The following is a 72089-nucleotide window of genomic DNA, read 5'->3' as shown; positions in this document are numbered from 1 at the left end:
GTGATGAGTTGTCCCAAGCACAGTGCTGATGTGTGCAAGGAGTGATGTGCTACGCAGGGGTGTCCCCCGCATAGGGGAGCCCATGCACAAGGAATGCGCCCCTACGGAGAGCTGCCCCATGCAAAACAAGTGCAGCCTGCCCAGGAATGGTGCCACACACACGGAGAGCTGACACAGTAAGATGACGCAAGAAAAAGAGACACAAATTCCGGGTGCTGCTAACAAGAATACAAGCGGATACAGAAGAACACACAGTGGATGGACACAGCAGACAACTGGGGTGTGGGGGTGGGGGGAAGGGGAGAGAAATAAATAAAAAATAAATCTAAAAAAAAAAAAAAAAAGGCCATATCATGATCCAGTTCACTTAAAGGGTATTATTTTTACACCATATAATTATGATCACATTACAGTTCAGAAATCTTAGGCTATTTTCAGTTGTTTATAATTTTCTAGAATGGCTTATTACCGCCTGGCTCATAAGAGGCTTTCAAAGAAGCCCAGAAATTCTACTTCTGCCTTGTCCTTAGTAGGCCTAAGAAAACTGGCTAAGTTATAGCTGTCTAAATCTGATTCTAACCAAACTGGAATACTGAGACAGAAAAAAAATTACCCTTAGTTTTCAGCATGGACTGCCCTCAGGGACAAATTCTTCAGAAACTAATCAATTTTGTGATAAGGCTCACAGGTACATAAAGTAGGATTAGACACAATTTCTGCTGCTGAGATTACCATTAAATTAATGAGATTCAAATCCTTCTAACAACACAAAGGAAAAGTGCCCGAATGTCCAACATTTGCTCAGAGAAATATCCGTACAAGTTGTTTGAGCTTATATTCACAACAATATCCCACATCTCCCGCCTACCAGGAAAATTTCCTGATTCAATTGGTTCAAGTTAAATTAGAACTTTTAAAGTCATCTTTAGGCATTTCAACTTGAAAAGATCATCTCATCCCAACAAAAACATGGCTGATAGCTCTTTTGACAGTATTACTTAATCATGTTCATATTTTTTCTTTTTTTAAGACAAAGGCTTTGCTAAAAATAATAGCTCTTAAAAATGGTGAACCCCACAAATTTCTTCTAATCCTGAAACATCTGTTTACATGGTGAGTAAAAGAGGATCCCTTTCCTTTACATGTGGAATAATCCCTCTCTAAAGAAACATAAAAATAAAACAAACATTTGAGCAGCTTGTTTTCAACTGTGCAATGACCAATAAAAGCAGCCTCTATACCAACTTATAAAAATTTTTTAAAAAATTTATTGAAATACATCACTCATACATAAACATACATAAACAATAAATGTATAATAGTTGTGAACTTACAAAACAAACATATAACATCAAACATATATAACATCTCACCCTACCACCAATAACTTGCATTGTTTTTAAACCTTTTTAACTAATGATTAAAAGAGCATTGTCAAAATATTACTACTAAAGTATTTTTCACCTAACCAATCCAATTATCTTTATATCATTTATATATAAACATACATAAACAATTAAGTGTATAGTAAAAGTTGTGCACTTACAAAGCAAACATGCATAACATCATACAGGGTCCCATACAACAAACCTCCACCAATACCTTGCATTGTCATGAGACATTTGTTACAAACTATGAAAGAACACTGTCAAAACCTTACTACTAATCATAGTTCTTATCTTACATTTGGTGTGTTTTTCCTCCAACCCACCCTATTATTACTTTTTAAATATATTTTTCTATGACAGAAGTTGTAAACTTATAAAACAATCATGTACATGTGCAGAATTTGCAAACAACACACCTACATCAACACACCACAATGTGGTGTGTCATTTTCTACAGATAAAATAATATCATCTGATTATTGTCATGTCCATAGTGTCCATTTGGCCAACATTTTCCATACTGCCTCTATCAACACAGTACATCTTTTGCATAGATGCAAGAATATTATATTAGTACTACTAACCACAGTCCATAGGTCACTCCAGCTTTATTTTTCCCATGCTTCTTCACATTCCAAACACCCCGCAGTAGTGATATACATTTGTTCTAGCTAACAAAGGACACTCTTGCATCTGTACCGTCAACCACAATTCTCACCCACCTCTTGGTTTACTGTGCTATCCAGTTCCTAGATTATTCTCAAGCATTCTGTCAATTGGCATTTACATAACTAGACTACCATTTTCAGTCATATCCCCATCTATAAACTAGCTGTTACTCACTGTGTTACCATCCACTCTATACATTTCCACAATTTTACAGTAAAGCTAATTAAAACTTCTATATACATTAAACATCAGTAGTCCACTCAGTCCTCTATATCCTCTGAGAATCCACCACCTACCACCAGGTCTTGAAGATATTTTCCAATAATTTCTTCTAGAAATGTCATGGCTCTTGCTTTTATTTTTAGTTTTTTGATCCATTTTGAGTTAATTTTTGGATAAGGTGTGAGATAGGGGTCCTCTTTCCTTTCAAGTATGGAAGTCCAGTTCTTTCAGCACCGTTTGTTGAATGGATTGTTCTGCCTGTGCTGTGTGAGTTTGACAGGCTAGTCAAAAATCACTTGACCATACCTGCGAGGGTCTGTTTCTGAACCATAAATTTGGTTCCATTGGTCTATTGTGTCTGTCTTTAGACCAGTACCATGCTGTTTTTTACCACTATAGGTAGGTGTTATGATTTAAAGTCTGGAGATGAGGGTTCACTTTTCCTTTTTATGATGTTTCTGGCTATTCAGGACTCCTTACTCTTCCAAATAAATTTAATGATCATGTTTTCAATTTTTTCTTTAATGCTGGTGGAATTTTTGTTGGGATTGCATTAAATCTGTATATCAATTGATTAGAATTGACATCTTAATGACATTTAGTCTTCCAATCCATGAGCATGGAATGTTCTTCCAGTTATTCAGGGATTTTTAAGAATTTGTTTTAACATTGAGTTGCAGATTTCTGAATACAAATACTTTACATCATTGGTTAAGTTTATTCCTGACTATTTTAGTTTTATCTGTCATTTTATTTTTACCACTCTTTTGACACTTTTAGTTACTTTTGTTGATATAACCTTCATTTTGAGACTCTCTTCCAGACCCCTCTCTCCTGTCTTTGCTTTTCAGGCTCTAGCGCACCCTTTAGTATTTCCTGAAATTCTGGTCTCTTGCTTAGAAATTCTCTCACTTTCTGTTTATCTGTGAATATTCTAATTTTACCCTCATTTTTGAAAGACAGTCTTGCTGGACATAAGATTCTTGGTTGGAAGTTTTTCTCTTGTAGTATCTTAAATATATCAGACCACTGTTTTATTGTCTTCTTGGTTTCTGGTGAGAAATCACCACTTAATCTTATTGGATATCCCTTATATATTATGCATTGCTTTTCTCTTGCTGCTTTCAGAATTCTCTCCTTGTCTTTGGCATTTGACATTCTGATGAGTATATGTCTTGGAGTTGGTCTATTTGGATTTTTTTGGATTGGAATACATTGTGCTTCTTGGACAGGGATATCTATGTCCTTCAATAGGGTTGGGAAATTTTCTACCAGTATTTCTTTAAATATTCCTTCTGCCCCTTTTCCCTTCTCTTCTTCTGGGACACCCATGACATATATGTTTGCAAGCCTTTTGCTGTCATTTAGTTCCCTGAGAGCTTGTTCAATTTTTTCCATTATTTTCTTCATCTGTTCTTTTGTATGCTCACTTGCAGAGGGCTTTTCTTCAAGCTCACCAATCCTTTCTTCTGCTTCCTCCTCAAATCTGCTATTATATGATTCCAATGTTTTTATTTTTATTTCATTGATTGCACCTTTCATTCCCATAAGATTTGCTATTTTTCTATGTATGCTTTCAAATTCTTCTCTGTGCTTATCCAATGTCTTCTTAATATTCTTAATCTCTTTAGTCATCTCATTAAATTTATTAAGGAGATTTGTTTGAACATCTATGATTAGTTGTCTCAACTCCTTTATGTGATCTGGAGGCTTATCTTGTGCCATAGCTTCCTGTTTCTTGGTGTGGATTATAATTTATTGTTGTTGTCTTCACATCTGGCTTACTATTGTATTTTTTCTGGGTGCAGTTTTTCACTTTAGTTTAGGGCTATTATTTCTCCCTTTCTGGTTATGCTGTAGGAGCCAAGAATGTAGTTGGTGCTGTGAGCTGTGGAGGCTCAAGCTGCCCTCATTGCTCCAGGGACCAATGAAGCTTCTTCCAACTTTCTCCTTGCCAGGGGTAGGACAGAGTCACGGCTATGTGATATAATCTATGTACAGGCCTAGACTGTAGTTGCCCAGAGAGTCTGATGAAGCTTCACATCCCTTTCTCCCCTGCCTTGGGCAGGGATGGAACTGCAGGTATGGGCAGCAATCTATGCAGTGCAGGTCCAAGATGACCGCAGTTGCCCTGGTAGACTTCTGATTTTCAGTCTATGCCAGCCAAAGTTCCCTGCAATTACCTATATAGGCTGGTGCAGGGCTCCTTAGCCTCCACCCGCCTAGAGCCAGGGCTGAAGCCTAGGCTAGGGCTGCAGGCAGATCTGTGTGAAAGAATCAGGTTCCTCCTGACACTGAGAGTTTCAGTCAGCCCTGCTTCTCCTCAGGCTGGGGGCAGAGTCAGAATGGTGGCTACTAGCCTTTCTTACTTGGGCTGGTTCTCACCCCAGCTGTTCCCAGGGTTATCTCTTAGCCAGCAGTCTCCCAATCAGTAGCCATAATAGGCAACCAACTGTCTCCTCCTCCCCTATTTCTGGGAAATGGAGCTTCCAATTCCCATCACAGAACAGCTCCTGGGGTGGCTCGTGTGCCAGAGTACGATGATCACCAGCCCCCGTGGTTTGGCAGGTAATTTCCCAGAGAGGCTGGCGCAGGTCCCCGCAGCTTCCTCCCTGCTGGAGGTGGCACTGGGGCCTAGGCTAGACTTGCAATATGATCTGGAATGGAAGAAGCCAGTCCCCTCCAGCACTGGGATTCTCAGTCCACCCCACTTCCCCTCGTGCCTGGTGTGAAGTTAAGATGGCAACTCCTGGCTTCTTTCTGACCTGGACAGGCTCAAATCTTAGCTGTTCTCAGGATCATACTGTAGTCCACTCAATTTCCTCATCATAGCTGAAATTGGTGCCCAACCATCTCTTCCTGCCCCATTTTGGGGAAGTGGAGCTTTCAGTTCCAGCCACAGAACAGCTCCTGAGGCGGCTTGTGCTTTTGGTAGAGGATGGGCACCAGCCTCGGTGGCATGGAGCGCTCTACTTACAAGTCTTCTCTGCAGATGGGCAGTCTCCTCCTTCCACTCCAAGGATGTTGCAGGATGCTCTTCTGGCCTCCTGGAGCCCCAAACAGGTGCTTCAGCTAGCTCCAGAGAGCTCTGGGTGTTTGCTAAATGCCCTGTAGCAGGAGCTGAATCTAGGAGTTCCTTACTCAGCCACCATCTTGCTGGTTCTCCCTCTATATCAACTTTTACAACGGGCGAGTGCGAAAGTTTGCTTTGGTCATTATATAATAATTTGTTTTCAGGAGGTCGTACATGCAAAGTAGGCACTCAATCACTGAGCTACACCCGCTGTCCATTCAGTAAATTTTTATAAAGTTTGGAGAGGGGAGAAGAATTTGAGGCTCAGTGGTGACCTGCCATCAGGCACAGTTAATTGGGGACAAACGGTAACTTGACCTGGACCTTGCAAAGTACTGCCAAGGGTCCTTCTGGCCTCTGTCCACATAAGCTGTCTCTTGGGCATCCCTTGTTTTGGATGTGCACAAAAACAGCGGTGTTGATTAGGCTCCAAGAATGTGTAATGGATTAATTCAACAAGTGCCCAGCAGAAGCCTGCCCTGCTGTGGGGAAAAAAGAATTTTCATTTATGGTGGATGGAAGGGAATCTGACAGCATGTATGAAATCAGAGCCACCCCACTCCTGGCATCCATCCCAGGTACACAGACACCTGTAAGATGTGGCACCCACTCAGGTGACTCACTGCAGCTTTATGTGCACTACCCTGGAAACCATCCAAGCGTCCAGCGACCAGGACCAGTTGGAATAACCTAAGGTCAGGCCACTCAATGGACTATTAAGCAGCTGAAAACAATAATTCACCTCTTCATATATGCTGATCCAGGGAACTCCAGAATTTTTGTGCAATGAAAAAATAAGTTGGAATTGTAGGTACGGTGTGCCACCTTTCATGCAAAAAAAATGGAGCAAAATACCCCTATCTATCCCAATTTGCATTAAAAATAATAAAAGGAAGTAAAAACTAAAATATTATCAAATGGGGAAAGCAAGACTTCTCAGCTCATACCATTTCCTGCAGTTCTTTTTCTAGACGGTATAAACCTTGCCTATTGCACTCAGTGTCTCAAACAGGAGAGACAAATAGGAGAGACGAGGCACAGAGGCGCCCCATTACTTCCGTTGCTCAGCCTCCCTCGCTGAGGACATCGGGCGGGGATACTGATCACAATTGGCCAGTTTAATTCTTATGGTGAGGTCCTCCTTCTAAGTGGTTGTCGATTTGGGTGGGAAGCGGCGGCCACTTGGGGAGTCTGTGTGGAGGGAGCTTACCCAGACTGAACCCCGTACTGTCAGCCACCTGCAAAGTGGGACCACGCTTCGAGCTTTTATAGGGGGCATGAGAAGTTATGAGAATAAGTAGCTGTGAAAGGGCTTCAAACACTCCTGCGTGTGCAAATACATGTTAGTGCCCAGCTGCGAACCACTTTAAGACCCAGATCTTCCCTCAAGGGCAGACATGTTGCCTCCATCTTGCAAGATCACGTGATGTGTCCCCCTGAGACGACTTCCAGAAGGGAAGCGGGGAGGGGAGCTCCAGGAGAAAGAGGGAAGCATTAAGTGTACCCCTCCAAAGGCTTAGGGACCTGACTGGTGGGGAGGCCTTGAAGAATCACGAGAGCTTTCCAGGCAGCAAAGGGGGAGGGCAAACATGGGGACAGGGAGATCTGTGAGCTAGGGGTTCCACCACACATCTGGGCTGTGGTGAAGTGGGTGATACTTGAGGTATTGGGTATGTGGTGCTGGCATGATCAGGACAAGACCAAGGAGTTTGATTTTGTCCAATGGGCTGGAGATGGACAGTAACAGATGTGGGTTGGAAACAGGTTGGACTGGCAAATTTGGGGCAGTATATGGCTGCAGCCTGAGGCTGGGGAGAGGATGAGGTAGGAGATCCCATAGGGATCATTTCAGGAAGCCAAAGAATTATACATCCACACAAACACACACACTTTGCTAAAAGAACACACAACATATAAAGATGTAATATGAGACCATAACAATGTAAAGAGGAGGGATGGAGATATATAGAAGTAGAGAGTTTGTATAGTACTGAAACTAGGTTGGTACTAGCAAACTAGGTTGTTATTAGTTTAAGATGTTCATTGTAAATAGAAAGAAAACCACTAATAAAACAACTAAAAATAACACAGAAAAGGAAAAGAGAAGTGGATAGATAAAGCAATTAAATACAAAGAAGGAGAGCAAATGTAGCTGAAGCACTTGGGCATCCAGCTCCCACATGGTAGGTCCCCGGCTCAGTTCCTGGTGCTTCCTAAAGAAAAAACAAACAGACAATGAGCAGACAAGGGAAAAAAATAAACAACAATGAGCAAAGAGAGGAGGGAGACATCTAGGGTGTGGAGGTGGGGAAGGAATTTTTAAAAGGCAGTAATGAAATAATTGTGGAACAAAAACATATAAGACACAGAAGACAAATGGCTGAAGGGCAGAAGTAAAACCTTTCTGCTCAGTTATTACCTTCAATGTCCATGGATTAAATTACCCTATTAAAAGGCAGGGATTGGTAGATTGGGTGAAAGAGCATGGTCTATCTATATGCTGTCTGTAAGAGACTCACTATAGATACAAAACACAAAGACACTGTCAGTAAAGGGTGAAAAAAATACTCCATGCAAAGAGTAATCAAAAGAGAACAGGAGTCAGTATAACATTCTTAGAAATAATACACTATAAATAAAAAGATAAGGGAGCAGATGTGGATCAAGTGGTTGAGCTCACGGGAAGTGGACTTGGCCCAGTGGTTAGGTCATCCTTCTCCCACATGGGAGGTCCGCGGTTCAAACCCCGGGCCTCCTTGACCCATGTGTAGCTGGCCCATGCGCAGTGCTGATGCATGCAAGGTGTGCTGTTCCACGCAGGGGTGTCCCCTGTGCAGGGGAGTCCCACGTGCAAGGAGTGCGCCCCATAAGGAGAGCTGCCCAGCGTGAAAGAAAGTGCAGCCTGCCTAAGAATGGCATCGCCCACACGGAAAGCTGACACAACAAGATGACGCAACAAAAAGAAACAGATTCCCGTGCCGCTGACAACAACAGAAGCGGACAAAGAAGAAGACGCAGCAAATAGACAGAGAACAGACAAGCAAGGCGCTGGGGGCGGGGTAGGGGAGAGAAATAAATAAATAAATCTTTTTTAAAAAAAGTGGTTGAGTTCCCAGCTCCCACACGTGTGGTTCCAGATTCAGTTTCTGATGCCTCCTGAAAAAAAAAAAGCAAGCAATCAGTGAAACAAAGAAAAAAACAACTGAGGGAAGCCAATGTGGCTCAGTGGTTGAGTGCCAGCTGCCCACATAAGAGGTCCCATGTTCAATTCCCTGGCCCCAGTACGTCAAAAAAAAAAAAAAAAAAATTACATGAGACAAAAAAGAATATTTTATATTGATAAAAAGATTCAATCAAACAAAAAGATATAACAATTATAAACATATATGTACCTCACAACAGAGTCCCAAATATATGATGGTATAAGGGAAAAAATGGAAAGATGAAATAGATCATGCTACAATAAAAGTTGGAAACTTCAATACACAACTGTCAAAATAATTAATAGAGGAGGCAGGACAAGATGGCATCCAAGTGAGTGCACCCTCATCATCTCTCCTGCAAAATACCACCTGAATGGGGACAGAATTCTGCCCGAGTGAGCTGTTTTGGGAACCCAAAAAGCAGGAGGTTTCTGGACATCAATCTGGAGAGAGTGCGACAGAAGGAGTGTTTGCTCAAGGTAAAACCAGGGTTTTCTGGCACTTATGCCCGAAGCTGTCAGAAGACTAAACCCTTCCCCTAGGGCTGATAGTTGCAGCATCCCCTGAACACTGCCGGTCACATAGTGGCATTCCCGAGCACCTTGCTTCCCAAATCTCTGTTCCCTGAGCCCATGTTCCCTGAGCCCACATTTCCTGAACCCAGATCTCCCCAAACCACGGCATTCCCAAGCCCGCTCATCTTTGGATAAACTCCGAGAGTGGGAGGGTTCTGGGGAGAGGTGCAGAGGAGCCCAAGGAGTGTGGGTCCAATTGTCTGGACCCCCTTTTTTGAGCTTGGGGGAGCATGCTATTTGGCTTCAGGAGAGGCTAGGAAGAGAGGAGAGGTGAATTTTCTGAGGCTCCCTGATTTAACTAAATGCCCTGGTGTAGGGAAAATTGGTTTGGGAGAAGGTGGAGTAAGGCAATTAACTAGTCTTGAGCAACACACCTAAGGAAGGGGGACAGTACAATGTGCTTGGTAGGCTTCCAGCAGCATATTTAGGGTTCCCAGCAAGGTGTGGGTGCTAGCTCTTGAAGAGACAGAGTCATTTTCTGTGGTGAGTTGGTTTGGCAGGGTCCCCTTTGAATCTTGGAGGGGAGCTCTTACATGGGCTTCCTGCTGCCCTGGGATAGAGAGAAATGAGGAAGGGAGAAAGGGGAAAGGACAGATTCCTAAGCAGTTTATTCAGATGTAAAGAGAACTCCTTGCTTGAGGACTTATCTGTTTTTTTTTCTTTTGTTGTTGTTTACTTATTCTCTTGTGTTTCCTTCCTTTTATCCTCCACAGACCTTTTTTTTTTCTTTTTCTTTTTTTCTATGAAGTGCTACAGGCAGTGTTTTTTTTTTAATTTTTTTATTTTTTATTGACTTTGTAATAATATTACATTAAAAATATATATGTGAGGTCCCATTCAACCCCACCCCCCCACCCCCCCTCTCCCCCCCCCCCAACAACACTCGTTCCCATCTTCATGACACATCCATTGGATTTGGTAAGTACATCTTTGGGCACCTCTGCACCTCATATACATTGGTTCACATCATGGCCCATACTCTCCTCTATTCCATCAAGTGGGCCCTGTGAGGATTTACAATGTCCGGTGATTACCTCTGAAGCACCATCCAGGGCAGCTCCATGTCCCGAAGACGCCTCCACCTCTCATCTCTTCCTGCCTTTCCCCATACCCTTTGTCCATTATGTCCACTTTTCCCAATCCAATGCCACCTCTTCTATGTGGACATTGGATTGGTTGTGTCCATTGCACCTCTATGTCAAGAGGAGGCTCAGATTCCACCTGGATGCTGGATGCAATCCTCCCATTTTCAGTTGTAATCACTCTAGGCTCCATGGTGTGGTGGTTGTCCTTCTTCACCTCCATCTTAGCTGAGTGTGGTAAGTCCAATAAATCAGATTGTAGGTGCTGGAGTCTGTTGAGGCTCAGGATCTGGCTATCACATTGTCAGTCCAGAGATTCAAATCCCCTAAATATATCTTAAACCCCAACATTAACTGCACCTCCAGCACATTAGCATGAAAGTCTTATGAAGGGAGATCCCATCTGAGTCCAGATTCATCACACATAAACACCATTTCCAAAGAGGGGCCATCTGCCCTGGTAGTTAACCCCATCGGCCATGACCATAACTCCCGTGGGTCTCTTTAGCCCTCAAAGGAACCAATATCTGGGGGTTGTATCTGCTTTATCTGTCTCTCTGACTCTGCTCAGTTGTGCATGAGGGCAAACCTTCTGCCAGCCTCCAGACTCTTTTTTAGAAACTCGTAGCCATATAAACTCATTTCTCCTTTCCATTTCCCCCTTACTTTAGGTCAAACAGCATTTTAAAGTCATGGTATTTTATGTAGACATGGATATTCTGCTGATCCGCATTGAACCTTCCGTATAAGGTCATTTTCCAGTTGCATCATCAGTTGGTAGTTGATAGTGGTCCCTCGTTGCCAGGGAGGCTCATCCCCGGGTGTCATGTCCCACGCTGGGGGGAAGGCATTGCATTTACATGCTGAGTTTGGCTTCGAGACTGGCCACATTTGAGTAACATGAAGGCTGACAGGAGGAAATTCCCAGGCACAAAGTTGTTCTAGGCCTTGTTCTTATTTTGGGTTTATCAGCTCACAAGCATAGTCATTAGCATCCGGGGCTCACTGTTGAACCCTCACTCCCTCCCGGTCCCTGCCACTGTACCTGGGAGACTGTCGCTGCTCCCCTAGGGACCACGACAGAGCACCACTGGCCGGGAACCCAGTACCCCCCCCTACTGTGGTTTTTAATTGTTGCCACTATGAGTATATCCAAACATTACCACAGGCAGTGTTTCTTGTTTGTTGTGCTTCCTCATCCTCAATTTCCTCTTTTCTGTTTGTACTGATTTTGGCTTTGAATGCTATCACTTTTCCTTTACATCTTTCTATCTTCCATCTTCTGTTGTTGCTCTTACATTCCACCTCTCTTTGTATACCCACCAATTTTTCCTACTTTTTATTTCTAACACCTATATTCTGTTTTATATCTTTTATTCACTTTTTTTGTTATTGTCCTTTCTTTCTTTTCTCTTTCCCTCTCTTCCGATCACACTGGCTTTTTAATTCATACTATATTTTTCTCCATATTCAGTTTTGCATCTCAATGTAGGCTGTCCACTTTCTTACTGTTATAACTCTACACAGCATACATGAGTTTAATATTAATTCTCCTATGTCTTACATGTTCTTCTGCTAATATTTACTATCAATACTGCTATTATACTTTTTCTTTTTTTACCTCTTTTACTGTCCTTGGCCCTAATCATTTTCCTTGAAGGGAACTTAGGCAACAACAGGGAATAGAATAAGAACAAAGTGTCAAAGAGAAGACAACACACACACAAACAGGACCTAAATAAACCCCAAGACTAGATGGAGAAACTAATCAACTGAACAAAACCATCAAGATAAAATGATGACCAGACAGCAACAAAAAATTACAAACTATACCAATACCCAGGAAGACATCGCTAAAGCAATGAACAAACTAAAAAGCAGGAAGAAGAGCAGAACATCAACCATCATATCAAAGTTCTCCAGACAAATATCATGGGCCAAGTTAATAAGACAAGGAAGAGATTAAGGATATGAAGAAAACACTAGGAGAGCATACAGAGAAATTGTAAACATACCCAAAAGATTACAGATATGATGGTGATGAATGGCACAATCCTACAAATCAAGACTACACTCTCTGCAAATAACAGCAGATTTGAAGAGACAGAGGAAAGAATTAGTGATATGGAAGACCAGTACCTCTGAAATCAAAGAGAAAGCAGCATTGATAGATAAAAAGATGGAAAAAATCCAGCAGGGTCTTAGAGATCTGAATGACAGTTAAAAAAACAAAACAAAACAAAACAAACACAAACATGCACATTATAGGCATCCCAGAATGTGAAGAGAAGGGAAAGGGGACTAAGGGGTACTGGAGGAAATAATGACTGAAAACTTCCCAAACCTATTGAGAGAGATGGATGTACATGTCCTCAAAGCACAACACACCCAAAACAGCATAAATCTCAACAGGCCTACCCCAAGACATATACTTGCTAAATTATCCAATGCTCAAGACAATGAGAAAATACTGAAGGCAGCAAGAGAAAAGAGAACCATCACATGCAAGAGAAGCTTAATAAGATTAAGTGCTGATTTCTCATCTGAAACCCTGGAGGCAAGAAGGCAGTGGTATGACATAGTCAAGGTACTAAAAGAAAAAAAATTTCCAGCCAAGAATACTCTACACAGCAAAGCTGCCATTCAAAAATGATGGAGAGTTCAAAATATTCACAGATAAACAGAAACTAAGAGAGTATGCCAACAAGAAACCTGTCCTTCAAGAAATACTAAAGGGAGTTCTGCAAGAGTAAAAAAAAAATAGGAGAGACAGATTTGGAGGAGACAGTAAGAAAAACCAAAAAAGACAAAAAGAGAAATAAAAACAACATGTAACATACACAAATCCAAAGAAAATATGGCTAATGCAAGTAATTCCTTGAGAGTAATAACACTGAATGTCAATGGATTAAACTCATCTGTCAAGAGACACAGATTGGCAGAATGGATAAGGAAACAGGACCCATCTATATGCTGTCTACAAGAAACTTATCTTAGACTCAGGCATTCAAGGAAGTTGAAAGGGAATGACTGGAAAACAATCTTACAAGCAAACAACAAAAAAGGACAGGAGTAGCTATATTAATATCAGGCAAAATAGACTTTAAATGCAAAATTATTGTGAGAGACAAAAATGGACACTACATATTAGTAAAAAGGGGAATCTTTCAAGAAGAAAGAAGAATCATAAATATTTATGCTCCTAAACAGGGCCTCTCCAAATATGTGCGGTAAACACTGGATAAACTAAGTAAAGGAATAGATGCCTGTACAATTATGGGGGGGGGGGATTTCATAGGCCATTATCACCATTAGGCTGAACATCTCAACAGAGAATCAATAAAGAAATAAAGACATTGAACAATATATTAGTGGGTCTGGACCTAATAGACATATATAGAACATTACATCCAAATACATCAGGATATACATTCTTCTCAAGTGCACATGGATCATTCTCCAAGATAGACCACATGCTAGGCCACAGAGAAAGTCTCAATGAATTCAGAAAGATTGAAATCATAAAAAAAAAAATTTCTCCGACCACAGTGGAATGAAGCTGGATATTGGCAAGTGCCAGAGGACCGGATTAGACAAAAAGATATAGAAGTTAAGCAACACACTCTTAGACAAAGAGTGGGTCAAGGAGGGAATCTCAAAAGAAATCAGTAACTACCTTGAAACCAATGAAAACAGCAACACAACATATCAAAACTTATGAAGTGCAGCAAAAGCTGTACTGAGAGAGAAATTTATAGCCATAAATTCATACATCAAAAAAGATGAAAGAGCTAAAATTGAAGACTTTACTGCACACTTGGAGGAATTAGCAAAAAAATAACAAACTAACCCCAAATGAAGAAGAAAGAAAGAACCAATATCAGAGCAGAACCAAATGAAATGGAAAATAAGAAGGCACTAGAAAAAATAAACAAAACCAAGAGCTGGTTCTTTGAGAGGATCAATAAAATTGAAAAACCATTAGCTAGACTAACAAAGAAAAATATAGAGAAGATGCAAATACACAAAATAAGAAACGAGAAAGGGGATATCACCACTGACTCCACATATAGAAAGACTATCATAAGAGGATACTTTGAAAAACTATATTTCAAAAGAAAAGGACAATTTAGAGGAAATGGACAAATTCCTAGAAATACATAAGCACCCTATATTAACAAAAGAAGAAATTGATGATCTCAACAAACCAATCACAAATAAAGAGATTGAATCAGTCATTAAAAACCTCCCAACTAAGAAGAGCCCTGGGCCAGATGGCTTCACATGTGAATTCTACCAAATATTCCAGAAAGAACTAACACCAATTTTGCTTAAACTCTTCCAAAATATCAAATTAAAAGGAACATTGCCTAACTTATTCTATGATGACAACGTTACAGTAATACCAAAGCCAAACATAGACAATACATGAAAGGAAATTACAGACCAATGTCTAATAAATGTAGATGCTAAAATCCTCAACAAAATACTTGCTAATCATATTTGACAACACATCAAAAGAAGTATACACCCTGACCAAGTAGGTTTCATCCCCGGTATGCAAGGATGGTTCAACAAAGAAAATCAATCAATATAATACACCATATAAACAGATCAAAAGAAAAAAATCACAAAATCATATCTATAGATGCAGGAAAAGCATTTGACAAAATGCAGCATCCTTTCCTGATAAAAAGACGGCAAATGATAGGAAGACAAGGAACCTTTCTGAACATGATCAAGGGTATATATAAAAAAACCCACAGCTAACGTCATTTACAATGGTGAAGTCCTCGAATCCTTCCCTATAAGACCAGGAATGAGACAAGGATGCCCACTATTGCCCCTCCTCTTTAATATTGTGTTAGAAGTACTTGCTGAAGCACTGAGGCAAGAAACAGATATAAAATGCATCCAAATTGTAAAGGAGGTAGTCAAAATTTCACTATTTGCAAATGACATAGAAAGCCCTGAGCAATCTACAACAAATCTTCTAGACCTTATAAATGAGTTCAGTAAAGTCGCAGGTTGTAAGATCAATGCATGAAAATCAGTAGCATTTCTGTACACCAATAATGAGCAATCTGAGGAGGAAATCAAGAAAAAAATACCATTTTTAATAGTAACTAAAAAAATCAAATACCTAGGAATAAATTTAACTAAATATGTAAAAGACTTGTACACAGAAAACCATATAACACAGTTCAAGGAAATCAACGAAGACCTAAATAAATGGAAGAATATTCCCTCTTCATGGATAGGAAGCCTAAATAACATTAAGATGCCTATCCTACCAAAACTGATCTACAGATTTAATGCAATCCAATAAAAATCAACCCAGCATTTTTTACTGTACTGGAAAACCTATGTAATTTATTTGGAAGAAAAAGAAACCCCAAATAGCCAAAGACATATTGAAAAAGAAAATTGGAGGAATCACACTGCCTGACTTCAAAACATACTACGAAGCCACTGAAGTGAAAATGGCATGGTATTGGCACAAGAATAGACATACTGACCAATGGAAGGGAATTGAGAGTTCTGATATAGATCCTTGCATGTACAGTCATCTGATATTTGACAAGACCACCAAGCCCACTCAACTGGGAAAGAATGGCCTCTTGAAGAAATGGTACTTGGAGACCTGGATATCCATATGCAAAAGAATGAGAGAAGATTACCATCTCACACCTTATACAAAAATCAACTCAAGATGGATCACAGATCTAAATATAAGAGCCAAGACCACAAAGACCTTGGAAGTCCATGTACGGAAGCATCTACAGGACCTTGGAATAGGAAATGGCTTCATGAACTTCACACCCAAAGCATGAGCAATGAAAGAAAAAAATATAAATGGGACCTCTTCAAAAGTAAAGCCTTTTGAAATGCAAAGGAGTTTATCAGGAAAGTGAAAAGAGGGAAGCGGACTTGGCCCAGTGGTTAGGGCGTCCGTCTACTGCATGGGAGGTCCGGGGTTCAAACCTCGGGCCTCCTTGACTCGTGTGGAGTTGGCCCACGTGCAGTGCTGATGTGCGCAAGGAGTGCCCTGCCACGCAGGGGTGTCCCCCGCGTAGGGGAGCCCCACGCGCAAGGAGTGCAGCCCATACGGAGAGCTGCCCAGCGTGAAAGAAAGTGCAGCCTGCTCAGGAATGGCACAGCACACACGGAGAGCTGACACAGCAAGAAGATGCAACAAGAAGAGACACAGAGTCCCATGCCACTGACAACAACAGAAGCGGACAAAAAACACACAGCAAATAGACACAGAGAGAACAGACAACTGGGGCGGGGAAGGGAGAGAAATAAATAAATAAATCTTAAAAAAAAAAAGTGAAAAGAGAGCCTATCCAATGGGAGAAAATATTTGGTAACCATATGTGATGGTTAGGCTGTTGTGTCAACTCTGCCAGGTATTTGTGCCCAATTGTTTAGTCAAGCATGCACTGGGCTAATTGTACAGTTTCTTATAATAGTCTTTTATGATCCTATTTATTTATGTGGGGTTAGTCATAATATTCCCTCTTTCAGTTCTGGTTGTATTTCTTTTCATATTCTTTTTTTTCTTTGTTAGACTACCTGGGGTTTGTTGATTTTATTGATCTTCTCAAAGAACAAGCTTTTTGTTTTGTTGATTTTCTCTATTCATTTTTGTTCTTGATTTCATTTATTTCTGCTCAAATCTTATTATTTCTGTGTGTTTGCTTTGGGATTAGTTTGCGGTTCTTTTTCTAGTTCCTCTCAGTGTTCACTGTGGTTTTTTATTTTAGCTATTTTTCATATTATATAGGCATTCACGGCTATGAAATCACCCTCTCAGCACTGCCTTCACTGTATCTCATAAGTTTTGGTAAGCTGTATTCTTGCTTTCATTCTTTTTGAGTTACCTTCTAATTAATCTTGCAAGTTATTTTACCCACTTATTATTGACGAATGTGTTGTTTAGCCTCTAACCTGGAGAAAGATCCATGAGCACCTGAGAAAAATGTATAACTTGCTGATTTGGGGTACAATGCTCTATAAACATCTGTCAAGTCCAGCTTGTTTGTCATATTGTTGATGTTCAGTTTCCTTGTTGATATTCTGTCTAGTTGTTCTATCAATTGTGTGAGTTGTGAGTTGTGTGTTGAGTCTTCCAACTATTATTGTAGAGGTGTTCATTTCTCCTTGCAGTTTTGCCAGAGTTTGCTTCCTATGTTTGGGCTTCATGTATTTTGGTTACATGCATAGATATTTATGATTTACATTTTCCTGGTGGAAAGTCCATTTTATTAATATATAATGACTTTCTGCATATCTTATCACTTTTTGCTTTTTTTTGGGTGGGAATTTGGCCTATAATGCCCATGCCTGTCCTTTAATTTAGTATGATCTTTTTTTAATTGAAAATGTCTTAAAAATAAATAACTTTATACATATTAATAAGGCATACAATTCATCCAAAGTGTATGATCATTGGTATTTGGTAGAATCACATAGTTGTGTATTAATCACTTCAATCATTATTACAGCACTTTCATTATTTCAATAATAATAGTAACAAACAAAAAACAAAAAAATTCTTTACCTCTCAATCTCTGTTTTCCCCGCTCTACATAGGTGCTATTTCTGGCTACTCTTGCACAACTATTTATTTATTAAGCAGTTTTACTGAGATATATTCACATGCCACATAGTCTATCCAAAGTGTATAACCAGTGGATTTTAGTACAATTACAATGTTGTGCATTCATTATCATAGAAAATCTTTTTCCAATAAGAAACACTCCACGTCCCTTAGCATGCCTTCCCATCCCTACATAGCCACCAGTCTAATATCATCTTTATAAATTGATTTACATTCACATTTTATAGAAATGGATTCATATGATGTGTTACACAATTTATTTAGTTCATAGTAGCACAGTCATAATACAGTTTTTGTCTTTTCGGTCTTCACTTACTTCACTCAACACAATGTCCTCCAGGTTCATCCATATTATCATATGCTTTGTGACTTCATTTCTTCTTACAGATGCATAATATCCCATTGTGTGAATACATTAGAGTTGTCTATTCATTCATTGGTTGATGGGCACCTAGCTTGTTTCTAAATTTTGGCAATTGTGAATAATGCTGCTGTGAACATCAGTGTGCAGATGTCTGTTTGTGTCATTGCTCTCAGTTCTTCTGGCTAAATACCCAGAAAGGTATTGCAGGGGTCTTGTGGCAAATCTATATTCAACCTTTTTAGGAACTGCCAAACAGTCCTCCACAGTGGCTGTACCATTCTATGTTCCCACCAACAATGAAAAGTGTTCCTATCTTCCCACATCTTCTCCAACACTTGTAGTTCTCTTTCTTTTTAATAGTGGCCACTTTGATAGGTGTGACATGATATCTCATAGTTTTGATTTGCATTTCCCTACTTGCTAGTCATGTTGAACATTTTTTCATATGTTTTATTGCCATTTGTATTTCTTCTTTGGAAAAATGCATAATCAAGTGTTTTGCCCATTTTTAAATCAGGACATTTGTCTTTTTAGTGTTCAGTTGTAACATCTCCTTATATATTATGGATATTGAACCTTTATCAGACTTGTGATTTCCAAACGTTTTCTTCCATTGAGTTCACTGCCTTTTCACCTTTTGACAAATCCTGTGAGGTGCAAAAGTGTTTAATTTTTAGGAGGTACCTTCTATCTATTTTTTCTTTTGTTGCACATGCTTTGGTTGTAAAGTCCGAATAACCACACCTACCACAAGGTCTTGAAGATGCTTCCCTACATTTCTTCTAGTAGTTTTATGGTTTTGGGTTTTACATTTAGGTCTTTGGCCCATTTTGAGTTGATTCTTTTATAGGGAGTGAGATAGGGGTCCACTTTAATTCATTTAGTTATATGGATATCCAGTTCCCTCAGCACCATTTGTTGAAGAGACTGTTCTGCCCATTAACATGGACTTGGTAGGTTTGTCAAAAACCAATTGGCCATCGAGGTGAGGGTTTATTTCTGGATTCTCAATTCCATTCCATTGATCAATGTGTCTATTTTTATGCCAGTACCATGCTGTTTTGACCACTGTAGCACTGTAATATGTTTCAAGGCCAGGTATTGAAATTCCTCTCATGTTGCTCTTCTTTTTTAGAATGCTTTTGGCTATCTGGGTGCACTTTCCTTTCCAAATGAATTTGGTAATCCACATCTCCTACTCATCTAGAAGATTTTTTTCATAGCCTGTTTCTGCCTGTCCTCTAGCTATTTTTCTGAGAGAGAAGAAAGTCCTGTGACTTTCTAGTCTGCCATCTTCCTGGAAGTCTCACTTTTTCAGTATTTAAAGTCTGTTTTACACAGCACCAGTATAGCTAGCCCTGCTCTCTTTTGGTTACTGTTTGTATGAAATATCTTTTTCCAACCTTTTCTGAAGCTTCAGAGGGGGACTCCCCAGGGCAGACAAGGGGAGATGTGCCCCGCTGACTGAGTGGTCTCAGACTCTGCCTTTGGGGGCCTGGCTTTGACTCCTGAAAGGACCTGAGACTAGACACTTAGATCTGCTGATTTTGAATGAGGAAAAGGGAAAGAAAACCTGTCTCTCAGTGACCAGGTACCTTTGTGCACAGACCAAGGTATTACCTTGGTGGTGGGGAAGTTCTGATGAGCCTGGGGTTGACTGTGTGTGCATGAGATGTGTGACATACTACGTGAAGCAAGTGCAGTGTCCCAATTCACATTTTCCTTCTCCCATGAGGGGAAGGGATGTAGGCGATCGAAGTGGAAAGATTTGACAAGAAACCCAGACAAGACTCAGAATGGGGAAAACGGGCTGTCTGCTGGCCAGAAAAGAGGAAAGGGGGTATTTATAGGGTCCCCTGGGAACATACCTCCAGATCATCCATTAGGGAGGATGTTGAAACATTGACACAATAATGATCGGGCCAGGGAAAGGATAAAAAGAAATTGATTAAATATTGCTGTTACATTTGGGCCAAGGGAAGCAATTAATACCACCCAATGTGTTTTGGACAAAATACGGAGCAGATGAGGATTGGCTATGTGCCAAACTTGTAATTTGAAACATGAAAGCTAGAACTCCAGACCCAGAAACCAAGTCTGTAAAAGCTAAAACCTGGGACCCTCTATTGAGCCTTCTTCTGCCCTATGTTTCTCTCTCCTCCCAGGACAGGAACTGGCAAATTTGGAAAGACAAACCCAAGCCCCCAGGGAGGCAAAGGGTCAATCAGTGCCAATTGCCCCACCCCTTATGACCCACTAGCATTTAAGGAAGGAATTGGAACAATGGAGGAAGGACATACAGGACTTTCTGTTCTCCAAGGCCCCTGAAGAAAAGAATGTGAGGGAACATATTCCCATTGAGCCTCTATACCCCTTGAGAGAAGTACCAATTGGGCTAGGAGAAATCGGTTATGTAAATGCCCCACTGACAAGTACAGAAGACAGAAAACTTTTTAAAGGAGATGAAGTCATTAATGCCAGATCCAGCAGGGCTAGCTGAGCACAAGTGGATTAATTCCTAGGCCCTAGTTTATTTTTATATATGCAGTCTGAACATATATCTATATTGAATATCCTCTTTACAGTAGAAGAAAGGGGAAGGGTGAGGAGGGAGGCTATGAAGGCTGGGGAAAGGCAGTAGGCGCCTGGACCGAGGGTAATGGCAGGAGAGCAAAAGTTCCCTTAACTGGGATAATAATGGTCAGGGTGATGAGCATAAATAAAGGATCTCAGAGACCTCATTATTCAGGGGATACAATTGGCCATACCTAAATCCCAAAATTTAAAGAAGGCCTTTGAGGTGAATCAAGAAAATGACAACACTCCCTCTGCTTACCTGCAAAATTGAGGGACCATGTGAGGATCTATTCAGGAATGGACCCTGGTGACTCTGTGCCCCAGGGAATGCTAAAGATCTGCTATGTAAAGGGGTGTTGGCCTGATATTCAGAATAAGATCCAGGAAATGAATAGATGGCTGTTGGGATGGATAAACCACTGGAGGAGTTATGGAGAGAGTCTCAGAAAGTGTTTGGGAGATGGGAGGGGGAAAAGCAGAATCAGAAAACCAAAGTCATGATGAGCACGGTCGACCACATGGTCCAAGAAGATTACAAGCAAGGCAGGGAGGAGGCAGGCAGAGCCAGCTGGGTTAGCGTGGATAAAGGGACTGAGAGAGTGCAGGACTCTGCAGGGTGTTATCACTGTAGCAAACCTGGTCATTTTAAGAGGGAGTGTCCAAATTTACAGAAACAAGGTCGGGTCATACTCTTGATGAAAGAGGGTGGATACATTCTGGTTTGGTTCAATGTGGCTGGGTCTGGCAGTCATTTGGCTCTAAACAAGTAAGAATCATTCACACCATCCTTTTCACTTTCAGACATGCAGCAATAGTAGGATGACACTTGGACTCAGGAAAAAAATGAGCCCCAGGGAGTTTAGATGGCCGCCTGAGGGCATGGGATACTCCATGTGACTGGTCTGGGAGCAGGGTCAGGGTCCCCCAGAGTCCTCCATATCTAACTGTGACTCCTTGGGCCTCTGAGGGGGTGCCCCATGGTGGACAGCTGCAGCTTGGCCCAGGAGGCTGCTTTAGCCCTCCTCAGAAGGGCCGTGTTTGTAGCTAAAAGCTCAGAACATCCAGCATTTGTTAAGTGCTTGGTTGCGGACACTGCCCTCTCCATCCCTGTCACCCCTGCCCAGGGCCACTCACCAAACCCCCAGGCTCAGCTCATTAGAGGCCTCCACACCTCTGATGTACAGGTTCGGGTACATTCATGGCAGGTGCTGGCTAAGGGGTGAAGTGGGTGGGTAAACAGGCCCATATCTGCGTTTTAACCCCGCCCTCCATCTCACCCGGTGACCCAGCACCCAGGAAGGCACTTCCTGGTGGCCTTCTCTTCTTTATCTGTGGGCATAGAGCTTCCCAGGAACCGGGCAAGCGCTGGTCTTGATCTTGTAAATAAGGGTAGGGTGGACCATTTTGGTGCGTGCGTGGGGAGAGAGAATGCGTGGGTGACTGAGGTGAAGGGCGGTGTGCAGACATGGGGGTCGGTGTGCGGAGTGCGGGCGCCAGACAGCGAGGCGGTGTCCGGGGTCGTGGCCCCAGGGTGGGGTCGTGGCGGAGGGGAGGCTGGGCGGGGACGGATCTGGGCCGCGGTGAAGGAGCGACCCGGGGCACTGGTGGGGCGGGGCGGGCGCAGGGGGGCAGTGGCGGCAGTAGCAGATGGGTCGCAGCCAGTTGTGCGAGTAGGGCTGAGACCTGGCGGGGACTGGGGTTGAAGGCCTGGGTGCTTGGGACAGGGATGCGGTGGGACTAGCGGCGTGGAGAGGTGCACCGGGCTTCAGGCTCCGGACCCGGGACTTGGCGCACGGTGAAGGGACTGACCGCCGTGGTCGCAGGCGAGGTGGTCCTATTCCGGGTTTCCACCTTGCTCTCAGATCCCAGATCAGGAGGGATTCCCACCTCATGCTCCCTGCGAATGTTCCCATCTTGCCCTCAGTGACACTCGGCTCACCCCCCAGATCTGGCTGCACCAGATTCGCTGGGGAGAGGAGGGCAGGCAGGACCCCCATGCTTCCCCATGACCCCCTGCACCCCCTGTAGTGAGCCCTGAGCCCTCTCCCATCTCAGCCCTCCGGCAGGTGCATGTGCTCCCATTCCCAGGTCAAGGACAGGACTGGGCTGTGGGTGGGCAATCCAGAAGGGACTGAAGACTGCCTGACCCTGCTGGACAGCCCATCATTCCCCTCTGACCCTGGCAGGTGGCTGGTCCCGCACTCCTCTCTGCTGCCCGCCATGGCCTGGAGACTGCCCAGCGCCGCCAGCCTGGCACACTTCTGCAGGAAGCTGAACCGGCTGAAGACACTGGAGGAGTCCACCATGGAGACGTCACCGAGTCGCAGCCTGTCCATGCTGGACCTGATCCTACTGGGACTGGGCGGCATGGTGGGCGTGGGCCTCTATGTGCTCACGGGCACTGTGGCAAGGCAGATGGCCGGTCCAGCTGTGCTTGTGTCCTACATGGTGGCCGCCGTGGCCGCCCTGCTGGTGGCCCTGTGCTATGCAGAGTTTGGACCCCGCGTACCTGGTCCGGGTTCTGCCTACCTCTTCACCTACGTGTCCATGGGCGAGCTGTGGGCCTTCCTTGTTGGATGGACCTTACTGCTTGTGGTCCTCCTCCATAGCGCCCTGGCAGCGCAGGCCTGCAGTGGCTACCTGGACGCCATGTTTGGTCACCAAATTCACTCTTTCACTGAGACCCACATAAGCACTTGGCAGGTGCCCTTCCTGGCCCGGTACCCAGACTTCCTGGCCCCTGGCATCATTCTTCTTGCCTTCGCCTTTGTCTCCTGTGGAGCCCGTGTCTTCTCTTGGCTCAACCACACCTTCACGGTCGTCAGCCTCTGTGTCATCCTCTTTATCATCATCCTGGGCTTCTCCCTGGCCAGGCTGCAAAACTGGAGTGCTGAGGAGGGCGGCTTTGCACCCTTTGGCTTCTCAGGCATCATGGCTGGCGCTGCCATCTGCTTCTACGCCTTCGAGGGCTTCGGGATCATCACCGCCTCTAGCAAGAAAGCCCGAAACCTGCAGAAGGCCGTGCCCATGGCTGTCGCCATCTCTATCATTCTGGTGACCACAGCCTACATCCTGGTCTCCACCGTGCTTACCCTCATGGTTCCCTGGCACAGCCTCGACCCAGACTCGGCACTCGCTGATGCCTTCTACCAGCGGGGCTATAGCTGGGCCGGCTTCATTGTGACAGCGGGCTCCATCTGTGGTGAGGAAGCTGCACCTTGCAGGGTGGGAACTGGGTGGGGTGGTGGGGAGAGAGGCAACCCCATATCCTGGGCTTCCCAAGTTGATCCCTGATGTGTAACTGTTCCAGGAGGGCTCTGATGATTAGAGAATCCCCCACCCCCACTCACCACCTTCCCCAAATTCTCCAATGGGCCTGTGACTGAAGCAGGGAGGTAACTGAGCACCCCACACGCAGCCAGGCTCACTCACCATTGCTGACGGGCCCCTCACTCCTGCCCCTCTGCTGCAGCCATGATCACAGTCCTGCTCAGCAAGGTCTTCTCCCTGCCACGCATTGTCTGCACCATGGCGGCCGACGGGCTCTTCTTCCAGGTATTTGCCCGCGTGCACCCCAGGACCCAGGTCCCCGTGGTGGGCACCCTAGTGTTTGGGGTCCTCACGGCCCTCCTGGCACTGGTGCTGGACTTCGATGCTCTGGTGCAGTTCATCTCCTTCGGGGCACTGCTCATCTACATCTTCGTGGCCGCCAGCACCATAAGGCTGCACTTCCAGAAGACCTCTCCACCCAGGTCCCTGGGCTCAGCCAGTGCCGAGCCTGAGGCCAACCCCTCAGGGCCCCTCCAGCCAGTGAGCGATGAGCATGCCTCAGGTCCCAAGCCGGGGAAGTTGCAGCCAGCCCTGAGGCCCTACCTGGGCTTCCTGGGTGAGTGCAGTCATGGAACTGCCGTGACTTGGGCGCTTGGCCTCCTGGTGGCCTCTGCCATCACCCTGAGCGGCGTGCTTATCTTTGGGGACTCGGCCCTGCACCTCCCACGCTGGGGCTACATCCTGCTGCTCCTGCTCAGCGGAGTTACCTTTCTGCTCAGTCTTGCTGTCCTGGTGGCCCACCAGCAGGAGCGCGTACAGGATACCTTCCAGGTACCGCCCCAACCCACCCCCTCCACCCCTTGCTCGTAGTCCACCTGGCTCCACGGCCATCTTCTGCCTCTGCAGAATGAACGAGGAGAGCTTGGAGGCCTGGGGACACACTGCATCCACCACCACCCTTTCTTTCTGCACAGGGGTTGGGCACATGCCTCCCAAATCTCTCAAGGGGTAAAAGGAGGCCCTTGGCCAGCAGATCTTCCCCACAGCTCAGCCGTTGTCTCCTCAGGTACCCCTGGTGCCCCTGACGCCAGCTTTGAGTATCCTCCTCAACATCTGCCTCATGCTGAATCTAAGCTACGTGACCTGGCTGTGCTTTTTCGTCTGGCTGCTGATTGGTGAGTTTGGGTGAGGTGGGGCATGGGAGGCCGGGATGCTGAGCAGGTGGTGGGAAGAGGGCCAGGCGGGCCGGACCTGCCTCTCACACCCCTTTCACCGCTGCAGGACTCCCTGTGTATTTCGGCTACGGAATCTGGCACAGCAAGGAGAACCAGCGGGAGCCATAGGTGTAGGCTAGCGTGCACACACCATATGGTGTTGCCCAGTGCAGCCTGGAGGAGACAGTGCAGGCTGTGCAGCCACCTGCCCAGGAGCCTGACTACACGGAGCAGCCCGTCAGGTTGAGGCTGGTCCGTGGCCTGCCAGTGCCTGTGCCCCTTCTGTCCTGGGCAGCTTGGGCTGGTGTGGGTTGGGGAGCCTCTGGCCCTCAGGCCCTCAGCTGACACAGTGCCAAATTCCGGGTCCTCAGGGATTGGGCCATGGCCAGCGGTGGTGATGTGGACTCTTGCCCAGCACCTTCAAAGGGATTGTGACATGCTGCGGCAGGTCTGCCCTCTGACATCTCATGGTAGCATTCATTCCAGATAGTTCTGTCTGGGGGTCTTTGTCCTCCCAAGTGTGGGTGTCCCAGGCTATTGGGGGGGTTAGCTGCCCCGACAGGTTCCTAGGCACCACCTGGGGCAGCAGTGAATTCCAGATGCACTGGGTGCCTGTCCTCAGGGCTCTCAGGAAGCCCAGTGGGCAGGGTGGGGCTGGTCTGGGGGTTACCAAGGACTCACATGAAAGATCCCCAGTGTGCTTCAGTGACCACCAATACAGCCCCTCTGCCCTCCCCTCCCCTCCCAGCCCTCCTGTCCCTAACATGGCGCCCCAGGGAAGAGGCCGATTATCTGAAGCTGAGCAGGTGCTACCCCCACCTCCATTCTGCAGACGAGCCCCAAAGGTGGATGAGACCTGCCCTGGGTGACCTCTTGCTACCTTGCCTGGGCTCAGGCTGCACAGACCCCGAGGAAGGAGAGTTCAAAGGTGGAGTCCACAGCAGCCAGTGGGGGCACCTGTGGGAGATGGTGACAGAGGCTGGGAGAACAGCCTGCCACCAGCAACCAGAGTTGTGGGTGCCCCAGGCTCTCCCTGTCTCCATGATTTCACAGCAGGTCTCTGTATGGAAACACATGGCTCTGGGTTCCCACATCAGGGAACACCTGCCAAGATTAAAGTAGGGAGGGTGGGAGGGTGGTAGTGGGGGAGGGAAAGAGAGTCTTCCTGGGGGTGTGAGGTTGCTGGTCTTTTGTCCCTGAGGTCCCCCACCCTTCAAGACCCCTGACCCAGGAGGAACAGCTCCAGGCCTCAGACATGAGCTGGTGGTGGGACCAGAGCCCCGACCCCTGGTGTCACCACCTGGCTGGGGGTGGAGGCAGGTGCTAGGCTCGTCTAAGGCCTCTGGGCAGCCTGCTGTGGGGTTGGGAAAATCAGCTGGGTCCACACAGGGTGAGCTGTCACTCTCGGGGCCTTTGCCTGCAGGTAAGGACAGTGGACCAGGGCTCTGGCCTCCGTCCTCCCAGGGAGCACAGCAGCCCAGCACAGTGGCCTCAGCACCCAGCTGGCCCACAGCTTACCTCCTCGTACTTGTTCCTCCAGGAGAAATGGGCTTCTCCATCCACATACAGCAGCAGCAGGTCACAGAGGAAGGTGACCTTGGGAGAGGCAGGGCAGACCCACATCTAGCTCCCCAACCCAACCTGCACCCCAAGACACCACCCGCAAGCACACAGGGCACTCGTGCATGTAGGCACCACAGCCACAGCCATGGGGAGCAGGTGGCGGCCACTCACCCTACCCAGACAAGCTGCTCCAGTGCCCAAAGTGAGGGTCATGGGAATGAGCCCAAACCTCCCTCCCTGAGAGAGAGAGAAACCCGGCTGAGCCAGCCTCAGGTCATACCTGTGGCCCCACGCCTCCAGCCCTGTCTCCCCCACTGGGCCCCTCTGGCCCCTACCCGCCAAGTGACCAGGATGTCAAAACAGCCTGAGTCCCAAAGAGGGGCCAAGGAAGGCTTTAGAAGAAATGACCTCTGAGCTGACACTGAAGATTGTGAAGTTCAGCAAGTAATAAAGCTGGGGAGGGATGAGGGAGGAGTATATGCAAAGGCTGAATGAAAAGCAGGAGAGAGAACTGGGAGCCACGGAAGGGTGGTGAGCAATGGTATGCAGAGTGGGGTATGACCCCTGCCTCATTGTTTGCACTCATTGTCTGCTCTCTGTGTCTGTTCGTTGTGCACTCGTCTTTTAGGAGGCACCAGAAATGGAACCCTGGATTGTGCTTGTGTGAGGGAGGCACCCAATCACTTGGGACACCTCTGCTCCCACTTATTCTGTCTCTCAATGTGTTTATTCATTGTGCCTCTTCGTTGAATTGTCTTTTGAGAGCTCACCATGCCAGCCCATCACATCACACTGCTGTCTTGCCTGTCTTCTGTAGGAAGCATCAGGAACTGAACCTGGGACCTCCTATGTGGTAGGTGGGCATGCAACTGCCTGAGTCATATCTTCTTCCCTGTTGAGAGATTTTTGAAGACTGAGTCAATCTCTTTAAATGTGATTGGTTTGTTAACTTCTTGTATTTCTTGTGGTGTCAGTGTAGGTAGTTTGTGCATTTCTAGGAATTTTTCCATTTCATCTAGGTTGCCTAGTTCATTGGCATATATTTTTTCATATCATCTTACAATCTTTTTGTTTCTGTGGGGTCAGTTGTCACTTCCCCTCCTTTTTCTCTGATTTTATTTATTTACATCTTCTCTCTTTTTTTTCTCTTTTGGTCTATCTAGGGGTTTGTCAATTTTAATGATCTCAAAAAACCAGCTTTTGATTTTGTTGATTGTCTCCATTTCTTGTTCTCAGAACCATTTATTTCTGCACTAATCTTTATTACTTTTTTCCTTCTGCTTGCATTGGGAATGGTTTGCTCTTCTTTTCTAGTTTCTCATTGTTTGGTTAGATCATTGATTTCAGCTTTTTCTTTTCTTTTTTAAATATAGGTCTATAATGCCATAAATTACCCTCTCAGAATTTGTTAAGTTCTGCTCTTGTTTTCATTCATTTGAATATATTTTTCATAATTTCACTTATAACTTCTTCTCTGACCCACTGATTATTTAGGTGTGTCTTTTGTTCAGCCCCAAACATTGGCAAATTTACCTCTTTCCTGTCAGTTATTTGAGTTTCATTCCATTCTAACATGCGAAGGTGCTTTATATAATTTCAGTCTTTTTGTATTTGTTGAGGAATGCCTTGTGCTAACATGTGGCCTATCCTGGAGAAAGACCCATGAACACTTGAAAGAATGCATAATCTGCTGAGTTTGTTGCAATTTTGTGTATATTTTGGGTCTAGCTTGTTTATCATATTGTTCAGGTTTCCTGTTTCCTTGTTGATCTTCTTTCTAGGTGTTCTAATGATGTGAGTGGGGTGTTGAAGTCAACAAGGATTATTGTAGGGATGTCTGTTTCTCCCTTCAGTTTTGCCAGAGTTCACCTGATGTATTTTGGGACATCCCTGATAGGTACATATATATTTATGGCTGCTATTACTTCATGGTGGATTGTCCCTTTTATTCATATGTAATGGTCATGTGTAGCTCTGCTATTTTGAGGCAGCAAGAAGCAGAGTACCTTTGGGGATTAGGTGGTGAATAAAAACTTCTGCATCCTAAAAAAAATCCTGTATCTCATCTGGGGCTTTGATATATTCCTTTGCTTGGGACATTTCTTCAATTTTCATAGTATGCCTTGTAATTTTTTGCTGATATCTAGACATCTGGTTAGGATGGTGAGTTTACTCAAATGCTCAATTTCTCTCTTTCACGGGGATTTGGTGGCAGGAGGTTGTGTCTTACTGCTGTTCTTTGATTCTTGATTCAACCTGTTCTAGGTCTTTAGGATTCTCAGTTAGTTGCTCAAATCTGGGCACTGGAGCCAGTATTGGGTTGCAGACCCGCTTCCAAGGGCCTTGAGGAGGGACTCTGTAAAGGCCACAAAAGCCTCATGTATTTATTTACTTTCAATTACCTTATGTGAAATTCCTTGGTGTGCCAGAAGATGGTGCTCATCGACAACCCTCTCAGTTCAGAGACTGGTTGTGTGTTGGCTGCAACATGAACTGCATCAATGTGATAGAGGATCCTGGAGACTAAGTGCCTCATAATTCAAACTTGCTCAAAGGTAGTTCTGCAACCTTTGCTGGCATCCCCTTCTCTTCCCAGGTAGGAAATCATTCCTCTCCCCTCTGCATCCTCAGCAACCAGACTCTGAACAGAGAGGAAAACTAAGGGGGTTCGATCTCTGTAGCCCACGTCGACTTCCAAGGCAAACAACGGTGTGGTCCCACCCAGCCCGGAAGGACTCCTGGGATAAAGCAGACCAAATCTGTGGAAACCGTAGCATTGATCTGGATTAAGTGGCCACGGTAGTTGCTGAGGGCAGGGAGAGGGAAGAAGAAATAAGATATGGAGGCATTTTTGGGACTTGGAGTAGTCCTAAAAGATATTGCAGGAACAGATGCTGGACATTATATATCCTGCAATAACCCACTGAACGGACTGGGGGAGAGTGTAAACTACAATGTAAGCTATAATCCATGCTGTGCAGCAGTGCTCAAAAATGTATTCACCAAATGCAATGAATGTGCCACAATGATGAAAGAGGTTGTTGACATGGGAGGACTGGGGGGGGGGGGGTGTGGGTTGGGATATGTGGGAACCTCTTACATTTTTTAATGTAACATTTTTTGTGATGTATGTAACTTTCAAAAAAAAAGATATAATAAAAAATAAAGAAAAAACAAAATCTGACTCAGGGAAGCAACATGGCTCAGTGGTTGAGCACTTGCTTTCCACACTTGAGGTTCCAGGTTCAGTCTCCAGTCCCCGTACGTTAACAACAACAAAAAATGCTGATCCAGTCTTACACTGTGGTCCCTCTCCCTCTCCTTTCCTAGGGAGGTGGATCCCTGGTCCCACTTGGCTGTAGCCACCGGCCTCGAGGCCTGAGAATTCAAAGTGTCTATACGGTGGTGGAACATGCCACCAGTTACAGCTGCAGCTTTTAACTCAGTTTTGCTATCATGATTCTTTTCCTTTGCCCCTTTTTCTTCAGGGTGGTGTCCAGCCTTCCTGTGGTGTCCTAAACCCTACAACATTTTTTTCCCCCAGCCTTTTCTGACTGTCCTCTAGCTATTTTTCTGGGATAGAAGAGAGGCCAGTATTTTTCTGGTCTGCCAGCTTCCTGGAAGTTGGTTCCTCACTGGTTTCTGAAGTGACCAGCTGAGTAGAATCTTCAGCTGGCACTTCTCTTTCTGTTCCTTCATTGCCTTCTGAAGAATGATGTATTTGAGAGTGAACAGGATCTTCTGATTCTTCCTTTACTGTCACAGCTTCCATTTCTAGGGAAATTCCAGAATCTTCCATTGATTCAGCTTTCACTTTGATGGGGCACAACTTCCACACAGAGACAGGACTGACCTTTCAGCATATGCTACCATCATCGGAACACCTAGGTACTTCTTTGGCTCCAGGAAATGTTTCTTATTGATAAATGAAATCCTTGCTTTGTTCTCCAAAATCCATTGTCTGTTTTTATGGTAGTACCATGCTGTTCTGACCACTGTAGCTTTCTTTCAAGGTTAGTCAGTGAAATTCTTCCACATCACTCTTTTTTTTTTAAGAATGCTTTTGGCTATTAGGGTGCAGTCTTCCTTCCCAATGAATATGGCAATTGCCTTTTCTATTTCTGTAAAGTAGGCTGTTGGACTTTTGATTGGTATTGCATTGAATCTATAAAATCAGTTTGGGTAGGATTGCCATCTGCACAATATTTAGCCATCCAATCCATGAGCATGGGATGTCTTTCCATTTCTTTAGGTCTTCTTTGATTGCTTCCAGCATTGTTTTGTAGTTTTCTAAGTACAGATCCTGTACATCTTTGGTGTAACTGATTCCTAGGTATTTGAGTCTTTCTGTTGTTATTGTTAATGGAATTTTCCCCCTGAATTCTTCCTCCAGTTGTTCAATACTAGTGTGTAAAAACATTATTGATTTTTGTGTGGTGATATCATATCCTGCCACTTGACTGAACTCATCTATTAGAGGGAAAGCTTTCAACATTTTCCCACTGAATACAATGTTGGCTGTGGGTTTTTTCAAATATGCCTTTTATCATATTGAGGATTTTTTTTTTATTCCTACCTTTCAGAGTGTTTTCATCCAGAAAGGATGCTGGATTTTGTAGAATGCCTTTTCTGCATCAGTTGCAATCATGTGGTTTTTCCCTTCCATTTGTTAATGTTATTGCATTGATTTTTAAAAAATTGAACCATCCTTGCATACCAGGAATAAATCACACTTGGTTGTGATGTGTTAGTCTTTTGGTGTGCTGTTCGATCCAATTTGCAAGTATTGTTTTGAGAATTTTTTCATCCATGTTCATTAGAGTGATTGGTGTGTGATTTTCTTATAGGGTCTTTATCTGGCTTTGGTATCAGAGTGACCATGGCTTCATAAAATGATTTCGGTAATTTTCCCTCAGTTTCAATTTTTTGTAAGTGTCTAAACAGGATGGATGTTAATTCTTCTCAGAACACTTGGTAGAATCCACCTGTGAGGTCTTCTGGTCCTAAACATATCTTTGTTGAGAGATTTTTGATGACAGATTAAATCTCTTTAAATGAGATTGGTTTGTTAAGTTCTTGTATTTCTTGTAACATAAGTGTTGTTACAAGTTGTGCATTTCTAGGAATTTGTCCATTTCACCTAGGTTGTCTAATTTGTTGGCATCCAGGTTCTCATAATATCCTGATATCCTTTTAATTTCTGTGGGGCCATAACTCCCCCCCTTTCCTTTCTGATTGTATTTATTTCCATTTTCTCTCTTTTTTTTCTTGGTTAGTCTAGCTAGGGGTTTGCCATTTTTATTGATCTTCTCAAAGAATCAGCTTTTGGTTTTGTTGACTTTCTCAATTTTTTTGTTTGTTCTCATTTTCATTTATTTCTGCTCTAATCTTTATTATATCATTTGTTCTGCTTTCTTTGGGATTGGTTTGCTTTTCCTTTTCTAGTTTCTCTAGATGTTCCGTTAAATTTTTGAGTTTAGCTTTCTTCCTCTTTAAATGAATCTTTGGTGCTATAAATTTCCATCTCAAGAATGCCTTCGCTGTATCCCTTAAGTTTTAATAAGTTGTGTTCTCATTTTCATTTGTTTCAATATATTTACCAATTTCACTTACAATTTTTTCTTTGACACACTGACTATTTAGAAGTGAGTCGTTCAGGCTCCACACGTTTGCTACTTTACTTTTTTCCTGTTATTGATTTCCAGTTTTATTCCAATATGATCTGAGAAGGTGCATTGTAGAATTTCAATCTTTTTATATTTTTTGAGAGCTACAGTGTGACCCAACATGTGGTCTATCCTGGAGAAAGATGGGCACTTGAGAGGAATGCATAACCTGCTGAGTTTGTGTGCAACATTCTGTATATGTCTGTTAAGTCTAACTCATTGATCATATTATTCAAGTTCTCTGTTTCCTTGCTGATTTTCTGTCTAGTTGTTCTAATTCCATCTAATCATTTTGGTATCTCCAACCATTATTGCAGAGATATCTATTTCTCTCTTCCATTTTGCCAGAGTTTGTCTCATGTATTTTGGGGCATCATGGTTAGATTCATAGATATTTATGACTGTTATATCTTTGTGGTGAATTGTCCCTTTTATTAATATATAATGACCTTCTGTATCTCATAGCTTTTTTGCATTTAAAGTCTGTTTTGTGCAATATTAGTATAGCTACTCTTGCTCATTTTTGGTTACTGTTTTCATGGAGAATATTTTTCCAATCTTTCACTTTCAGCTGGTTTTTTATCCCTGGGTCTTAGGTGAGTCTCTTGTAAGCAGCACATGGATAGCTCATGTTTTCTTATCCATTCTGTCAGCCTATATCCTTTGATTGGGGATTGGGGAGTTTAATCCATTCACATTCAAAGTATTACTGTAAATGCAGTATTTACTTCCTCCATTTTCTTCTTTGGCTTTCATGTGATATCATAGTTTTGCCTGTCTTTTTACACTTTTGGTTATTCTTTCTGGTACTCTTTCATCTATACTCTTTCCAGACCTCTCTCTCCTTTGTTTTTCTTTTAGGTTCTAAGGCTTCCTTTAGTATTTCCTGCAAAGGCGGGTTGTTTTTTATGAACTCTCTTAGTTTATGTTTGTTTGTGACTATTTTATATTCACTTTCATATTTGACGGACAATTTTGCTGGATAGAGAATTCTTGGCTGGCAGTTTTTCTTTTCCAGTATCCTAATTATAACTTACAACTGTCTTCTCATCTCCTTTGTTTCTGATGAGAAATCCATGCTAAGTCACACTGGACATCCTTTCTATGTGATGGTTTGCTTCTCTCTTGCTGCTCTTCAAAATTTTCTCTTGATATTTGACATTGGACATTCTGGGTAGTGTGTGTCTTGGAGTAAGTCTATTCAGATTTATTCTGATTTAGGTATGGTGTGCTCCTTGGACACATAAGTTCATTTCTTTTGTGGGAGTGGGGAAATTTTCTGCCATTATTTCCACAAATACATTTTCCACTCCTTTTCTCTTCTCCTCTTCTGGAACTCACATGACATGTATGTTATTGCATTTCATGTTGCCATTCAACTCCCTGAGCCCCTGCTCAAGTTTTCCATTCTTTTCTCCAGTTTCAATTATTCTGTCTTCAGTATCACTTATTCTTTCTTCTGTCACTTCAAGTCTGCTGTTATATGCTTCAATGTGTTTTCTTTTTATCTCACCTATTGTGTCTTTCATTCCCATGAGCTCTGGGTCTTCTAAATTGAGGATTTCAAATTTTTCCTTGCGCTCGCTCAATATCTTCTTGATGTCATTTATCTCTTTAGCCATGTTGTTTTTTTCAATTCATTGATTTGGTTTTGCAAATGTCCGTGCTATTGTTAATTAGTTCACTAAAATCATGCATCTTTTTTGGTGCTTTGAATGTATTCTTTTTCTTAGGCCGTGTCTTCCATTTTCTTAGTATGCTCATCATTTTTTTTACTGATTCTAGGCTTCTGATTAGGATGGTAGTTTAGTTAGATGCTCAATTTCTTTCTCTTCTGTAGGAGTTTAGTGTTGGGAGGCTGTGTGTTACTGCTGCTCTTTGATTCTTGGTTCAACCTGGATCGTTAGGATTGTCCCTTTTAGCTGCTCAAAACTGGGCTCTTGACCCAGGAATGGGCTGCAGACCTGCTTCCTAGACCCTTTATGTCCACTTCCTTGGTCTTCCAGAAGATGGCATACTTTAGCGGCCCTCCCAGATCAGGGTCTGCTGGGACTGTGTCAACTGCAAAACTGACAGGATTGTCCTGTTAGAGGTTCCTGCCTGGAGGCTAAGAGACTTGAAATTCACACCTTCTCAGAGACAGTCCTTCAGCCTTCATTAGTCGCCCCCTACCTCTTCCCAGGTAGGAAATAATTCCACTCCTATCTGCATCCTCAACAATCAGTCCTGGTTGGTATAGAAGGAGATTTTGAGGGTTGTATCTCTTTAGCCCACTCCAGCTCCCAAGGCAGACAATGACATGGCCCACTCAGCCTGGAAGGGCTCATGGGACAAAGCAGACCAAGTGTGTGGTCAGAAGCTGAGTCAACTTTAGGCTGTGTCCCCCTCTCTCCCCTTTCCTGGGGAGGTGTGTCCTCAACAATCAGTCCTGGCTAGAAGAGAGGAGATTGCGATGGTAGGAGCTCTCCAGTCCTGTGCTGTCTCCCAGGGCAGACAACAGCATGGCCCCACCTGGGCTGGAAGGGCTGGTGGGACATAACAGACCCAGTTTGTAGATCAGAAACTGAGTCAGCCTTAGGATGCCTCCCTCTGTATTCCCTTTTCTGGGGCAATGGATCCCTGGAGCCCCATTTTTTTTTTAATTGATTTTGTAAAAATATTACATTAAAAAAAATATGAGGTCCCATTCAACCCCACCACCCCCACCCCACCACTCCCCCCACAGCAACCCTCACTCCCATCATCATGACACATCCATTGCATTTGGTAAGCTCATCTCTGGGCATCTCAGCACCTCATGGTCAATGGTCCACATCATAGCCCATACTCTCCCCCATTCCATCCAGTGGGCCCTGGGAGGATTTACAGTGTCTGGTGATTGCCCCTGAAGCACCATCCAGGGCAACTCCAAGTCCCAAAGGCGCCTCCACCTCTCATCTCTTCCTGCCATTCCCCATACCCATCAGCCACCATGTCCACTTTTCCCACTCCAATGCCACCTTTTCTCTGTGGACCTTGGATTGGTTGTGTCCGTTGCACCTCTATGTCAAGAGGAGGCTCAGATTCCACATGGATACTGGATGCAATCCTCCTGCTTTCAGTTGTAGGCACTCTAGGCTCCCTGGTGTGGTGGTTGTCCTTCTTCAACTCCATCTTAGCTGAGTGAGGTGAGTCCAATAAATCCGATTGTAGGAGCTGAAGTCTGTTGAGGCTCAGGGCCTGGCTATCATATTGTCAGTCCAGAGATTCAAATCCCCTAAATATATCTTAAACCCCAACACCAACTACAATTCCAGTAAAGTAGCATGAAAGTCTTATGAAAAGAGATCCCATCTGAGTCCAGTTTCATCACGCAGAAACACCAGCTCCAAAGAAGGGCCACCTGACATGGCAGTGAACCCCATCTGCCATGACCATAGAACCCGTGGGTCTCTTTAGCCCTCAAAGGAACCAATACCTGGGGATTGTATCTACTTTATCTGTCTCATTAGACTCTGTTCAGTTGTGCATAAGGGCAATCCTTCTAACAGAATCCAGACTCTTTTTTAGAGACTTGTAGCCATATAAACTCATTTCTCCTTTCCATTTCCCCCTTACATTAGGTCAAACAGCATTTTAAAGTCATGTTATTTTATGTAGACAGGGGTATTCTGCTGATCCACATTGAACCTTCCATTCAAGGTCATTTTTCAGTTGCATCATCAGTTGGTAGTTGATAGTGATCCCTCGGTGCCAGGGAGGCTCATCCCTGGGTGTCATGTCCCATGCTGGGGGGAAGGCATTGCATTTACATGCTGAGTTTGGCTTCAAGACTGGCCACATTTGAGTAACACGGAGGCTGTCAGGAGGGAATTCCCAGGCACAGTGCTGCTCTAGGCCTTATTCTTATTTCAGGCATATAGGCTCACAAGCATAGTCATTAATATCAGGGGCTCACTGTTGGACCCTCATTCCTTCCTGGTCCTTGCCGCTGCACCTGGGGGACTGCCGCTGCTCCCCTAGGGACCACAACAGAGCACCCCCTGCCAGTAACCCAGTAGCCGGCTCAGAGGCCTAGGAATTCTAGAGTGTCTTTAGTGTGGGGGAGTGTGCTAGCAGCTGCTGGTTTCAACTCAGTTTTGCTATCATCGCGATTGCCCTCCTTTGTCCCTCTCTCTTCCGGGCAGTGTCAAACCCTTGCCTGGTATCCTAAACCCTAGATCTTTTTCCAGCCTGTTTTAGCCTGTCTTCTAGCTATTTTAATGGCAAAATAGAGAGTTCTGTGTTTCTAATCTACAATCCTCCTGGAAGTCCCACTATTTCTTCAAATATTGTCTGTACCCCCTTTCTCTTTCTTCTAGTAGGGTCCCCACAATGAGTATATTTGGTCCCTTGATGTTGTTCAAGAAGACTCTTGGGCTCTGTTCACTTTTCTTCATTCTTTTATGTTTCTGCATCTCAAACTTAATCATTTACATTTATCTTCAGGGTTACTGATTTTCTTTTGAGTGCTCCAATCTCCTATTGAACCCCAGTAGGAAATTCCTTTTCATTGTGACCTTCAGCTCTTGTTTAGGTCCTCTTGATAATTTCTCTTTATTGGAATTCTCTATGTTCATCTAGTTTTTCTCGTTTCCTTTAGCTCTTGGAGTATATTAGGACTATTTTCAAAAGGCTGTGACTGGTATTTCCAAGAGCTGGTTTCCTCATTGGTGATTTCTAATTTTTTTATCCTGGTCCTTTGCACAAGCTATCACTTCCTGCTTATGTTTTGCAATCTTTTTGTTACAATCTGGGCAATTTTATATTTTAAGGTGCTAACTCTGGAATTTAGAGACTGAAGAATCTATTCCTTATGTTTGTGTTCAGGTAGTGTGGTGACAGAGATTTCCTTGATCACCAGGAGTTATCAAAAACAACAACAAAAAACCTTTTCCATCTTTGCAGATTGGCGTGTGTGAGTGCTGTTCTTCAGAGCCTGGATGTTCTGAGTATAAAGAATACCCAAAGCAAAAGTGTAGGGTCCTCCCCAGTCTTTTTTGCAGTGTCTCTTGTCCTGGGCATACACGTGTAACCCTAGGAATTTTCCCATTTACATGGAGATGAATAGCCTTATTCTGCTAGGAAACAAATGTTTCCTCATGGTCCCAGGTGGGACACATTATGTCCCATGACCTGTAGTCCTTTGCACCAGGCGACTGCAAACTGACCCTTCTCCTATAGTGTTCTATAGGAGAGCTCTGTGCAGGGCAATATCTGGGATGGTAAGCCTGCAATGAGTGCCCAAGTTCACCCTTCAAGCTATTTTCAGGCACAATGGAATGGACACGCATGCACCCTAGTATATGCATACAGGTCATACTGTTGCCTTCAGAACTGGAACCAGAGACCTGATTGGGAACATGGGCTGGTTCCTTGCTGAGCTGGTCAGGGGATGAGGGAAGGGCCAGCAAGGATGCCATGAAACCCTACCATTTTTACCTTTTTCTTGGTTTGCTGCTCTATTGTAACCATTCAAAATTTTCCAGGACTTTGAAAAAGATGTTTCTCCCAGTTCTTGCTTGTTGATTAAAGCTTCAGTAGAGGTACAGAGCCCTGCCTAGAGTGTCTCATTCTACCATCCACCTTGTGGGGACAAGTCAAAGGGGGGGGGCAGAGGAAGGGGTTTAGACATGGGGGGTAGGGTGCACAGAGAGGCAACCAGCACCTAGCACCTGTGGGTAAGGGGCTGTACAAAGGAGATCACAGGGCCCAAGAAGAGAGAGCTCTTAGAGAAGGCCAAGAGTACACCAAAGGGCCCAGTAAAGAGTAGTCTCAGCTGGGACAGTGTGACAGACAGGGAGAAGTGAGATCCCCTATGTGTGAGTCACAGTCCTTTTGGCAGTGAGGGGGAACAGGGGAACAATATGCTGTCACTGTGGCTACCCAGGCCACTCCCCTATGGCCTTGTGGGCTGTATGCTGCCCAGTGCTGGTAGCACATGTGTGTAGACCTAGAACTGAAGGACTCCCTAGAGATGGCCTGCAGGGAGGGAGTGCTGAGTTCTCATTATGGGGGCTCTGCCACATTCCCCAATAGAACAGCAACAATCTCCAAAGTGCAAGGGTAGTGACCAGTGAAGAAGGATGTCCCAGTGATGGACTTTTGATATTGATGATTATGCTTATGAAATTTCAGCTTGACCTAGTGTTGCAGGGTGCCTAAGAGTTACCTCCCGAGAGCCTACATGTTGCTTAAATATGTCTACTCTCTGAGCCAAACTCAGCGTATATCTCATTACCTTCCCCCCAGCATGGGACATGACTCCCAAGGATGGGCCTCAAGGGATTACTACTGTAGCAGTTCAATATGGTTATGAATTCCAGAAATGGATATTGGATTATGTTTATAATCTGATCTGTACCTGGGCATGATTGAGTTATGACTTGAGTGTTGAGTTGCTGCCTCTTTATGGGTAGGGACTCACAGATAAAAGGCATGGCAAAGAACAGAGTTGAGGGATTCTGATGTTGAAGTTTTGATGTTGGAGTTTGATGCTGAAAACTTAAGCTGGAACTAAGCTTGCAGAGGAAAGAGAAGTTAGCCCCAGGAAAAAGGGAATCTTGAACCCAGAGAGAAGCAAGACCCTCTAAGGGAGGAATCCAGAAAGCCTGAACCCTCACAGCCGTCAGCAGCCATGTTGCTCCAACAAGTGAAAGTAGACTTTTGTGAGAGAGGTAACTTATGCTTTATGATCTGGTATCTGTAGGCTCCTACCCCAAATAAATACCCTTTATGAAAACCAAGCATTTACTGGTGTTTTGCATCAGCATCCCTTTGGCTGACTAATACAACTACGAAGCACTGGCAGGTGAAGCAAATGGAAAAAGACCTTGTCTTGCAGGAGAATCCCACCCACCAGACATGTGGGTTCAAAGCCCCCTCTCACCTGAGAGGTGGAGTAGGCATTGCCATCCCAGGGTCCTCAGGACGAGGGAATAAAATATGGACTACAGTGTAATTACTGGTATTCTACTATAGAATTATTGTGATTCTACCGGTGAAAGAAATTATATCATTGATGTGGATAAGTGGCCACTGAAGTTGCTGGAGGCAGGGAGAGGAAAAGGAGGTTTGATATGGGGACATTTTTGGGATGTGAAGTTGTCCTGAATGATATTGCAGGGGCAGATGCAGGACATTATATGTCCTGCCATAACCTACTGAATAGACTGAGAGAGAGTGTAAACTACAATGTAAACTATAATCCATACTCCGTAGCAGCGCTCCAAAGTGTATTCATCCAATGCAATGAACGTACCACACTAATGAAAGAAGTTGATATGGGAAAAATGGGGGGTGTGAGGAGTGTGACATATAGAAACCTTCTGTTTTTTTTTAATGTAACAATTTCTGTTATCTATGTATCTTAAAAATAAATTAAATATATATTAAAATAAAACCTGCTCCTGAGGGCCCTAGGAACATCTGGACAGCATAGGCAGACCAAAGGACCTCATGAAACCAGCACACCCTCAGCAGGCTCTATCTGGAGATATAGGAAAAAGTATTTCCCTCTCATTTATCCTTATTTATAAATCCCGTAACTATGATTCTTCTCCTTTTTTGAACCTATAATTTTTCATATTAATTGTTTGGGATATTTGTCAGAGACTTAAAGACTTTTGTACTGTTCCTGTGCTGGTAGAGTCTGAAACCCAGCAGATACATGGCCAACTTCTACACTCCAGGTCTTCAGGCCTGCACTGGACAATGAACACAATGATGATGGACCAACCCCTGCCCAAAAGGAAGGAGTATCTTCAACTGCAAACAGCTCCTCTGCCCCATAACATCTATGTCTCTTCTCAGACTGAAGTAGTCAGAAAGCACATCAAAAGATTGAGGAATGAACAAAAATAAGGGAAGAGTGTAACTGCTGACTAAAGCAGATTTATTGTTACTGTAATGAGTATCTTATTAACTAACATGTAACTCTGATATAAAAAATAAATTCTTATGGGCACACATATAGCTCAGTAGTTGACCATGTACAAGGTCCTATGTACAAAGTCCCAGGTCCTATGTACAGGGCCCTATGTATGAAGTCCAGGATTCAATTCCCAGTCCCTCCAAGCAAACAAAAATAAATAAAAATAAAATAAAAAAATAATAAATTGGGAAATGAATTTGGCCCAACGGATAGGGCATCCACCTACCACATGGGAGGTCCAAGGTTCAAATCCAGGGCCTCCTGACCCACGCGCAAGGAGTGCACCCTGTAAGGAGAGCCACCCAGCACAAAAGAGGCACAGCCTGCCCAGGAGTGGAGCTGCACTCATGGAGAGATGACGCAACAAAAAGAGACAACAGATTCCCAATGCTACTGACAAGAATACAAGCAGACAAAGAAGAACACACAGTGAATGGACACAGAGAGCAGACAACTGGGGGAGGGGATGAAAGGGGAGAGAAATAAATAAAAAATAAATCTTTAAAATAATAATAGGGAAGTGGACTTGGCCCAGTGGTTAGGGCTTCCGTCTACCACATGGGAAGTCCGCGGTTCAAACCCTGGGCCTCCCTGACCCATGTGCAGCTGGCCCATGCACAGTGCTGATGCGCACAAGGAGTGCCATGCCACACAGGGGTGTCCCCCATGTAGGGGAGCCCCACATGCAAGGAGTGCACCCCGTAAGGAGAGCTGCCCAGTGCAAAAGAAAGTGCAGCCTGCCCAGGAATGGCGCCGCACACATGGAGAACTGACATAACAAGATGACATAACAAAAAGAAACACAGATTCCTGTGCCGCTGAGAACAGAAGTGGATAAAGAACATGCAGCAAATACTGTCGTGGTCCCTAGGGGAGCAGCGACAGTCTCCCAGGTACAGTGGTGGGGACCGGGAGGGAGTGAGGGTTCAACAGTGAGCCCCTGATACTAATGACTATGCTTGTGAGCTGATAAACCCAAAATAATAACAAGGCCTAGAGCAACTTTGTGCCTGGGAATTTCCTTCTGTCAGCCTTCATGTTACTCAAATGTGGCCAGTCTCAAAGCCAAACTCAGCATGTAAATGCAATGCCTTCCCCCCAGCGTGGGACATGACACCCGGGGATGAGCCTCCCTGGCAACGAGGGACCACTATCAACTACCAACTGATGATGCAACTGGAAAATGACCTTATACGGAAGGTTCAATGCGGATCAGCAGAATATCCATGTCTACATAAAATACCATGACTTTAAAATGCTGTTTGACCTAAAGTAAGGGGGAAATGGAAAGGAGAAATGAGTTTATATGGCTACGAGTTTCTAAAAAAGAGTCTGGAGGCTGGCAGAAGGTTTGCCCTCATGCACAACTGAGCAGAGTCAGAGAGACAGATAAAGCAGATACAACCCCCAGATATTGGTTCCTTTGAGGGCTAAAGAGACCCATGGGAGTTATGGTCATGGCCGATGGGGTTAACTACCAGGGCAGATGGCCCCTCTTTGGAAATGGTGTTTATGTGTGATGAATCTGGACTCAGATGGGATCTCCCTTCATAAGACTTTCATGCTAATGTGCTGGAGGTGCAGTTAATGTTGGGGTTTAAGATATATTTAGGGGATTTGAATCTCTGGACTGACAATGTGATAGCCAGATCCTGAGCCTCAACAGACTCCAGCACCTACAATCTGATTTATTGGACTTACCACACTCAGCTAAGATGGAGGTGAAGAAGGACAACCACCACACCATGGAGCCTAGAGTGATTACAACTGAAAATGGGAGGATTGCATCCAGCATCCAGGTGGAATCTGAGCCTCCTCTTGACATAAAGGTGCAATGGACACAACCAATCCAGTGTCCACATAGAAGAGGTGGCATTGGATTGGGAAAAGTGGACATAATGGACAAAGGGTATGGGGAAAGGCAGGAAGAGATGAGAGGTGGAGGCGTCTTCGGGACATGGAGCTGCCCTGGATGGTGCTTCAGAGGTAATCACCGGACATTGTAAATCCTCACAGGGCCTACATGATGGAATAGAGGAGAGTATGGGCCATGATGTGAACCAATGTATATGAGGTGCAGAGGTGCCCAAAGATGTACTTACCAAATCCAATGGATGTGTCATGAAGATGGGAACGAGTGTTGTTGGGGGGGCGGAGAGGGGGGGTGGGGGGGTGGGGTTGAATGGGACCTCACATATATATTTTTAATGTAATATTATTACAAAGTCAATAAAAAATAAAAAAATTAATAAAAAAAAAAAAAAAAAAAAAAAAAAGAACATGCAGCAAATAGACACCGAGAACAGACAACTGGGGTGGGGGGGAGAAGGGGAGAGAAATAAATAAATAAATAAATAAATAAATAAATAAATAAATAAATCTTTAAAAAAAAGAATAAATTACCACACAAGACAGAGAATAAAAATAAAATAAAAAGACAGCTTAAGTGAATTGCAAACCATTTTGTTTTGATCATTTCTTAACTTTAAGAAACAGAGTAATTTAAAAACAGAATGACAAGATGACAACCATTCAGAACCATCTGAAATGGCAGGCTCTGCCTTGTTGGTGTCTCCAGCTTCTCCCCTAATTGGCACAGGGATTTAACAACAGAAAATATAACTGAGGCTGCCTTGTAGACTTTTATAGAATTAGAGTCATTTGTACTCTGCTCTCATGTCAAGAGTAGTGGCAGATTCTACTGGTACATGTGAGCTTCTTAAAAAATGAGATTCTTTGGACAATGAAAATTTATGTTAGTAGCAATTTAATTCTTTGTAAGTAATTCACCAGGTATTATTACTGCTAAGGAGAAGGAGGAAGAAAAGGCCTTCTGGAAATCTTGCTTATTTCTTGTAAGATTTCTGTCACTGTGGGTTAAAGGAAGTGGCATATGAGTTTGGGGAAGTTAAATGGAACAGCCTTCTGTGTTTATCTCTACTTAACTTCATAAAAAATAATCTAGGGAAGAGGATGTGGCTCAAGTGATTGAGCCCCTGTCTACCATATGGGAGGCCCCACGTTTGATTCCAGTGGCCTCCTGGTGAAGGCAAACTGGCCCGTACCACAGAAAGCTGATGACCCTCACCACAGACAGCTGGCGCAGCAAGATGATGAAATAAAGGGGAACAAGTAGACACAGGAGAAAGTGCAGGAAACAGACAGAGAGCAGATGGCAAGCGCAAATGGCAAGGGGGGAATAAATTGTAAAAAAAAAAGTCTACAATTTACAGGGGAAAAAAACCAATGTGTGTCACCATTAGGAAATTATCAGTCACTTCTCGGGTGACAAGCCTACCTACTCAGGGTCTAGAAATTCCAGTGCAATGTTGACAGGATTCATGAATCCAGGGCTGCAGAGCTGGAAACCACAGGAAGGGCTCCATGAGGAGTCATGTGACAGTTCACACAAATCCATGTAGTCAGGCCAAGGGTTAGGATGCTAACCAAGAGAGAAATAAAGATTTGCCATTTTCTTCACAAGAAGATTGTGATGGTTTTTCTTTGAATCAAAAACTATACAGGATGTTGTAGCACTTTGATATTATTTATGTACTACAGAAATAGATATGGATTGTGTTTGTAAACTGGTCTGCTCCTCTGGGCATATTAGATTGTATTAGATTCACAGGTTTCAATTTTTACTTTATTAAATCAAGATTAGGGCTTTCTTTTGACCATGTCATTAGGGTGACTCGGTTTGATTTGCCACCCCCACCCACTTTGTGGGCTACACAAACAGATTTTCAATCAAAGACAGGGAAGTAGATACACAGAGAAGGAGAACACAGTTTCATTTTGGATGCTGGAGTCCTGGGGAGAGAGTCAAATAGTTCATCTTATAGTTTGCAATGAAGAGACCAGAGGTCTGAACAGCTGGAAAGCCCAGAAAGAAACAAGGCCTGGAAAGTGAGATGAGCCTTATGCTGGCCTGTCTGAGATCAGAAGAAGCTGGGACCATGGAGCCTAAGGAGGAAGAGGAAGGCTGAACCCTAGCAGAGACCAGAGTCATCTTGCTCCAACATGTGGCAACAGACTTTGGCGAAGGAAGTAACTTATTCTTTATGGCCCATAACTGTAAGATTCTACCCCAAATAAATACCCTTTATAAAAGCCAACATGGTTTCCTGCAGCTGGGAGTAGGGTGGAGATGAAGGAACTCTTGAAGTGATTAAAAATTTCTATATTTTAATTATGATAGTAAGTAGATGGGTGCACACAGTAATTAGAATTCATTGAACTGTATACTTAAATTGGTACTTTCCATTATGTGTAAATTACACCACAATAAAATTTATTTTTAATGGAAAAAAATAAAGCCAACATGGGAAGTGGATGTGGCTCAGGTGACTTGCTCCCACCTACCACATGGGAAGTCACTGGTTGGGATCCCCGTGCCTCTTAAAGAAGACAGCAAGCTGGCTCAGTGGGCAGGCATGGGCAGCTGATAGAGCAAGAGGTACAAGAAAAAACATAATGAGAGACACAACAGACTAGGGAGCAGAGCTTTCAGGTGCCACCTAAAAGATGATAGCAAGCTGACGTGATGGACAGGTGTGGCAAGCTGATGCAACAAGATGACTCAAAAAAAAAATGCGGGGAGGAAAAGCATGAGAGATACAAGAAAAGCAGGAAGTAGAGGTGGCTCAAATGAATAGATACCTCCTTCCCACATCAGAGGTCCCAGGTTTGGCTTTTGGTACCTCCTAAAGAAACAAGGAAGGGAAACAAACACAGCAAGTGAAAAACAAGGGGGTAGAGAGAAATAAATAAATGTTAGGAAAGAAAAAAAGAAAACGAAATAAAAGAAACTATGCAATAAGTAATACAGTACTCACTTTGGCAGCACATACACTAAAACTGGAGCGATGCAGAGAAGATTAGCATGGCCCCTATGTAAGGATGACATGCAAATTTGTGAAGTGTTCATACTTTTTATTTACCACTGAGATTTTTATCAACTTTAACTGTTCTCAAAGCAGCCACTCAAAGCTGAAATAGCATAGTAAAGAAGCAGTGTAACATAGGAAGCTGGGAGAGAGTAATTTTAATATGCTGATTATCTGGCTTAGACATCTGATTCTCTTTGTTTGGACTTGAAGACAGATGAAGGAAAAGCCTTGTTTTGGAAAAATCAAGCTGAATCAGTAATATTAAGTCATCTAAGACTATCCAGTAAAGGACTCTTGTCCAATGTCATTGATAGTTTGCTTTGGATGACAGTGGACTCTAGAGTGGAAGCCTCTAGCAATACTTAATTTTTTCATGCTTGGTCTGTGTTGCTTCAAACCACAAAGCTTGATCTTCAAATACTAGAAAAGCCTAGTGTTGTTCTATAGGAACTTTACCAAATCAAGAGTAATAAGAAGCACTTTCAACTCTTTACAATTTATCTGAGGCTTCAAGAAATACCAAGAACAACATGTTCAGAGCATGTCTTTCTCTGTCAGAACCTAAATTGAACTCTGTTCAATTTGGGTTTAGCAAAATGCAACTCCCCAGTCTCCAATGGAAGCCATTAGACTGGCTTGTTAGTTATATATATATTATATATGTGTACCATATTCGTAAAACTGTAAAAATTTTGAAAGTAAAATTCTACCAAGGGAAGCTATCAGTAGCACCATTTATCAAGAGAGATAAATAGAAAGGTTAATTTTAAACTGTATAAATGAAATCTGTAGATTCTGTGGAATTTTTGGACTGTTTTAATTCAACTAAGAGAGTATTTAGGTACAAAACAGAATTTCCAGATATAATGACTCGGAGGGAACTTCCCAGACTGAACCCCGTACAGTCAGCCACTCCTACAAAGTGTGACCATGCTCCGAGGTTTTACAGGGGCATGGGAAGTTATGAGAATTAGTGGCTGTGAAAGGGCTTTGCACACGCCTGTGTGGGAAAACACATGTTAGTGCCCAGCTGTGAACCACTTTAAGACCCAGATCCGCCCTAGAGGGCAAGACTTGTTGGCCCCTCTTGCAAACTCACGTGATGCACCCCCAGTGAGGACTTCCAGAAGAGAAGCTGAGACGGGGGCTCCAGGAGAAAGAGGGAAGAATTAAATGTACCCTTCCGGAGACTCAAGGACCTGAGAAGTTACGGATGCCTTGAAGAATCATGAGAGCTTTCCAGGCAGCAAAGGGGGAGGACAGGCATGGGAACAGGGAGGTCTGCGGGCTAGAGGTTCCACCACGCATCTGGGCTGCGGTAAAGTGAGTGATGCTGGAGGTACTGGGATGATGGTCCTGGCGTGACCGCAGCAAGACCAAGGAGTGTGACCTTTTCTGGTGGACTGGAGCAGTCCAGTACCAGATGTGGGTTGGAAACAGGTTGGACTGGCAAATTGGGGGGCAGCATACGGCAGCAGGCTGAGGCAGGGGAGAGGATGAGGCAGGAGATCCCATAGGGGTCATTTCAGGAACCAAAGAATTACACATACACACAAACACACACACAATTTGCTGGAAGGACAAATAAAGTTTCTAAGCTGACACTTAGTTCACCCCCATCAAAAATTCCCTGCTCCATTTCTTTTTATGTTCCCTGGGAGAGTGTGTTTTCACCCCCACAGAGAAAAGAAGCCTCTTATCTTGGTTGTTTCAAGCACAACCAGAATTAGCAGGACCAGAAGGGAAATAAATGTGGAAATACAGAAAAAAAAAAAAAACCTAAAGTAAATGAAGATGAAAAAGGAGGACAAGGCAAAATATAGATTTCTTACTCTTCCTACCACTGTTAGATCATTCAAGGCATGGGTTTCACAATGGCAGCTGTAAAGTGTCTGGGTTTGAACACGCCCAGCCCCCAGTGGGACAAATTCTTCATGTAATAGCTCATGCCTTGTTCTGGCAGATTCTGGAGTGCAGTCTGGGAGGCAGAAGGGTCAGGCAGCCTAGCTGGGGCTTCCAGGGAGTGGTGTTTGGGAAACAGGTAGGTGTGGGGTTCAGTTGTCTACTCTCTGTGTTTATTTGTTTTGCATTCTTCTGTGTGTCTGCTTGTCTTCCTTTTAGGTGGCACCAGAATCAACTCTGAGACCTTCTGGAGTGGGAGAGAGGTGCTCGATGTCTTCTGCCACTTCAGTTCCCTGTTCTACCTTTGTCTCTTTTTTTGTTGCATCATCTTGCTGCATCAGCTCTCTGCTCAGGCCAGCTTGCTGCCCAGACCAGCACTCCTGCAGGGCCAGCACTCTGCGTGGGCTAGCACTAGGCATGAACCAGCTCTCCACTGAGTCCAGCATGCTGCACAGGTCCCAGGAATCAAACCCTGGACATCCCATATGGTAGATGGGAGCCCAATCGCTTGAGCCACATCCACTTCCCCCAATAACTATTTTTGGAATTCGTAAACAATGCCAAACTGCTGCAGGAAACTTCTCATAATACGAGGTGTCTTAGTTTGATAAAGGCTGCTAATACAAAGTACCAGAAATGGTGGGATTCAGGATGTTTTCCACTTTGGTCATTGTAATGGGAATTTTATTAGGGTAAAAACTTACAGTTCTGTAGCAGTTTGGTATGATTAATGAATTCCAAGGTAGATATGAATTATGATTGTGAATTGATGTGTTCCTCTGGGCATATCAGATTGTATTATATTCAGAGGTTTCACTTTTACTTGATTCAATGATGATCAAGGCTTTGATTTGGCCATAGCAATAGGACATGGAAATTGACATAGAGAAGCAGATGTGGCTTAAGTGATTAAGCTCATGCCTAACACATGGGAGGTTCCGGGTTCAGTTCCTTGTGCCTCCTAATTCAGTGGGTTCCACTGGATTTCAGCCACTTCTTCCCATGGCTTTCCATGTCTGTCTGAACTTCATTCCATTTATAAAGGACTCCAGTAATAGGATTAAGGTAGAAGGCTGATCATCTCAGGGATGAAATTGGTGTTAATATAAATATAGAATGTTTTTTCAGGCTCTAAAACAAAAGTACATCACTAGTACAGGGTGTTAATAATAAGTATTTGGAGTGTACTAGTCAGCCAAAGGGGAGCACTGAACTCGGCAGATATGCAGCCAACTCCTACTCTCCACTTCTTCAGGACTGCCCTGGACAGTGAACATGATGATGATGGACCAGCCCCAGCCCAAAAGAAAGGACTATGTTAAACTGCAAGCAAAATAATTCCATTCTTCTGTCCTATTCCCTTCTCAGCTGAAATAGAGTGGAAAACATCTCCAATCCCACATGATTGAGAAATGAACAAAAATATAGGGGGAGTTTAACTGCTGACTGAAACAGAGTTATTGTTATTGTAGTTAATATCTTGTGATAACTGAGTAATAAGTAACTTTGATAAAAAAATAAATTGTAAAATAAAAAAAATTAAAAAAAAAAACAAAATCAATTCAGAAATCCATTTTTTAAGATTCTGTTTCTCGAGAACCACACCCAGTACCAAACGTGCATTAGGCAGGGTTCTCTAGGGAAACAGAACCAACAGGAGATATCTGTAAATATGAGATTTCATAAAATCACCTCATCTGACAGTGGGGATACACAAGCCCAAACTCCATAGAGCAGGCCACAAGCTGGGAACTCCACTGAAAGTTTTTAATGAATTCCCCAAGTGAAGCTGACTGACTGAAGTAGAGATGGAAATCCTCTCTTCTGACTGCTGAAAACTTCTTTTAAGGCCTTCAGCTGATTGGAGGAGCTATCTCTCGTTACTGAAGGCAATCTCTTCAGTGGTTGTAGATGTAATCAGCCATAGATACTATCAATTTACCGATGATTTAAGCTCAAAAACTGTCTTGAAATTAACAATTAGGCCAATGCTTGCATGACCAAACAACTGGGCACCATTACCTGACCAAGGTCACACATGAAACTAACCATCACAGGGACAGAAAAGTATATGAAGAAATAATGGCTGAAAACTTCCCAAACCTGATGAAAGAAATGCAAGATAGGAAATCTAATGAAAGATGTGCAGGATTCTCAAGGAACTTTAACAGGACAGATTACAAGAGACCTTTACCAAGACTCATTTTAGGAAGATGTCAGATTCCAGAGACAAAGGTACAAGAGATAAGTAACTTGTCATATTCAAGGGATTCTCCAATAAGATTAACAGTAAATTTCTCATCAAAAATCATGAAGACCGGAAGACAGTGGAATGGCATATTTAAACTCCTTATATGAAAAATTTGTCAGCCATGAATTCCTATCTGGCAAAATTATCTTTCAAAAGTGATGGATGAACGACATGACATGGCAGTGGCACAAGGATAGACACACTGACCAGTGGAACCGAATTGAGAGTTCTGATACAGATCCTCGTATATACAGTCATCTGATATTCTACAAGGCATTCAAACCCACTCAACTGGGAGAGAATGGTCTCTTCAACAAATGGTGCCTAGAGAATTGGGTATCCATATGCAAAAGAAGGAAAGAGGATTACCATCTCACACCTTATACAAAAATCAACTCAAGATGGCTGAAAGACCTAAATATAAGAGCCAAGACCATAAAAACCTTAGAAAAATAATGTAGGGAAGCATCTACAGGACCTTGTAATAGGAAATGGCTTCATGAACTTCATACCCAAAGCATGATCAGCAAAAGAACAAATAGATAAATGGGATTTTCTCAAAATTAAAGCATTTTGCACCTCTAAGGAATTTGTCAAGAAAGTGAAAAGAGGGCCTACACAATGGGTGAAAATATTTGGTAACCATATATCTGAAAGGAGACTTATATCCTACATATATGAAGAACTCCTATATCTCAAAAATAAAAAAACAACCCATTTGAAAAATGGGAAAAATATTTGAACAGATGCTTCTCCAAAGAAGAAATACAAATTGCTAAAAAGCACATGGAAAAAAAAGCTCAAAATTACTAGGTATTAGGGAAATGCAAATCAAAAAACTACAACGAGATACCATCTTACTCCCATAAGACTGGCAGCTATCAAAAAACAGAAGACTACAAGTGCTGGAGAAGATGTGGAGGAATGGAAACAATCATCCACTGCTGGTGGGAATGCAGAAGGATCCAGCCATTCTAGAGGACAGTTTGGCGGTTTTTCAAAAAGTTAGCTATACCAGGCCCTGAGACTCAACAGACTTCAGCTCCTACACTCTGGCTTATTGGACTTACCCCACTCAGCTAACATGGAGTTGAAGAAGGTCAACCACCACACCAGGGAGCCAAGAGTACCTACATCTGAAAGCAGGAGGAGTGCATCCAGCATCCATGTGGAATCTAAGGCCCCTCTTGATATAGATGTGGGGTGGACACAACCATTCCAAGGTCCACAGGATGGAGGAATAGAGTATGGATTAGAGGACTTACTAATATTCTATTCATGAACTATTGTGATTAGTAATAGAAGAAAATGTGTCATTGGTATGGAGAAAGTGACCATGGTGGCTGCTGGGGGTAGGGAATGGGAGGAAGAGATGAGATGTGGGGGCATTTTCAGGACTTGGAGTTGTCCTGGGTGGTGCTGCAGGGACAGTTACTGGACATTGTATGTGCTCCCATGGCTCACTGGGTGGAATGTGGGAGAGTGTGGGCTATGATGTGGACCATTGACCATGAGGTGCAGCAGTGTTCAGAGATGTATTCACTAAATGCAATGAATGTCTCATGATGATGGAGGAGATTGTTGTTATGGGGGGGAGGAGTGGGATGTGGGAGGTGGGGGGTATATGGGGACCTCATTTTTTTTATGTAATAGTAAAAAAATAAATAAAGACAAAAAATAAAAATAAAGTAAACTTTAAAAAAAGTTAGCTATAGATTTGCCATATGATCCAGGAATTCCGCTGCTGGGTATATACTGAGGAACTGAAAATAAGGACAAAAACCGATATATGCACACCAATATTCATAGCAGCATTATTCACTATTGCCAAAAGTGGGAATCAACCCAAATGTCCATCAACAGATGAATAGAAAAATAAAATGTGGCATATACATACAATGGAATATAACTCAGCTACAAGAAGGAATACAGTACAAATGCACATGATAACATGGATGAATCTTGAGAACCTTAAGTTGAGTGAAGCAAGCCAGGCATTGAAGGACAAATACTACATGACCTCTCTGATATGAAGCAAGCAAACCAAGATGTCTCAGAGAACTAGAGACTGGAAGATAGACTTAATGGAATTTTTTTGGGGGGAGAGAAAGGTTGCAAGCTGAAGCCTACATAGGTGAAGTCTATGATAAGCTGGAGGTATGTATTCTTACAGGGAGGAGGTAAGATGGTGCATAGGGATACCATTGGGTGGAACTTTGTGGGCTTGAGGGGGACTAGGGATGGAAGGATGGGTTAGATGGCCCAAAGAGTTGGGGGGAGGGCTGGCGGGAAGAGTTGAATATGAGAGAATCTCAGGTAAATGGTTGACACTATAAGGTTCAGAAAACTCTTTAGAAAATATAATAAGGAAGGATTACATGTTAAGGTGCTTAGGAGGGTGGCATCTGGCACAGGAGCAGGCTGGTAGAGATTGTATGAGTGCTCAGTTTGTCATAGTGTCTTAAATCATTGGCTGGAGACCATACAATGAGTGTGAAAGTGTACCCACATCCTGGGGAGACCTGATGTTCTCAAACGGAGAGAATTGTGTCCCTTGAGAGAATCGGTGGCTCCCAATGGGTTAAGGCAGTCTAGTATGTCAAGCCCTCAGCATTGTTGCAAGTATCTGTAAATCTGGTCCCTCAAGTAGTGAAGATTGATGTCACTGTGGGCCCCAAGGGCATGGGGAGAGAGGTAAAGAATAGATGGAAGCAGGGCAACTGGAGGGCAAACGGAAGTGCTCCACAAGATCGTGTAACGATGGATATAGGACATGTTAACGTACACCAAAAATGTGTACAAGTCTATAAGCTAAAATGTAAATCATAATGTAAAACATCAGGAAACTAAAAATTTAGAAATTTGTACAGTCTAAAATATAAACTGGAATGTAAACCAAAATGGAACTCTATGTGAAACCTGTGTTTCAAAATCTATACATCAGCTGCAGCAAATGTAACATGGACATGTAAAAAGATATTGCTGCGGAAAGGGGAAAGGGTTTGATATTGGATATATGGGAGTCCTCTATATTGTATATGTGAATTACTGTGATCTAAAACTTTTTTGAAGACAAAATTAAAAATTAGAAAAAAATTTTTTTTTAAGGAATGGATGTAGACACTGAGGAAGAAATGAAAGAAAGTACCTCACCATTGTACATACAGGGCAACACATTACAGTGATGAAAGGTAAAACGTTAAAAAATCTCTATAATATTGTTCATTTTTATTAATACACCAATTTATTTTTACTTTATCTTAGTATTTCTAAATTAGTATTTATACTTTCTAATCTTTAAACCCATCACTATATTTCCTTTTCTTATTAATTGAATTTGGCAATATATTAGCCAAAGTGGATACAACCCCAGGTACTGGTTCTCCTGAGGGCTACGGAGACCCACAGGTATATGGTCATGGCAGATAGCTCTGGAGCTCAGTACCATGTCAGTGGGCCCTACTTTGGATTTTGTGTCCCTGAGTGTGATGGAGTTGGGCTCAGATGTGACCCTTCTACACCTGCCTCTTCTGTCACTTTTAATGAACCCTTGGCTGGTGCTAGCACTGGTGTATACTCAGAAGACTTGAATCTCTGGACTGTTCATGTGCCAGCTGTACCCTGAGACTCAATAGAATTGCAACTCCTATCCTCTGGTTCATTGTACTTACACAGGTCAGCTAACAGGGAGATGAAGATGGTCAGTAGCCACACCAGGGAACTGAGAGTGCCTACAACTGCAAGCAGGAAAATTGCATCCATCATCCATGTGGAATCTAAGCCCCCTCTCAATATAGAGGTGGAGTGGACATCACCATGCCAGGGCCCACAGAATGGAGGAATAAAATATGGATTAGAGTGGACTACTGATATTCTACTATAAAACTTTTGTGACTACTAATAGAAGAAATTGTATCACTGACAGGGAAAAAGTGGCCACACAGTTGGTGAGGGCAGGAAGTGGGAAGAAGAGATGTGATGAGGGGGCATTTTGGGGACTTTGGAGTTGCCCTAAATGGTATGGAAGGGTCAGATGCTGGACATTATATATATCCTGCCAAAACCCACTGAATATATTGGGGTAGAGTGTGAACTACAGAGTAAACTATTATCCACGTGGTGCAGCAGTGCTCCAAAATGTGTTCACCGAGTGCAATGGGTGTGCCACAATGAAGGACGAGGTTGTTGGTGTGGGAGGAGTGGGGTGGGGCGGGTATACAGGAACCTCTTATATTTTTTAATGTAACATTTTTTAACCTTATATCCGTGAATGTCTTAACTTCTCCATTTGTTTTTTAAGGAGGTACTGGAGTTTGAACCTAGAAACTCATACATGAGAAGCAGGCACTCAAACACTGAGCTACACCTGCTTCCCAATGAGAGATGATTTTTTTCACTTGATTCTTTTTAGGATGTACCAAGATTGAACCTGACACCTCATACATGGGAAGCAGGTGTTCAACCACTTGAGCTACATCTGCTTCCCTCCATCACCTTTTTTTAAATAACACTTTTTAAATTAAAGTTAATAGATCACATAGAATGTTATATTAAAAAAAAACATAAGAGGTTCCCATATAACCCACACCCCACTCCCCCACCCCCATCAGGTTTGTAAATTGAATTTTTTAAAGATACATACATCACAAAAAAGGTTACATTATAAAAAATATAAGAGGTACCTGTATGTCCTAAAAAATAAAAGGAGTAATTAAGACCTTTACAGATAAAAGCTGAAAGAGTTCATTACCATTAATCAGCCTTGCAATAAATGCTAAAGGGAGTCCTTGAAGCTGAAATAAAAGGACACTAGACAGTAGTTCAGAGCCATACAAAGAAGTTAAAACATCACTAAGAGTAATTACACAGGTAAATATAAAGTCCTGTATTATTGTTCTTTTGGTTTGCTACTGCTTCCCCTCATATGAATTAAGAGGCAACTATATAAAATAACATTTTAAATCTATGCTAAGAATACAACATATTAAGATGTAATATGAGACCATAACAATATAAAGAGGAGGGATGGCAGTATAGAGTAGTAAAGAGAGTATGTATACTACTGAAACTAGCTTGGTACTGGTCAAACTACGTTGTTCCTAGTTTAAGATGTTCATTGTAAATAGAAAGATAGCCACTAATAAAGCAACTAAAATTATATACAAGGGGAAAAGAGAAGTGGATTGAAAAAGCAATTAAATACAAAAAAGGGGAGAAGATGGGGCTCAAGCACTTGGGCATCCACCTCCCAGATGGGTGGTCCCCGGTTCAGTTCCTGGTGCCTCCTAAAGAAAAAACAAACAATGAGCAGACAAGGGGGAAAAAACAACAATGAGCAAACAGACAAGGGAGACATCACAGGGGTGGGGTGGGGAGAGAATTTTAAAAAGGCAGTAATGGAATAATTGTGGAACAAAAACATATAAGACACAGAAAACAAATGGTTGAATGACAGGAGTAAAGCCTTCCTGCTCAGTTACTACCTTGAATGTCCATAGATTCAGATGTGGCTAAAGTGGTTGAGCTCTGGCCTCCCACATGAGGCTCCAGATTTGGTTCCTGGTGCCTCCTGAAAAAAACAAAAACAAACAAGTGAAACAATTGAAAAAAACAACTCAGGGGAGGTGGGGCAAGATGGCATACGAGTAAGTACACCATCATCATCTCTCCTGCAAAGACTGGCTGTGTGGTGAGGGAATTCTGCCAGAGCAGGCTGTTTTGGGAACCTACAGGGCAGGAGATGTCTGGACATTGATCTGGAGAGACTACAGCAGAATTAGTGCTTGCTCAAGGTAGAATTGTGGGTTTCTAACACTGAACTCAGAAGCGTGGGAAGGTAAATCCCTTCCCCCTAAGGCTGAGAGCGTAGCGCTCCCCGAGAACTGCCTGTCATGTGGGAGCATTCCCAATCCCCATGTTCCCCAAACACGTGAACCCCAAGCCCATGTTCCCTGAACCCCGGCAACCCACGTTTCACAGACCTACATACCCCGAGTCCACATTCTCCCGGGGCTCTGTTTACTGAGCCCAGCACTCCTGGAAATCCTGCATTGCCCTACTCCTCCAGTTGTGGACTAACTCTGGAAGTGGGAGGGTTTAGGTGGGAGGTGCAGAGGGGCCCAAGGAGTGCAGGTTCAATTTTCTGGCCCCCCCCGCCTTTTATTGAGTTTGGAGGAGTATATCAGCTGACTTGGGGAGAGCCTAGGAAGAGAGTAGAGGCAAATCTGCTGAGAAAGTTCAATTTTCTAAACATCCTGGCATAGGAAACTTGGTCTGGGGAAGGTGGAGTCAGAAAATAAACTAGCCCCCCTGTAGCACACCTAAGGGAGAGGGACAGTAAGTAGGACACACTTTGGAGTGTTCCAATAGCATATTTAGTGTTCGAGGCAAGGGGTGGGTGCTCTCTCTCTCAAGAAATTAAGAGACATTATTTTCTGTTGGTTCACCAGGGACCCATTTGAATTTCCTATAGGAGCCCTAACACAGCCTTCCTGCTGCCCTGGGAGAGAGGGAAGTGAGGAAGGGAGAAAGGGGGAAGGTCAGATGTCTAGAAGTTTTATTCAAATGCAAAGAGGATTCCCTGCCTGAAGCTTTATCTGGTCTTTTTGTTGGTTTGTCTTCTTGTTTTCTTTCCTCCTTATCTCCCCCACAGCCTTTTTTCCTTTTTTTCCCTTTGTCTTTTTCTTGCTTGCTTTTAAAAAGAATTTTTTAATTTTTTCCTTTTTTTTCAACTTTTTTCTTTTTTTATATTAGGTGCTGCAGACAACATTTCTTATTTGCTGTGCTTCTTCACCCTCAATTTCCTCTTTTCTGTGTATACTGCTTTTGGCTACCAACACTATCCACTTTCCTTTACATCATTCTATCTTCCATCATTTATTGTTTCTCTTACATTCCACCTCTCTTTCTTTAGCCCCCAATATTTCTGAATTTTTATCTCTAATACCTCTAATCTGTTTTCTAGCTTTTATTCACTCTTTATATTACTGTCCTTTCTTTTCTCTTTCCCTCTCTTCTGCCCACACTGGTATTTATTTATTTATTTATTTATGCAATGAATGTGCCACAATGATTGATCTTTTAATTCATACAATATTCCCCCCCCCCATATTCAGTTTACTGTCTTATTAAAGGTACTGCATTTTTTTTTGTGTGGTTATAACCATGAACAGCTTATGTGAGTTCAATATCCATTCTCCTAGATCTCACATTTTACTTCTGCTAATGTTCACTATCAATACTATTATTATATATTATTGTCTCACACCTTTTGCTTTCTCTGACCCTAATATTTTTCTTCAAAGGAACGTAGACAACAAGGAAACAGAATAAGAATGAAGTGACAAAGAGAAGACTTAACACGCACACAAAAACAATTAATTAAACCCTGAGATGAAGAAACTAATCAACTGAATAAACCCAATAAGATAAAATGATGACCAGATAGCAACAAAAAACTACAGACCATACCAATAATCAGGAAAACATGGCCCATTCCAATGAACAAACTAAAAACTAGGAAGAGAAGTGGAACACTGAGCAAATAATTCAAGCTCTCAAAACATGTATCATGGACCAATTCAATGAAGTGAAGGAAGAGATTAACCATATTAAGAAAACACTTGGAGAGCATACAGAAGAAATTGTAACCATGCACAGAAAGATAACAGATATGATGGGGATCAACAGCACAATCCAAGGAATCAAAAATAAACACTCAGCAAAATAACAGCTGATTTGAAGAAGCAGAGGAAAGAATTAATGATGTGGAAGACAGTACATCTGAAATCAAACAGATAGTATAGTTGGTAGATAAAATGATACAAAAAATCCAGCAGGGACTTAGGGACCTGAATGACAATGCAAAACACACAACCATACACATCATAGGTATCCCAGATGAAGAAGCAAAGGGAAAGGTGACAGAAGGGGTGTTGAAGGAAATAATAGCTGAAAAATTCCCAAACCTACTGAAGGAAATGTGTGTACATGTCCAGGAATGCAACCCAAACAGCATAAATCCCAACAGGCCTACCCAAAACATACACTTGCCAAATTATCCAATGGTCATGACAAAGACAAAATACTGAAGACAGCAGAGAAAAGAGAACCATCACATACAAAGGAGGCTCCATAAGATTAAGTGCTGATTTCTCATCTGAAACCATGGAGGCAAGAAGGCAGTGGTATACATAGTCAAGGTACTAAAAGAAAAACATTTTCAGACAAGAATTCTCTATCCAGCAATGATGGCATTCAAAAATTACAGAGAGTTCAAAGTATTCACAGATAAACAGAAACTAAGAAAGTATGCCAACAAGAAACCTGCCCTTCAGGAACCACTAAAGGGAGTTCTGCAGGAGAAAAGAAAAAAACAGGAGAGACAGAGTTGGAGGAGAGTATAAATGCCAACTAAAATGACAAAAAGTGAAAAAAAATCAAACAACATATGACAAATACAAATCCAAAGAAAATATTGCTAATACAAGTAATTCCTTGCAAGTAATAATGCTGAATGTCAATGGACTAAACTCACCTATTAAGAGACACAGAATGGAACACTGGATAAGGAAATATGCCCCATCTATATGCTGTCTACCAGAAACACATCTTAGACCCAGGTATTCAAGGAGATTGAAGGTAATGGCTGGAAAACAATCTTACAAGCAAATAATAACCAAAAAAGGGCAGGAGTAGCTATGTTAATATCAGACAAATAGACTTTCAATGCAAAACTATTGTGAGAGTCAAAGATGGACACTACATATTAGTGAAAGGGATAGTCTTTCAAGAAGAAAAATAATCATAAACATTTATGCCCCTATCAAGGGCACCTCCAAATATGTGAGGCAAACCCTGGAGAAATTAAGTGAAGGAATACATGCCTCTACAATTATAGTGGGGGACTTTAGCACACCATTATCACCATTGAACAGAACATCTCAAAAGAGAATCAATAAAGGAACAAAGACTTTGAAGAACATAGATCTGAACCTAATAGACATATACAGAATATTACACCCATATACAGCAGGATATATATTCTTCTCAAGTGCACATGGATCATTCTCCAAGATAGACCACATGGTAAGCCACAGAGAAAGTCTCAATGAATTCAGAACAATTGAAACTATACAAAATAATTTCTCTGACCACAGTGAATTGAAGCTGGAAATCTGCAAGGGCCAGAGAACCAGGTTAGGCACAAAGATATGGAAGATGAGCAACGCATTCTTAGACAAAGAGTGGGTCAAGGAGGAAATCTCAAAAGAAATCAGTAGTTACCTTGAAACCACATCAAACATATGAGATGCATCAAAAGCTGTACTGAGAGGGAAATTCATAGCCATAAATTCATTCATCAAAAAGGCAGAAAAGCTAAAATTGAAGAACTGCACAATTGGAGGAATTCATAAACAAAACAAAAAACTAACCCCAAAGAAAGAAGAAAGAAAGAAATAACAAAGATCAGAGCAGAACTAAATGAAGTAGAAAATAAGAACGCACTAAAAAAAAAAAATAAATAAAAGCAAGAGCTGGTTCTTTGAGATCAATAAAATTAACAAATCTTTAGCTAGCATAACAAAGAAAAAAGAGAGAAGATGCAAATACACAAAATAAGAAATGAGAAAGGAGATATCACCACTGACCCCACAGAAATAAAGACTACCATAAAAGGATACTTTGAAAACCTATATCAACAAGAAGGACAATTTAGAGGAAATCCTAGAAACACATAAGCAGCCTACATAGATGAAAGAAGAAATTGATGATCTCAACAAACCAATCACAAGTAAAGAGATAAGATCAGTCACTAAAAACCTCCCAACTAAGAAGAGCCCTGGGCCAGGCGGTTTCACAGGTGAATTATACCAAACATATGGAAAGAACTAACACCAAAAGTGCTAAACTCTTCCAAAATATCAGACTAGAAGGAACATTACCTAACTCATTCTCTGATGCCAACATTACCCTACTATCACAGCCAAACATAGACAACACAAAATAAGGAAAATTACAGCCAATGTCTCTAATAAACCTAGATGGTAAAATCCTCCACAAAATACTTGCTAATCCTATTCAACAACACATCAAATGAATTATACACCATGACCAAGTGGGTTTCATCCCTGTATGCAAAGAAGGTTCAATATAAGAAAACCAGTCAACATAATACACCATATAAACAGGTCAGGGAAAAAAATCACATGATCTTATCTATAGATGCAGAAAAAGCATTTCACAATATACAGCACCCTTTCCTGATAAAAACACTGGAAAAGATAGAATAGAAGGAAACTTTCTGAACATGATTGAAGGAATATTTGAAAAACCCACAGCTGACATCATTTACAATGGTGAAATCCTAAAATCCTTCTCTCTAAGATCAGGAATGAGACAGGGATGCCCACAACACCGCTTTGATTTAACATTGTGTTAGAAATACTTGCTCAAGTACTGAGGCATGAAACAGATATAAAAGGCATCCAAAATGGAAAGGAAGAAGTCAAAATTTCACTATTTGCAGATGACATCATCCTATACATAGAAAGCCCTGAGAAATATACAACCAAGCTTCTAGAACTTATAAATGAGTTCAGTAGACACGCAGGTTATATGATCAATGCACAAAAATCAGTATCATTTCTGTACACCAATAATGAGCAATCTAGGAGGAAATCAAGAAACAAATACCATTTATAATAGTAAATAAAAAAAATCAAATACCTAGGAATAGATATAATTAAAGATGTAAAAGACTTGCACACAGAAAACTACACAACACTGTTTAAGGAAGTCAGAGAAGACCTAAATTAATGGAAGAATATTCCCTGTTCATGGATAGGAAGACTAAATATCATTAAGATGTCTATTCTACCAAAACTGATCTACAGATTCAATGCAATCCCAATAAAAATCAACCCAACATTTTTTACTGAACTAGAAAAACTATGAAATTTATTTGGAAGGGAAAGATAACCAGAATAGGCAAAGACATATTGAAAAAGAAAATGAAATGGGAGGAACCACACCACCTGACTTTAAAACATTCTACAAAGCTATAGTGGTCAAAATGGCATGGTATTGGCACAACTAGGGACAAACTGACTAATGGAACCAAATGGAGAGCTCTGATATTTGTCCTCGCATATATAATCATCTCATATTCGAAAAGACCACCAAGCCCCCTCAACTGGGAGAGAATGGCCTCTTTAGCAAATGGTACTTGGAGAACTGGATATCCATATGCAAAAGAATGAGAGAGGATTACCATCTCACACTTTATACAAAAACCAACTCAAGATGGATCAAAGATCTAAATATAAGAGCCAACACCATAAAGACCTTGGAAGACAATGTAGGGAAGCATCTACAGGAGCTTGGAATAGAAAATAGCTTCATGAACACACACAAAGCATGAGCAGTGAAAGAAAAACATAATATAGGACCTCCTCAAAATTAAAGTCTTTTGCAGCTCAAAGGAGTTTATCAAGAAAGAGAAAAAAAAGAGCCTACCAAATGGGAGAAAATATTTGGTAACCATATGTAATGGTTAGGCTACTGTGTCAACTTGGTGAGGTAATTGCGCCCAATTGTTTGGTCAAGCAAGCACTGGGCTAATTGTAATGCAAGGGCATTTGTGGACTTTAATCACCATTGACTTCATTGCAGTGATAAATCATAGATAGCTGATTACAATTACATCAACCAGGGAGATTGTCATCAGCAATGAATGATGCTTGACCCAACCAGTCGAATGTCTTAAAAGGGGAAGAGATTCCAGCATTGAGAGAGAATTTCCCAGCTTGTCTTTGGACAGACATCATCTCCCAGAACTTGTCAACAACCTTCACTGGACTTTCATTGGCATCCCTGGTTGCAGCCTGCCTGCAGAACCTGGACTTGTGTATCCCCATGGCTGTGCGAGAGACTCTTATAAAATCGCATACTATTGACAGATATCTCTTATTGATTCTGTTTCTCTGGAGAACCCTGACTAATACACCATATATCTGATAGGAGCCTAATATCAAACATCAGTAAAGAAATCCTATAACTCAAAAATAAAAAGATAAATAACCCATTCAAAAAATGGGCAAGAGATTTGAACAAATACTTCTCCAAAGAAGAAATACAAATGGTTAAAAAGCACATGAAAAGATGTTCAACATCACTAACTATTAAGGAAAAGCAAATCAAAAGTACCATGAGATGCCATCTTACACTCATTAGACTGGTGGCTATTAAAAAAACGGAGGACTATTAGTGTTGGAGAGGATGTGGAGGAATGGGAACACTCATCCCCTGCTGGTGGGAATGAAGAAGGAACCAGCCATTCTGGAGGGCAGTTTAATGGTTCCTCAAAGAACTAGCTATAGATTTGCCATATGATCCAGCACTTTCACTGCTGCATAAATACCCAGAAGAACTGACAACATGGACACAAACTGATGCATGCACACCAGAGTTCATATCGGCATTATTCACTATTGCCAAAAGTTGGGATCAATCCAAATACCCATCAATAGATGAATGAATAAAGAAAATGTGGTATACAGATACAGTGGGATACTACTCAGCCATACAAAAGAATACAGTACTAACACATGAGATAATGGATGAATCTTGAGGACCTTATGTTGAGTGAAGCAAGCCAGGCATTGAAGGACAAATACCACATGACCTCTCTGATATGAATTAACCAATTCAAGCTGTCTCAGAGAGCTAGAGACTGGACGATAGGCTTACAGGAAATGACGGGGGGAGAGGAAGGTTGTGAGCTGATGCCTACATGGGTGAAATCTCTGATAAAGTGGAGGTAAATAGTTGTGCAGTGAAGGGATAAGTTGGGGGCATAGGGATACAAATGGGTGGAGCTTTGCAGGCTTGAGGGAGGCTGGAGTTCAGAGGATGGGTCAGATAATCCATGAAATTGGGGGGAGAGTTTGGGGGAGCAGGTGAACATGGGAGTTTGTCAGGTACATGGTGGAAATTATAATATTGAGAAAATCCTTTAGAAAATATAATAAGGAAGTGCTACTTGTTTAAGGTGTTTGACGGGGCACATCTGGCACAGAGTGTTCCTGGGGCAGGCTTCTAGGGAGTGTGGGGTGCTTATCATGTCTATTGGGTTATGTCAGTGAGTCGAGACACATACAATGAGCAGGAAAGTGTTGTACCCCCATGCTGGGGAGGCCTGATATTCTCAAACGGAGGAGAGGGTGTCTCTTGAGAGCAATGGTTGCTCCCAATGGGGGTGGACAGACTAGAGTGTCAAGCCCTCAACACTGTTGTGAGTATCTATGAATCTTGTCTATCAAGCAGTGAAGCTTGGTTGTCACTGTGGAACTTGAAGGGAGGGTGAGAGAGGAATAGAAGAGATGGAAGAGAGGGTAACTAGGGGACAATGGAAGTGTGCCACAAGATTGTGCAATGATGGATATAAGCCATGCTAAATTTCACCAAAAATTTATAAAAGTCTCTATTCTAAAATGTAAACCATAATGTAAACCATAATGAAATAAATGATTTAGAAAAGTGTATAGTCTAAAATATAAACCATAATGTAAGCCATAATGGAATCATGGTTAGTAGCTATGTTTCAATATCTGTATATCAGCTATAGCAAATATAACATCCACATGTAAAAAATTCATTGTTGGGGAAGGGGGAAAGGGTTTGATGTTGGGCATATGGGAGTCCCCTATACTGTATATGTGACTTTACTGTGATCTAAAACTTTTTAGAAGCCAAAATTAAAAATTAAAAAAAGGGATGCAGATACTGAGGAAGGAATGGAAGAGAATGCCTTGCCAGTGTACATACAGGGCAACACCTATTACTGTGATGAAAGGCAAAATGCCAAAAAAATGTTTTATGATATTTTCTGTTTTTTAATACCCCAAACTATTTTTACTTTATTTTAGTTTTCTTAATTATTATGTATTCTATTTCTAATCTTTAAACTTGTCAATACTATTTAGTTTTCCTACTAATTGAGTTGGCAATATATTAGGCTTTATTTTTTAAGAAGTTTTGGATCACAGAGGGGTTCAACTATGGCAGGGAAGGAGCACTGGCATGGAGTATCATTGATCAGGGATGCATGGGTTGAAGGGAATTCTCCAGGACGTGCATATAGGGCATATATATATGTTCGGAGGTTCGTTGTGTATTGTCATAGTGGATAGAGTTACACGTGAAAACTGAGGGAGTGCTGAGTTACCATCTGGGGGAGTTCTGTCACATTCCCCCATGGGACAGCAACAATCCCCCAAGTGCAATGGCAAAGATCAATGAAGAAGGGTGGTCCAATGATGGGCCCTTGATACTGATGGTTATGTTTATAAGCCTGAGTGCTTGAAGTTCCAACTAGGCCTACAGTTGCAAGGTGCCTAAGAGTTACCTCCTGAGAACGTCCATCATGCTCAAATGGGGCCACTCTCTAAGCCAAACTCAGCTTGTAAATGCATTACCTTCCCCCCAGTGTGGGACATGACTCCTGGGGATGAGTCTCCCTGGCATTGAGGGATTACTACTAATCACCAATTGGTAATGCAACTAGAAAAAGACCTTGAATAACAAGGGGAAATGGTAAAGACAAATAAGTTTCTATGGCTAAGAGGCTTCAAAATGAGTCGGGAGGTCATCAGAGGGGTTGCACGTACATGCGTTTCAGCAGGATCCTAGAGACAGCCAAATTATAGATACAACCCCAGGTACTGGTGCTCCTGAGGGCTATGGAGACACACAGGTTCTACAGTCATGGCAGATGGCTCTGGAGTTCAGCATCTTGCCAGGGGACCCGATTTGGAATTTGTGCTCCTGAGTGTGATGCAGTTGGACTCAGATGAGACCTCGTACACATACTTCTGTCACTTTTACTGAACTGGTGGTTGGTGCTGATGTTGGTGTATTTGCAGAAGACTTGAATCTCTGGACTGGCTATGTGCCAGTTGGGCTCTGAACCTCAGCAGAGTTCAACACCTACTCTCCAGTTTGTTGGACTTACCCAGTTCTGCTAACAGGGAGGTAAAGATGGTCAACCACCATACCAGGGAACCAAGAGTGTTTAACTGCAAGCAGGATAATCACATACATCAGCCATGTGGGATCTAAGCTCCCTCTCAATTTAGAGGTGGAGTGAACATCATCATCCAAGGGTCAACAGGACAGAGTGATAAAATATGGATTAGAGTGGACTTACTGGTATTCTACTATAGAGCTGTTGTGACTCTAACAATATTAGAAATTGTATCATTGATGTGCAGACAGTGGCCACAGGAGTTGCTGAGGGCACAGAGAGGGAAGAAGAGGTGTGATGTGGGGGCATTTTTGGGACTTAGAGTTGTCCTGAAGGATATTGCAGGGACAGATGCAGGACATTATATATCCTGCCATAACCCAGTGAATGGACTGGGAAAGTGTGTAAATGACAATATAAGTTACAATCCATGTGGCATAGCAGTGCTCCAAAACGTATTCACCAAATGCAGTGAATGTGCCACAATGATGAAATACGCTGTTGCTGTGGGAGGAGTGGGGTGGGGTGTTGGGTATATGGGAACATCATATTTTTAATGTAACTTTTTTGTGATCTATGTATCTGTTAAAAAAAAAGGTTAAAAAATTTTTTCATTACTAGAATACCTAAACAGAAAACCAATAACGGAATAGAGGACTTGATCAACGTATTAACCATTTAGATGTAATGGACATATTTAATACACTCCACAGAACTAGAGCAGAATATACACTCTTCTCAAAGGCCCCTGGGATCTTTTCCAGGATACACCACAGACATATTAGGACATAAATCAAATCTTTTAAAATATTGAAATCATACCAAGTATCTTCTTAGACCCTAAAGGAATAAAGCTAGCAATCCATAATAGATAGAGAATTGTAAAATTTACAAATATGTGGAAATTAAATGTCACACTATTAACCAATCAATGGGTCAAAGAATAAGTCACAAGGAAAATTAGGAAATATCTTGAGATGAATGAAAATGAAACAAAACAAAACAATATAACAATGTACCAAAATACATGAGATGCAGGGAAGGCAATACTCAGAGGGAAATTTATAGCTCTAAATATCTACATTGAAAAAGGAAGTTCACAAATCAATAATTTAACTTCAGGAAGCAGATGTGGTTCAAGCACACCACATGGGAGATCCCAGGTTGAGTTCCCAGGGCCTCTTAAAGAAGACGAGCAAAATAGTGAGCTGACGCACCAGGCTGGTGCAGCAAGCTGACACAACAAGCTAATACAATGAGGGGACATAATGAGAGACACAATAAACATGGAGCAGAGGTAGTTCAAGTGATTAGGCACCTTGCTCCCTGATAGGAGGACCTGAGTTCACTTCCCAGTGCCTAAAAAGAAGAGAAGCAGACAAAGAGATCACACAATAGAGACACAGAGCAGGCAGCGAGTGCAAACAATGAGGGGGGATAATAAATAAATAAATAAATAAATAAATAAATAAATAAATAAATAAATAAATAAATATTCTAACTTCACACCTAAAGAAACAGAAAAACAAGAGCAAACTAAACCCAAAGTTAGTAGAAGGAAAGACACAATAAAGAGTAGAGTGGAGATAAATGAAAAACTAAAAATAACAGAAGCAACATTTCAGAGTTTGGTTTTTGAAAATATCAACAAAATTGACAAACCTTTACCCAGACTGACAAAAAGAGAGAGAACACAAATAATTAAAACCAGGAATGAAAATGCACACATTACTATAATCTTAAAGATGGCATATAAAAGGGTACTAGGAACAATTATAGGCCAACAAATTTAAAAATCTGGATGAAATGCACCAATTCCTTGAAACATACAAATTACCTAATCTGTCATGAGAATGGGAAATCTCAACAGACCTATAACAAGTACAGACTGGATCAGTAATTTTAAAAACCTCACAACAAAGAAAAGGCAATTACCAGAAGGTTTCAGAGCTGAATTCTACTAAGCATTTAAAATAGATTTAACACCAATTTTTATCCAATTGTTAAAAAAACAGAAGAGGAGGGATTATTTCCTATGTCAGTCTATCATGCTAGCATTAGTCTGCTACCAAAGATAAAGATAACAAAGAAAAAGCAAATTACAGACCAATATCCTTATGAATATAGATGAAAAATCCTCAACAAAACACTGGCAAATGGAATATAACAGCATATTCAAAGGATTACACACCGTAACCAAGTGGAATTTTTTGGCTCAACATAAATACATCAAGGCAACACCACACTAACAGAAGAGGGAAAAAATACATGATCATTTCAATTTGTACAAAAATGGCACTCGACAGCATTCAACAGTCTTTCATGATTAAAAAAATCACTCTGAAAACCAGGAGTAGAAGGGACCTCTCAAAAACAAAATAAAACAAAACCATTTAAAAAAGATGGAACCTCTCTCAACATGATAAAGGAGATTTATGAAAAACCCACAGTAAATATACTCAATGGGGAAACACTGAAAGCTTTCCCCATAAGATCAGAAATAAGACAAGTACATCTGCTGTGACCACTGTTATTCAACATTCTACTGGAAATTCTAACCAGGTTAATTAGGCAAATTGGAAAGGAAGAAATCAGACTATCTCTATTCACAGATGATATGATTCTATAGGTAGGAAATCCTAAATCCACAAGAAAGCTCCTAGACCAAATAGACAAAATTAGCAAAATTGGAGTATACAAGATAAACACACACAAGTCAGCAGGGTTTTTAAATACCAGTAGTGGACAATCTGTTAAGGAAATCATTAAAACAATTCCATTTATGACAGCAACTAAAAAAATAAAACACTGAGGTGTGACAGTTTGAAGCTGTGGGGATTCCAGAAAATCATATCCTTAGGGTAATTTGTTTCTGTAGGGGTAGGAATCTTGGATTGGATGCAGTTGGGGGGCCTTTGATTGGATTAATTCAAAGAGGTGTGACCCAGGGTGGGTCTTGGCCTTCTTGCTGGATTCTTTTAGAAAAGAAGGACTGAAAGCAGCAGACACACAAAAAAAGGTGGCAGAGACAGAAAAACACTGCCAGGCTGAGAGAGAGGTCCCAGAGATTGGAGGCTGGAATCCGTGGAGCATAGAGTATCAGAAAGAGAGACCCAAGACAGGCTCAAAGAGAAGAGGCCTGGAAGAGAAGGGAGATACAAGCCATAGGTCCGATCACTCACAGTTGAGGTCAGGGAGAAACTAAGCATGGAGGAGAGGGCAGAGACCCAGACAAGCAGATGACTCCATGTGTCTTCCCATGTGGAAGGAGTCCAAGGTCTCCAGCAGCCAACTTTCAGTGAGACAGCATCTTTGATGATGCCTTGATTTGGATATTTTCATAGCCTAAGGACTGTGTGCTTTTAGCCTAATAAATTCCCATTATAAAAGTCAACCCATTTCTGGAATATTGCTCCCAGCAGTCTTTAGCAACCTAAAACATTAGGCATAAATTTTACCAAGGTGAAAGATTTGTACACTGAAAACTAAAATCAATGCTCAAATAAATAAAACAAGATCTAAATTTAACCAAGGAGGTGAAAGACTTGTACACTGAAAACTAAAGAACATTGCTCAAAGGAATTAAACATGGAAAGATATCCCATGTTCATGGATTGGAGGTCTGAATATTGTTAAGATGTCAAAAATGCCTAAAACAATTTAAAATTCAAATGCACTCCCTATGAAAATTCCAGCATTCTTTTTTGCAGGATTGGAAAATCTGATACACAAATTTATATGGAATTTTAAGGGACCTGGACAAGCCAAATCAGTCATTGGAGAACTGAAATGTCACACAAAACATACTACAAACCTAGAGTAATTAAGTGGTGCTGCCATAAAGATAGACATACAGGTAAATGGAATAGAATTGTGAGTCCTGAAATAAATCCACCCATTCTACAGTCATTTGATTTTTAACAATGGTGCGAACTCCATTCAACTGAGAAAGAATAGTTTCTTCAACAAATGGTTCTGGGACAACTGGAAATTCATATGAAAAGAATGAAAGTGTGCCCCTATCTCTCACCATACACAGAAAATTCAAAATGGATCAATGACCTAAATAGCAGAGCAAATACTATAAAACTCTTACAAGAAAACATAGGAAATATTTTCAGGGCCTGGAAAAAGGAACTGGAGTTTTAGATTTTACACCTAAATCACAAGAAACAAAAGAAAAAATAGATAAAATGGGCTTTACCAAATTTAAAATATTTTCTGAATTGTATTATGTATTATTTTCAAAAAAGTGAAATCATAACTTACAGAATGGTAGATAATATTTGCCAGCTATATATCTGATAAGGGTTTAATATCCAAAATATGAAGAATTCCTACAACTCAGCAAGATAAAGACAAACAGCCCAATTTAAAAATAGGCCAAGGATTTGAATAGATATTTTTCCAAAAAAGAAATTCAAATGGTGTTTAAGTTTCCCCACTGCTAAAGCAAACACCTTACAATGGGTTGGCTTAAACTATGGGAATTTATTGACCCACAGTTTTGAGGTTAGAAGTCCAAAATAAGGCATCACACAGGTGATACTTCCGCCCAGAAGACAGCAGTGCTCTTATGTTGGTGCCTGTGGTCCTCGGTCCATGGCTCTTCTCTCACAGCTATTCCCATGGCAACCTCTCCTGGCTTCTCTCTTCTCTTCTGGGTTCCACTGATGTTCAGCTCCTGGCTGCATCCTCTGGCTTTTTCTGTCTGTGGGGCCTTCCCTATAAGGCCTTCAGTAATAGGAATAACATCCATCCTGATTCAGCTGGCCTACGCCTTAATGAAGTAACCTCATCCAAAAATCCTATTTACAAAGGTTCACACACACAGTAATGGATGACGTGTAAGAACATATTTTCTGGGGTACATAGCTCCCAACTACTACAAGTAAGTATATGAAAAGACACTCAACTTTATTAGTAATTAGAGAAAAGCAAAGTAAAACTACAGTGAGACTTCTGAGAAGATGGAGGATTAGAGAGGCAGAGGACTCACTTTTCTCCCAGAAAAATAGCTAAAGGATGGCAGAAACTGTCTGGAAAACTATTGTAGGGCTTAGGATACCAGGGGAAGGCTAGACACCACCCAGAAGAGAGATGGATAAAAAAGGGAGTTTCACCTGCCTGAAAAGCTCCCATGAGTTAAGCTGCAGAAGCAGCTACTGGCAACCATTTCACCCCCCCTTGGAGCAAAGAGCAGTGGGTCCTCTGGCTCCTGGCCAGTGGCTACAGACTAAGGGGGTTGCACAGGTCCTCTTCCTCAAGAAAGGGGAAAGGGAGGGATGCAGCCTACAGCAAATTCAGATTTTGGTTAGCAAACTTTTCTTCTGGATCCCAGGGTTCATGCATTTCCAGGATGGGTGGCTCCAAGACATTGTTTACCCTGACAGCTGGCAGTGAGGGAAAGATAACCTGTCTTCTCAAACACCTTCACCACCTCCCTGGACTGGGTGCTGAGGCCATAGGGGGAATGAAGGTGTGGATGACCAAAAGAGTAGAGCAGCTTCTGAGAAAGTTTGATTTGCTAGGCTTGGCTGTCAAAGCCCTCCCTGAGGGTCAATGTCTCTGCACCAGTGAATGCAGTCACCCCTAGTACATGGGGTCTGAGCAGAGAGGTTTGGCGAAGAGCACCATCTCCTGGCAAACCAGGAAAGTTCAGGAAGGAAGGGGGAAATTAATTAACTAATTAATTAATTAAGGAGGAATCTCGTGTCATTACTGCCCCCTCTTCAAGGCCCTTGGAAACTAGCCTGCACGCCATTAATAGATCCATAGGCCTGGTTTAAGCAATTAAACATGGGCCATCCTAAAGATCTAGGACATGTTGGATCCAGAATCAAAGAACATTGGTAGAAGTACATAGCTACATAACAGTAAATCCTTAGGCAAGAGAGTAAAACTGACCATCAGAGGAAATTAACCTTTATAACCAGTTTCCTAGCCATCAGCAAAAATTTACAAGCCACAGTATGAGAAAGGAAGATATGGCTCAAGCAGAGGAACAAATCAAAGCTCCACATGAGACACAGGACTTGAAACAACTAAGCAATAAGGTTAATACATATGTCCGAAATCAAATCAGAGAGTTGAAGGACAACATGGCAAAAGAATTAATGAAGAAGACACTGAAAAAAAAGTAATAAATAAATGAGAAGACACTGGGTGAGTACAAAGAAGGTTTTGAACGTTTGAAGAGAAAAATAACAGAGATTATTGGAACGAAAGACAATAGGTGTGATTAAAAATACAATAGAGGACAACCAGCAACCTGGAGGCAGAGTAAGTAGGTGCTAGAGTCAGCTCCTTCTGCAAGGCAGTTAGTAATCATCCAGAGCTATCTAAAGAACCTGTTTGGGGGTTCCAGGAGAGCAGAAAAGCATCCTGCAACATGCTCAAAAGAATGGACGGAGAATACTGCCCATCTGCCGATGAGATCCGTAAGTAGAGCACTGCACACCCTGGAGGCCAGTGCCCATCCTCCACTGGCAGCACAAGACACCTCAGGTGCTATTCCATGGCTGGAATTGGAAGCTCCACTTCCCAAAACTGGCGGAGGAAGAGACAATTGGGCCCCATCTTCACTTACTGGTTGGTAAATTTGGCAGGCTAAAGGATAATCTTAAGAACAGCTAAAGTTTGAACCTGTCCAAATCAGAAAGAGGCTGGTAGCTGCATTTTAACTCTGCCCATGCCACTAGGGAAAGTGGGACAGACTGAAAATCACAGTGCTGGTAGGGACTGGCTTCTTTCACCCAGATCAGTTTGCAACCCCACCTCTGGCAGAGAGGAAGCTGGTGAGCCATGCACCACCCTCTCTGGGTAACTGCAGATACGTTTGTGGCAACTGTGGTCATTTTAGACCTTCAAAGCATAGATTGCTCCCCACGCCTGCAGCTTTATCCCCACCATAGGCAGAGGAGAAAGAGGCGTGAAGCTTCATCAGTCTCTCTGGGCAACTACAACCAAGGCCTGCACAACTTGGATTATTACACACAAATGTGGCTCTGTGCCTACTCCCAGCAAAGGAGAAACTTGGGAGAAGCCACATCCTTCCCTGGGGCAATGAGGGCAGCTTGAGCCTCCCTAGCTTACAGCACCAACTACATCCTTGTCTCCTACAACACAACCAACAAGGGAGAAAGGGCAAGAAAACTCCAAACTAAAGAGTGGTGAAAATAAAATATGACAGATAAAACCCAAATATTTAGGAATAAACTTAATCAACAATGTAAAGCACTTGAATTAAAAAACACTACAAGTCACAGTGAAAAGGTCTTTTACCCTAAATAATTGGAAGAACGTTCTATGCTCGTGGATTGAGCATTAAGATCCCAATTCTACTCAAATTGATATACAGATGCAATGCAATCCCAACAGAAATTCCACCAGCACTTTAAAAATAAATGTAAAGCATAATTATCAAATTTACTTTGAAGGGTAAGGAGTCCTGAATAGCCAGAAACATCTCAAAAAGGAAAAGCAAAGTTGGAGGACTCTCACAGTTTTTAAATCATATTACGTAGGTACAGTGGTAAATTACCATGGTACAGGCATAAAGACAGACATATAGAC

At 42.3% G+C, this 72089-nt stretch overlaps 1 protein-coding gene and 1 non-coding gene across 2 annotated transcripts; both read left to right on the top strand.

Annotated features, from left to right (window-relative positions):
- Positions 1-22071: 22071 nt before the first annotated feature.
- LOC101426441 (cationic amino acid transporter 4-like) lies at positions 22072-30462 on the top strand. Its single transcript, XM_058281784.1, has 5 exons — positions 22072-22169; positions 22967-23982; positions 24253-24881; positions 25117-25225; positions 25332-30462. Exons 2-5 carry the CDS (start codon positions 23001-23003, stop codon positions 25391-25393), a joined length of 1782 nt encoding a protein of 593 aa, XP_058137767.1. The 5' UTR covers positions 22072-22169; positions 22967-23000; the 3' UTR covers positions 25394-30462.
- Positions 30463-45274: 14812 nt separating this feature from the next.
- On the top strand, positions 45275-45381 carry LOC111761274 (U6 spliceosomal RNA). Its single transcript, XR_002794681.1, has one exon. It is a non-coding gene; the product is annotated as a U6 spliceosomal RNA (small nuclear RNA).
- The last annotated feature ends 26708 nt before the right edge of the window (positions 45382-72089 follow it).

Source organism: Dasypus novemcinctus, chromosome 19 (assembly GCF_030445035.2).
Source record: "Dasypus novemcinctus isolate mDasNov1 chromosome 19, mDasNov1.1.hap2, whole genome shotgun sequence".
In the NCBI taxonomy this organism is placed as follows: domain Eukaryota; kingdom Metazoa; phylum Chordata; class Mammalia; order Cingulata; family Dasypodidae; genus Dasypus; species Dasypus novemcinctus.
The sequence above is the reverse complement of the archived record's forward strand: the minus strand, read 5'-3'. Positions and strand labels throughout refer to the sequence as shown.

Coding starts and splice junctions, on each gene's coding strand:
- LOC101426441 (XM_058281784.1), top strand. CDS start 23,001: ATGGCCTGGAGACTGCCCAGCGCCGCCAGCCTGGCACACTTCTGCAGG. Junction 23,983..24,252: donor GACAGCGGGCTCCATCTGTG/GTGAGGAAGCTG, acceptor CCTCTGCTGCAG/CCATGATCACAGTCCTGCTC. Junction 25,226..25,331: donor TTTCGTCTGGCTGCTGATTG/GTGAGTTTGGGT, acceptor TCACCGCTGCAG/GACTCCCTGTGTATTTCGGC.